Source organism: Magallana gigas, chromosome 1 (assembly GCF_963853765.1).
Source record: "Magallana gigas chromosome 1, xbMagGiga1.1, whole genome shotgun sequence".
Taxonomy (NCBI): domain Eukaryota; kingdom Metazoa; phylum Mollusca; class Bivalvia; order Ostreida; family Ostreidae; genus Magallana; species Magallana gigas.
In genome coordinates, this window is record NC_088853.1 from 68290741 (window position 1) to 68347430 (window position 56690).

Genomic DNA, 56690 nt, shown 5'->3' on the forward strand with positions numbered 1-56690 from the left:
GTCAATGGACCACAAATATTAATTGCTAATAACACAACTCATTTGTTTTAAAGGTAAATTCACATTGAAAACCGTTGCTAGATTACTGATATACATGTTCATTTCCAATCCAGTGATCCTATAAATATTTTGAAATAGACTGCACTTGCCAATTTATTTTTCACAACAATTCTTCACAAAAAAAAAATCTTTGTTACACATTACATATGGGTATTCTCTTGTTTTGTCACCTTTTATATTTACATTATCACTTTCCAGGTATTCAACTGAAAACGATGCATTTTGTATATAAAATTAACTAGTATCTCTGATAATCTTATTTCTTTGCTCTATTTTAGCTCCCGACATTCTGTGCAGAGTTAATCTTATTTTTTTTTGCTCTATTTAAGCAAAGGTGATTGTCGTGCTTTCATCTGGACCATGTATGGCATTGGTTTCGATTTCTTCCTCGAAATCCGCTGTCCAATTCTGAGGGACATGTGGCCGATCTTGATTTTCATTAGCTACAGTTCTGTACTCATTTAGGAATGTGTCATCTGTTGCTTGTTCGTAGTTGTTCTTTTTCATTAAATTGTCTTTGTTCTTTATTGTGTTGATATTTTTGTAACCTTCAGATGTTACATTGCCTCTTGTTTTGTATTCATTTAGGAATGTGTCATCTGTTGCTTGTTCGTAGTTTTTCTTTTTCTTTTTCATTAAATGGTCTTTGTTCTTTGATTGGCCGATATTTTCGTAACCTTCAGATGTTCCATTGCCTCTTGTTCTGTATTCATTTAGGAATGTGTCATCTGTTGCCTGTTCATAGTTTTTCTTTTTCTTTTTTAGTAAATGGTCTTTGTTTTTTGATTTGTCGACAATTTCGTAACCGTCTGCTCGCCCTTTAACCGCCAACGGTTGATTCATTTCTATGCTAACGGGCTGAAATCTAGAGGTGTGCGGTCTAAGATAATTTGGTCCTGGGGTATTTAATCTATAAGATGATATTCAAAAATAAAATTTCTTGTTTGATTAATTAATGTTTTCTGTGTATCAACAAATGAGTAAACGTTAATAATGTTTTAAAGAATAATAATTAAAATGATAGAAACAAATGATTTTATGTATTCTTACCAAACGAATAAAAATGGGGGGAAAAATTCAGTTTTATGTGCATATAATAAGATCATAATACATGTTTAACAAAACTTGCCACACGTTGCACACTCTTCCACCAATAATGTTTTATTTTTCTTTAATTATGTTAATTACTTGTAAATATTCTTTCGCAAATGATTTTAAACTTTTAATTAGAATGTCCATATGGGTCTCTTTAGTGAATGATTTCAAATTAATATGCATTGCGTTCTTTATCAAATTACAACGTAATCTAATATTTCATTTGAAATATATACCAAAACTGATTTTGTCTGGCATAAATGGAATGTAGAAACATGTACTATAAAAAATATGATTTTTGGATGATTCAGCAAATATTTTTTTGCACAAAAAACTAAACGAAACAAAACCAAAAATAAAATAAAATTAGATACAATCTCGTTGCGAGCAACGAGGAGGTCTTCCGTCTGATTTTAGAATTTAAAATACATATAAGACCTTGGTTTTGCTATCTAATAGCTAAACGTGATTTAAATATAAGAAAGGGTATACACCCTAAGGGAAGATACTATTTTGTTTCCGGTGTAAGAGCTTTGGTTGGAAACATTTAGACCCCTTTTGGTCTCTAATTTTAGGAGCCAGACCCTGTTTCTTAATATCAAATGAAAGGTCATTTACTTTCATGGACATTTTGCTGAACAATTGTTAAGAAATGTGTTACCGTTCTTGAGATATCTGAGAGAAAGTTTAAGTGGCTGGTCCCTTATCTCCTTTTTGAGGCAGCTGAACACAGTTTTGAAGGTTGTATTTTGTTGGGTACATCATTTTTAGCATATTTTCTTAAAAACTGCATTTCAAAATATTTTTCCTTTTTGAGATATAAGGGATCAAAGTTTTTGACTTTCGATCCCTAAAACCACTAATTACGTAACTCCTTAGACAATCAATATATTGTTAGGCTACATTACCATAAAATAAAGATATTTGCTTCTATAATCTGTAACACATTATCCCTCAGTAAAGAGTTATAGATAAAGACTTGAGAACTCTCTAGGTCCCTAATTTGAGGGATTAGCCCCTTTTTCTTAATATCAAATGAAATGGCAATTTCTTTTAAAGACATTTTGTTTAACAAATGTGAAGAAAATTGTTACCATTCTTGAGATATCTGAGATAAAACGTTTAAGGGGCCGGTCCTGATTGATTTTACAACGATGTGTAAAAAGTCACTTGTCTGTACTTCATTCCATATGACTTTATAATTAACTTTGACATCACGATCTGCATTTCTGTCGATAGTTCATAAGGAATGTATCTTAACGTTTAAAGTGAGTTATATCAAACTAGTATAAAACCGCATGCTTCCGTTACGTAGATGCTGTCATTAATGCTAGACCTACAGAATTCATTCATATTTCAAACCAGTATCAAAAAATCGGCAGTTTTAAAGCTTCGTTTTAAGTAAAAGACTATTTTATAACTAGTGGTTTAGAGACTCTCCCTTCTACATGTAAACAACTGAATGAAGAATTTGTAATGCATGTAAAAACCAGCTTGGCGCAAGTAAAAGATCAGCACAATTTTAGAATATTTTGCGTATTATTGCTAGAGAATATAAGTACCAATGTAAATTTTGGTTGGGAAACCTACAGATAAACCCATTTCTTTGTAAAACGCTTTTGATTTGTAAAATTGTGCTTTATTTTGATGATTGTGTGGAATATTCTAACATATCTTCCATAAACGAAATATTTATTTCACGCCCAAGCAAGAACTTCAAAGTATATTATATAACAAATGATTTTTCTTAGAAATATTTATGATTAAATGCCATCAATAACCTGCGCCGATGCGATTTAAATAGATCATTTTCAATATTAGGATTCGCACCTCACGTGATACCAAAGTAAATATGACGTCACAAAAAGGCTTCAATTATAATGTCCAACACCGTTGTCAATAAATGTAACATAGATTTTAAGAAATACTATCGGTGTAAGTATTTTTTGCGATGATTTAATTAAAATCTATTTCTAGCCGTATTACTATTGCTACGTCCCTTAAACAACTTTGTGAAAGTTGCATTTTGTTAAGCCCATTGGCGCAGGATCAGAAGCGACCAAAAATTCTTGCGACCGAAAAAATTAGATGTGAATCGGAAATTGTTGCCGACATAATTGCATATGAAAAAAGTATTCGTACGAATTTCGCACGATCTAAGCGAGCGTTGTGCGATGTAAACGCATCGAATCTTGCGATATATCTTGCGACTGTTGTACAATGAAAGCAACTGTTGAAAGATAATACGATAGGAACGCGGGGAGACTAAGTGATCGGACGATTGAACGTGCGCCAATGTGATTGGACGTGCGATAATGCGTTCCATGGTACAAATGATCGTGCGAGTCAGCGGGGGCATGTGCACCGCCCATTTTCAGTAGACATATAGTTGAAAGCGAGAAAAGATGCCGCCCAAGAAGGTATTGATATGCAGCAGCATTTTTTATTATACCTCAATATGATTATTCTGTTATATCTGATTAGTCTAGAAAGTAACGTGACAGGGAGATATCATAGGAATGAAAAAGCAGATATGAGCATACGATGTAGACAAATGTGATTAAATCAAAAATATTTAATCATTATGATTCTCCTTATATCTCAGAGCCAACTTAACCATCTATGATTTATAATTTATAAAAGAAAAGTCAGTTGCATGGGAAATCAAAGAATCACGACGTTATTGTTGCGACTGTTGAAAAGTTAAAACATTATTTGAAATCAACGTATTTTGTGTAATCATATGTTGCTTGGTATAATAAAACGTTTATTGCATTAATGTCCAGGGAATATGAAGATTTATTCCCCAGAAAAAAAAAAACAAATTTCTCTGGCGAAGCCCTCGGGAAATACGATTTTTCTTGAGGTTATAAATCTTCATACATGTATATCCCTCACCATCATGCAATAAATGTATAATGTTAATTTTGTTCTGAAATAAAGATACTTATACAGGGTATATTTACTAATAGCACAGCATGGCATATTGAGACTGATAAGTCGTGCGTTGCACTGCGATAATTTGGATCGCGTTGGGTCGCGTCAGAATAGTGTGCATGTCCACTATTCAGAGGAGACTTGATGCGATCAGTAAAACGTATGCAACGAATGCGAGAGCTCGTGCAACGTAAGCGAGGGCTCGTGCAACGTATGCGAGAGCTCGTGCGAAGCTAAAAAATTCCGCTACAGACGGAAGACCCTTAAAACACAAAAATATAAATAAATAAAATTAAAAAAACACAACACCACGTAAAGGTTTTACATGTGTATCTACATGTAAGCGACTTTGGATTGACACTTAGTAAATAAATATCACCTTTTTTTCTTCCTACGCCAAATGAATAAAACTAATCCTGTCATCCCTAGTAAGAAAGCGCTGGCCACACAAATCCATATAATAATACCAGTGGAAATCTGGCCTGATCGGGCTGTAAAAAAAAACATAGAGAAGATTAGTTTGAGACACAGCATTCGTGGGCATCAATTTGCGTTGATTTAAGGTTTGGGATGCACAACTAAGCACGACAGCTCGGATTTTTCCCGAATGAACTCGGTATTGTTTGGAAATTATAACAAGTTTTTAAAACATCCATTTTTTCAAATCAAACACAATACACAATCAGTAATAATCGATTTATTTATGCAATAGTTTTTTTTCTAAACTTTTATAAAAAAATAACTTAACATCCCGTGACGCCTTTGTCTATGAATATGATTATGAATAATTAAATTTTAATCTTTAACGCCGTTATTTATCTTTATTTTAACGTTATTGGGAGAACTATTTTGCGAGGGGTAAACATTAAAATATGATCACATGATCTAGTTTGACAGATGTTTGAAAAATCAGTTTCTGTATGCTACAGACTCAACGATGATTTTACATAAATCAGCAGCAATGTCATCTCATGTGATGTTTTTAAACGTGTCCTCAAAGTCATCGCCCGTCGATTTCTTCCCTTCAAGCTGATTGTTCAGAAGAAGCGAATCAACAATGCCACGTGCTCGCCATGCTTATTTTGATCATGTGACAAAAAATTTTTCCGGCGTTGACAGAAGTGTAAGCGAAGCCTGTGAAGCACGACCTCTGGTGAAAGAATGCCCGTGACGTCGTCATGGTCGTTGTAAACAAAATTTCAATATGGCGGCGACCACGGTAAAACAAAACAAAAAGGGGCGTTTCAAGAAAGCACCTGCACATATGTTTCTTGACGTATTTAAGACAAGGAAAGCTGTCATGTATGTTTGAGGGAATAAAGGCATTATTTAATAGTACGAAATTCAGTACTACCGAATGGCGAAATAGCAGAGGAGTCGTAGAGTGAATGTCCGTAAGCGGAGGCTTGGGATCTTGCCGGCAATGTAAATGTGGGCCCCTCTATTTAACAAAGCATTCTGTTAAGGGCGGAGTGAAGTTTTGACTTGGTGGTGATCTATAAATTCAATGTTATTTCTGCCTGGTACTAAACAGAATAATAAATAGGAAGACACACAGATAAAAACGACACGACGACAATGTCATGCCGAATTTCTGTCTAAACACAAAAGTACGAGCATGTATGTTGCTTTATTTATTAATAAACGGAATGTGTTTTTTTAAATAAATGACGTTTAATTCTGCAAGTATGGTAAAAGGGTGATAACATAATTTTAAGAAAACATTAACTGATTGTAGCCATAATTGACCGCGTTGGAGCCCCCAGAGGATGACTAACCTCCTTTTCACTCTAGATTAGCCTATAATAAACAAAAGGAGTATGCAAAAGAAAATATGAAACAAGAAGGCATAATGGTCTATGAAAAAGAAATATTGTAAGCAATACTGTGTGTTACACATGTATACATGAATATACATATACACACATTTATTTTTACACAGATAATTCTTTTTTTGCAAAATGTTAGTTTTAAGAGCATGACTCGGACAAAACCATGCAAAATGGTACAACTATTAATTAGTTCAATTGACTCCACATTTTGTGAAGTATATCTTTTGATGAGTAGCTCTCAACTTTTCAAAAAATTATATACCGGTACCTCTAGATGAACACTTTGTTTTTTGAAGAGCTATTTCAAAGAGAGAAGAACCATTTAAGGAAGATTTTGTAGACTTGGGATAGCTGTCATTTCTGATGAATTTGTATGGTAAATTTGATTTTTACATGTTTATATGCATCATATTGACATTTTGATTATAGCTAGCAGCTAATACCCGATTTCAAGATTTTAATTTTTTTTAACTGATTTTGCAGAGATGTGTAGGCCTACAGATTGGCAGAAATATGTCACAGAGATGAAAATGACGTTTATGCATCATTTGATCCCTTTGCCGAAGACCATTGGTAAGTATGATCTATTTTTATATACACTGTTCAAGTACAAATTCATATTATAGTTTTTCACTGTTCAAAATAATATCCATATATTATAATAAAAAAGATTGGTGAATAATGCGTGTAAAATGCCCATATGAAAAATGATAAGATACTACAAAATAAAAATATTATTAAATCTGGTATTTTTTTTCAATAATTAAAACAGTGTATATTTAACGTTACATTGGTTTGTAACCATTAAATATTTAAATTATAATTGTAATGGATTGATTTAATCCACTGTCGTGTATCCACGCCGGTAGTGACGCGTTTGGGTGAAGTGAAAATAGCGGCTCCGTTTGTTTTGTGATAAGTTTTTGTGCTATTTAAGGCTTACATTGTTTACTTTTACATTAAAAAGATCGTCAAATCTATTTAAAAGCATATTAAATCTTCAAAGTTCTACGAAGTTTATGTTAAAATTATGTAAATAAGCAGTTTATGTCGATTAATTTTGAACAAAGGAACAAGTTTGGATGACCTTGAATTTCAAAATAAGAACGGTTTGGATACGCATCTGATATGGTTTGGATGTGGTTAATATGTTGTTATCCCTAAAAGAAACAGAGGAGAGCGTCAGGCTCGGCACGCTTATTTGTTAGCAGGCACACATATTATGCAGAATGCTCTGGATTTCATAATTCCGGGAAGTAGAGTTATCTCCCATGAAACATTAAAAAAATATAATGGGGTACCTGCAAACGGCCTTAGAGTACTACAATGTGAGTGCAAACAGTTCTTTTAGTTACCCCCTCGCAAAGGGAATATAGCATCGCTACTGTGTGATATACATGCCATCACTGCAAATCATGTTTTCAATATAAAATAATGGAGAGCATCATGTGATAGACATATGAAGTACATTGTTTAAAAAATAAATATATACACGATTATAAATATTATTTCAGAATAACTAAAAATACACATCATATTGTCGATTGCCATTAAAGTAGTAGATAGTTGTCTGTTTAGGTGTTTATATGATGTATTGCTTTAAGGTTAAACGTGAAAAACGTTTTTTACATTGTTATTGAACATTTTTTTTAATATTTCAAACTGAATAAAGTTAGAAATTCCTTCTGTAAATTTATATGACAAAATAATAATATTTAAAGCACAGCTTTTTAATTTTTTTTTTTTTTTTGAAACTTGATCATTATCGTGCGAGGAAAAATACAAACACTGAGACTTTCACCAACAAATAAAGGACCATATGTCATCAGTCTGTCAATTTTTATTGATATATCACGTCATGTACCTTAACTATTTCTGATCATAATTTGAAAGCGGTAGAACTTTACACTACACTCACCGTACACCTCCACTTCACAGAGGTCACTGCCAACAGAATAGGAGTACTCGTCAGGGTAGGTAACTCCTGGTAGTCTCTCGTTGTAGTAGATGACGTACTGTCCATGTACAGGACAGGTGGTGGTGAAGACAGCAGGTATGGTGTCTAGTGTAAAGTTGTCGTCCTTGTAACACAGTGTTCCCTGTAGTCTGTCTGTTGTATTGGAGACGTACACAGAGAATCCAAGGTAGTCCTCAGTGAGGTAATTAGAAGGACCTGCATAAAATGTTAATCAATTATTGACGGACGTAAAAAGTTTAGCAAACAAATGATATTAAAGACAACTTAAGATGTCGTATCGGTAAAAGAGAGTGCTCAGAATTGTTTGTGTCTGTTGTACTTTTGAAACATTGTAAAATAATTTTAAAGGTTTGCAGTAAAATTAGATAACTACTGTACCTAAATATTAATCGTGTTGGATTAACTTGTTAAGCTCCAAAAAAAAAAAAAAAAAAAAAAAAATCAACATCAGATCAACAGTAATTCATACATTCTGTTTTTCTGAAGTATGTCTATTGTATTGAGTACGTACAAAGTAATCAAGTAACCAAATAATTTAATGTTGTCATTAAATGAAGTTGCAGTAAACATCAACATTATATATATTTTTTCGTTTCATTGAAAGTAGTTCCAATATCGCATTCGTTGTATAAGATACATGCACACTATGTGACATTTACTTTACATGTAGCTAGCAGCAAGAAATAAACTAAAAATAAGGTAATTTTCTTGATAAAATTAGTGATTGCTTGCGAATAGCAAAAAAAAAAATGTTTAATAACACAATTTAATCTCAGTTGTTAACATCCATCAACTCTTACTGCAGGAGTATTCACAGGTTCGTGAACTCTTTTACTCAAGGAAAACCTAAAACTAAAAAAGCTTTTCATCCAAGGAAAAACGCTTTGCATTTATTATTATACCTTTACAGATTCACACCAGGGTTACAAGAGAAGTGAGGGTCCTTTATCGTGCTAACACCTACTGCGACACTGGGTCTATTAATTGTTGCATGGCCACAGTATAGATTAATTTGTTGGGATTCTAACACACTATTATCTCTAGGTAAAACTGTACTTTCAAAGACACATCTTACTTCATTAACAGTTGGGGACTAAAATGATCTCATTTGGATGTAATAGTAAGTGGTTCCTGATACATTTCAGAGGTAATTACTAATTGATTGCATATAGCAGATATTTATAGACAGTTAAGATTTCAGTTGTTCAACGTCCATCAAATGATACTGAGTATTTTTTTTTTTTTTTTTTTTTTTTTTTTTTTTAATAATGATTTTATTTGAAATTACATACAAATTGCTTGAGGTAATACCTCCGCAGAGGCCCTCTTTGTATACCTTACCTGGGGTGCCAGGGGCCCCCTGGATCGGTAACTATGTAGCAAAAAAAAAAAAAAATGAGGATACCTTATACATTTATATTTTTACAAAATAAAGTTAATAAAGTGAAGTAATATAATTATAATCATAGTAGATCATACACATATCTAACTTAATAGTGCGAATTTATCATTTTTTTTTCCTTATGTAAAGATTTATCGAAAAAAAATATATATACATGTATATATATATATATATGAAACCAATTCTAAGTCATAATTTAAATACAATTTACGAATAAACATGTAATAGGAATTGACAATTGTGAATATAGAGAATATAAAATGCGGTACTATGCGGTAGGACTTGCTTCTACAGTCACAGTTCTTTTTGTCCTAACCGATTTTGTTCAAATCATGGTCACCGGGGGTAGGGTGGGGCCACAATTGGGGGATGAAGTTTTACATAGGAATATATAGAGAAAATCTTTAAAAATTTTCTTCTCAAAAACTTTTGGGCCAGAAAAGCTCAAATTTAAGTGGAAGCATCCTCAGATAGTGTAGATTCAAGTTCGTTCAAATCGTTGTCCCCGGGGGTAGGGTGGGGCCACAATAGGGGGATGAATTTTTACATAGGAATATATAGAGAAAATCTTTAAAAATCTTCTCAAAAACTATTAGGCCAGAAAAGCTGTTAATACTGAGTATTAACACCTTTCTAAAAAAAAAGCAGTGTACCCAAGAAGAAAACGTTCTGTTTCCATTGTAAACATTTCTTCACACCGCGGCTTACAAGAGAATTGAGGGTCCTTTATCGTGCTAACGCTGCGGCTTACAAGATAAGTGAGGTTCCTTTCTCATGCTAACACCGCAGCTTACAAGAGAAGTGAGGGTCCTTTCTCGTGCTAACACCTATCGTGACACTGGGCATATCCAACATTACATAGTTACGGTATTGATATATTTCTATTTAAGTAGTTATATTTACATCTACCAAGTATTATTCCCTCTATTTCCTACGGAAACTTATAGTTAATTCATAGCTCTATAGAAACAGCCTGATTGAAATCTACACGGCCTGTTTATTGATTGGTCGAAACCTACAGCGGCTGAAACTGACAAGAAAATGACAGAACTAAACTTGACACGCCCAGTTTATCGATTGGTCGAGACCTACAACTACCTATGAAAAATCACGGACTGCACGAAATAATCATGACGACGCCAGACTCAAAGTCTCACAGGAGACGATTTGGCTGTTTCTTTTAGTTAACGTACTTACGTACATTAACAGTAATTTTGTGAATTTTACTTACTTTTCATAATAAATTGATCAATTGGCTAAAAGAAAGATGTTCATATAAACAATAAAATGCTTTCTTTGATGATTCATTCGGGTAATGAAGGTAGCGATCATTGCGTAAAAAATTTACATAACAACTGGATGTCAGGTTTAAGCATGTTGCATTACTGATCATTTTAATAGCGATGTGATATAGTGTCACAATAAAGAGATGTTTATCAGACGTATATATAGTAATTTAAATTTAGATCGTTCAACATTTCATAAAATACCCAATATGCTTGATATGTTATTTTTATTTTAATGTTGATATTACTTACAAAAATCATAATCACAAATTCATCATCTTGTTAGTCGGAGAGTTGATTTTTGGTGAGGTTGAGAAGATGTAATTCTCGAGGTTAAATTTTATGAAAACAATTTAGTGAAGATTAGTTTAACACACGTTTGGGTATTATATGATATTGTTTCATACGTGTAACGTATTGATGTACCGTCGTATTTCATTTCGAAATACAATATTCTTATAGACTGTTATACTCTTATAAGAATTTGGGTGATACGCGGGTCTAAACGCTAAAAGTATACTTATACAGCTATTGTTGTAGCATATGTCTTACTGGACTTAAGAATGACTTAGTTTTAGTAAATGTGACTATACCCAATGGTTTATTGTCCGTCCTGAAATATATGGTGATGTGGTGGATGCTGTGGATGGTGGTCAGGTTCACCCACCAGGTGGCGGTTGGATTATTATATGATAAAGCACATTGACCTCCTCCATATCTCAGGTCTGATTTACGTCCGTCTACAGCATTACTGGCGTCAAATTTGTCCTCCCATGGTACAAATTGGTCCTGTAGGTATACAGGTTTGTTGAGGGCGACATTAACTGTTAAAAAAAAGAACAAAAACAAAATAACAATGTTAAGCCACAGCTCATTAAAAATTAATATTGAATATGGGAAATTTATCTTTAAAAAGTCATTACATTTCTAAATCAAATTTCTACTTAATACAACATTATGTATAACCACATTATTTAAAGGTACAATAAAAACCGGAGAATTGTGATAAAAAGATATATGCATTATGATTTTTTGCGTCTCGTCGCTTTTTAGTGGAGATATATTTTTTCTTTTATTTACATTGTGCAGACTGCATCCTGCATTGTTTTATATCATCAGTATATTATTTAATAAAAGTTTTTGAGTTAATGACCTGCTGTGAATGAAATATTTAGAAAATATACAATGTCCGAATTATCGGCACAATAATTAGGCGTCATTTAAATTTTATATGTTAGAACATCACCCACTATGGCAAGCTGTTGATGCTCTGCAGATTTATAACATGTTTTACCTTAAACTAGAATGTTTTAGGTAAAAAAAATAACCCACTGTAAAGTCATGCATATTATTTATTTACACGTAACATTGAGAACAAATATTAATGAGCAAGGTGTTTAAACAAATCCGACATTATTATGATTTTTATAACCAGTGCAGGAACCAGTTAATGCCGTTAAAAATATATATTAGAACGTGAAGCGTCATAGTTCAAACTAATTGGCCGTGCAACAATGGGATTTTCTTCTTATTGGTATGCTAAGCGTTTTGTAAAGAATTATTGGCAAAGTACAGTACTTTAACAACAACCCCCCTCCCCCTCTACATCATTCCGATATCATGATCCGTGTACGTATTTTTAGATACAGTAATCAGAACAAATATCCGTTACTTAAAAGTAATCTTTTTTTTTAATCTGTTGAGCAAAACGAACAAAAAATGTTCTTTTTGAATATCATGATACGTGCATCACTAACTATATCAGATTTGGGCCGGTATTATTTATAAACAAATTTAATGTTAACTTAAAAAATGGCTCACCATAACCATTAGCAAAGGCAAAAACTCCGACACACACAAACACTGCATACATCTCTGTGACGAGCCCGAACATCAGAAAGAAAAAAAAACAACAACAGGAAACACACCCGACTCTTGAATTCTGTTTATAGTTTCATGTAGACACTCGTTAAACAGAGTGTCGTAGAAGAGGATCTTTACCCTTACTAATTTCAAGTCTGCTTAAAAAAGTAGACTTCGGGATGTTATAATATTATAACTCACTTCCTCGTTTAAAAATGAATGTACAGTAAGTATTTAATGCTTGTCGCTGTTTTAATTGAAATGGAAAGTAAGGAAGCGGGTGCTCTTCAAAATTTACAATGACATCACGGAGGTATCTCCTTAAGCGTTTTCCTGTTTATCGACACCGGTAATACCATGATAGTCATCAAAGATTTTACACTTGGAATACAATGTTAAATATAAGTATGTTCTATTAAATGTTTTTCTGTTAGTGTGATTAGTAAATAACAGAAACAATAGGGAAAATATAGATTATTTTAAGGTCTGGTGTCAAGCAATATAGATGACAATGGATGTGACCAGCCTGGTAAAACAAAAAAAACCTTCGAAAAATAAAAGAGCTCTTGATCATGAAAAGGCAAACACACCTACCTTTTAAACAACTTTTTTTAAAATAAATATTAATACTTTCGAAAGACATATATGCTAATTCCATCAATTTCAATGTTAAAAATGATCTTAAATCATTACTGCGCATGCTCATTGTTGGAAACCAGGCACATTGTTTTGTTTCAAACATTAAATAAATTTAATTTTATTAGAATTTAAGAAAAACAAGTATGTCGGAGGTTAAATGCAGAAAAATATTATATTGCATATTTTTAAAAAATCACATTAACGCATAGGCGAGAAAACAAATAATCAAAGCGAAGGACACTGAGGAATAGGACTAAAAAAAAGGAAAGAAAAAAAAGAAGAAAAAAAACCCACACAAAACCAACAAAAAGAGAAAAACAACAAAAAGGCCCAGGGAAATACATGTTACATTTTATGACGTTAACAAAACTATTAATTCAGAACTAGGCGAATCGACCATTAGCAGGGTTTAAATTAAATATGCAGTTTAATTTGAGCATGTCTTCAACAATACCATTCTAATTATTTTGATTGAATTTACAAAAGATTGATAAAGTCAATGAAAGCTAATTTACAAGATATTACTTTGATTAAACGACGCTACATGTCGTGGACAAAAATAGAGCAGTTTAATATTATTGCTCGTGGTGTATAATGCACTGCTCTGACGTCACACTGCCAATTAAAACCTGGCCCCACAGTTACCAACCCTTTGAATTTTTTTAAATTCCCTACACGTATATTTTGAATGATACGTGCATAGATTTAAACTTAGTATCTATTGGGTGAAGAGTTTGACTTGAAGAAATTGAGTTCAGATGGGGACTGAATTTTCTTACATTTTTTTTAATTTTGTAACTATTTTTTTTTTTAAATTTATTAATGCCTCCATTGTCATAGCCATTTGTTTTTTACTTTATTGATTTTCTTTAAAGAAGAGTTCTGTATCAAATTATAAGAAAAGGCCAAAATTTACAGATACAATATTTTTTTTTCTGTATTAATTTATTGTAAACAATTCATATCTTAGGATTAAAAAAAAAAGATCTTAACTGTTGCTCATCCCGTCCCCCTTCTCTTCCGTTTAAATAAATATAAAATGACAATCACAAACTGTCTCGAAATCACGACAATTTCAAAGCAGAGCAACACCAGCCTCTAAAAGTATAGAGAAGATATCAGGTGGCTAGGAGGAATAATCATCCCCTGCCGACCAATATAACAAAAATCTAATCTGTTTCACCCGAAACAAAAATAAACGCAAAAAATCTGACACACGTCAACACTGGAAACATGTTCATGGCAATTTAGGACACAAGGAAATAACAAAAAAAATCATGAACACTTTGTATTTTGTACATAACTTCAAGTGGGACCTTTACATAATAACAAGACTCGTCACCCATCGAATGTGATAGGTTGAAATCTTCTGGTGTGCTTGTATTCATTAACAATTCCTTATTATGTACATAATTTCAATTGGGCACTCTCCTTAGAAGAAATCGTGAACAAAACTCGTCACCAACCGAATGTTAATATCTTCTGGTCTGCTAGTATTCATAAACATATCCTTATTATGTACATACTTCATTTACATATCTAATGATTTAAAATTCTAAGATGACATGTGATGATTACAAACTGTTGAAAATCAAACATCTAACCCCCCCCCCCCCACACACACACACACACAACAGGAGCAGAGCAAACACGAAACTCTAAAAATAAAATAGAGGTAGGGTCAGGTGCTTTTGCGAGGAATGAGCATCCTATGCTGACCGGTCACACCCGCCGTATGCTCTTAGTCGTCATGGGGATAACTGAATAATCCGTACACAATTAGATGATTGATAACGGTCTAACAATAAGCATTAAAACGTCAGTCAGCATGCGACCCAGTGGAAGATTGTATTTGTCGACAAGGTCGTTGTTTCGACCATAAAACCTACAAAAAGATGACTTCTATCGAGACTGTATACTCCTAGTTTATCAACTTATTTGTCAGTTTGAAGAGCGTGCCCTTGCGTATCGCATTAACTCTATATGCAGGTGATTGCTACAGTACTGCCACCTTGAAGGTTGACAAGGATACAGGAATTACGATACATTATAGAAATATTAAAGTTACGTTTTATCCTATACTAGTAATATCACTTATATATTGAAAAAAGAAACCCTGAGACTATAAAAAAAATCCTTAGGAAATTCCAAGTGGCACTGATAAAACCCTAAGAAACCCAAAGAAACTCTGCGATAGGCACTTACATTTTAAAATGTTGTGAAGTCTGCAAGTAGGTGTTTTGTTTTAGCTGTCTGAATCAATAAAATCATTATCAGGTGTTTGGTAAATTCAATATTTTGCAATAACGTCCACATGCATCGTTTAACACTGCTGCATACGTTAATATAATTATTTCGATTATTACACACCCGCTCCAAAGGCAAAGGGGTACCCTGTTTTACCTTTGTCTGTCTGTCTGTTTGTCTCTCCGTCTGTCTGTCTGTCTATCTGTCTGTCCGTCCGTCCTTCGGTCTGTCTCTTCGTTACAAAACTTGCTGTCGCATTTTTCTCAGCAATTTTTCTTTGCAGATGCCTGATATTTTAATGTAGGAAATATTTTTGTACAAATTGGACGTCAACTTCTTGTTAAATGACAATTTTGTTTATTTTTAACCTAAATTGTGAAACAAATTTTTACAGATGCTTGAAATTTTAGCACACTATTTGTTTAGGCTTGACATTTTGTGGGATACATTTTTGCACCAATTAGTTGCGAACTTCCTTTTTAGTGAAGACTTTGCTTATTTTGATTATGCACGCCAGGGCGGGGGTATTCTAGTGAGCATTGGCTCACAGTTATCTTATTTACATATGTTTTTCCATATGAAGCATTGCCTCACAGATATCTTGTTTACATTTTTTTCCGTAGAAGCATTGGCTCACAGATATCTTGTTTACCAATGTTTCTCCATATAAAGCATTGTCTCACAGATATCTTGTTTACACATGTTTCTCCATATGAAGCACACGTTTCTCCATATGAAGCATGGGCTTTTGATACATGTATGTATGTACTGATGCGTATTTCAATGGATAGTTTCTTTTGATAGTATGGTTAACACAGGGTTAAACTGTGCTAAATATCGTCCTTGGTGTTTCTGTTTTCGTCATTTTGTTCATAATTGTTACCACCTTTGAAGTAGAAAGATGAAGAAGAGGGACTCAGAAAAGGTATCTATCAAAAATAATTTAAGCTCAAACCATCAAACGAACAGTATGTGCGTTTGTCTAGAATACCTTTTTGTACCATATTTTATCAGCAGAATGACATATTATTCTTCAGAATATACTATTTATACATTAGTATACATACTGTGTTTAATAAACTTTGGAAAATACTCAGTTTAGAGAAAAAGCTTAAACTTATGTTTTAATTAGGTAGAGCTTATTGTTTAGGATCGAAACCTGTATGTAAATATCCTTTTCAAATTTCATGAACATTTCATGAACTAGATATGATATTTAAATGATAGTACCATGTAAATCATTATTACTCGATAAAAAAAAAATGCAGAACTCATTGGATGCAAATCAAATGTTTTCACAAACTATAAAATATCTTTTATGTTTTATTACAGATTTATGTCTAGTCCAATCAAACAACATCATCCAAGTCACTTGTCAACTTGATTTCTACCTATAAATCAGACGGAAGAGGAAGAAGAGGAGCACACGACTGAAGAAGGAAAAAGAAATCAATATCTCAAATATGTTTTAACAGCTCTGGTATACGCGTGTACTTATTAATGAGCAGATAAACAATGCAAACAATTCTGACCGACCAGTGGGATAATGAAATAGGATAGATGCGTCGTAGAAGGTAACGTTTCTTCTAAAGAGAAAACAGCGTTGCACATCGACTCTTTTGGAAGTAAAGAGACAAATGCACGACATTTAAGATTACCACATCCTCCGTATGAGAAATGGAATCTATCGATTTTTAAAGAATACAAGTTAAAGTAGTTATGTAATATGCTATTGCTGAAACATCGATTACATTGAATGTAACGTTTTATTTGTGAAATAACCCTTTTTTAAAGGTCTACACGTGATAATAAGTATATCATATGCTGTGCTGAATGGTATTGAATGTCAATATTAAGTTGGTGCATAGCTTCTATTTATTTATTCTTTCATTCGATGTTTTTTTCCAGTGCTACGATTCAACTTGTTTGAAGCAATGTAGATACATGTATATCCCACTGTTTGATTCAATGTATGTGAATTTGAATCAAAAATTGTTTCTTTAGTTCATATTCAACCCAAACACATATAATGATCCACTGTCTTTTTTGTATCCTTACTATGCGTATTGATCACGTGACTCAACCCACTGTAATGTGTGTTTTATCATAAATAAAGTTGCTCGATGGTCGTGGTAAGTGTTATACTATACTGACGTCCCTAAAAAGGAAGCTGTATATTAAAGCTGCTTGGTCCGATTTTTTTGTAATTACAGTATCAATTTTTTTCCCATACAAATCATTTATCTTAGAAAGTTATGGACTTTCTCCTATTTACACCAGCAGAATCAGTCTCCTTTCAAAGTTAGAAATATTCAAAGTAAATAAAAATAATTTCTCTTTGGGCAAACGAAAAAACAAACCAAAATGCATCACGGGAATGTTTAGAAAAGGAAACCGCTTGGTTTCGCCCCCCGAATGATTGGGGTTATTCAACCCGCATGCTATGCATCGATTGTAAAGAAAGCAGACTTTGGAAATATTAGCGAACAAAACGTACACATGTTTATTTGTAATTTGTCTGATCATTTCGACCTTTATTTAAAGCGATGTCAAAGTCGTAATACAACCATACCCGTCTCGTCGTCAGGGGTGTAATTTAACATGAGGCGAAATAACGCGGTACCTTTTAATGTCGTTTGTTTTGTTAGCAAATTTTGTACGTATTTTTCTTCATTGAAATTTGGTATAAATGACGGGTAAAACTACTGCAATGTCTATTATAATACATATACTAAGCATAGCCATCGTTTAAAAGCGTGCATAAAATTTGATATAAAATCGGACCAAGCAGCTTTAACATATAGGAAAATACCCAAATTAAAATGTTTGTTTCTTTTTCTATCAAAATTAATAGTTTTTGGCTATAAAAATCATGTCTTTAAATTTTAGGTAGATCTTATCGATGGTTTGCAGACCACCAAGCCTCCTTAACGGAGTAAATACAGATTTAAATGATGTTGAAGCGTTTATTTTATTTATTTACTTATTTGCCTTTTTACTCATTACAGAATGACGTGGCTGTTATTCAAAGAGCATTAACATTCTAATTCCTAACCATATGACGATTCAACATGTATAGATAATATGTATTTGTCTACGCAATGAATGAAGTAAATCTTTAACTAATCAGCCGAAGAATCACAGCTTTGAAATACTTAGGTCGACTTCGACTGGGACTATAGTAAGTGCCGGAGTTACGTCAATAAATTTTAAAAATAGATATTTCATTACACTCACCCCCGTATCAGCCGAATAGCAATAGTTCTTACTCGAGAAAACTCAACAATGGAGAAATCTTTTCCCCATTTTTATATATTTAATGAAACTATTATTGACGACGACTCAGGAGAGAATGTCAAACGATTATATGCCTTCATGAAGCATACTTTTTTTTTTGTATTACTGATATCAAAATCTACTCTTTTAAGAATATTGGGATATGCGAAAAATACAGTCCTTGTGTTTTCAACAACATATTTCAAATTTCACTTTCGAATTAGCAAGGAAATGTTTGAAGTAATAATGCAGCATATCGGTGGAGAGCTGCTACCATCACATGGTGGAGGATCAGATGAGACAGATCCGTCGAAACAAGTATTATTATTTCTATGGTACTTAGCTAATCAGCAGTCTATGAGAGAAAATAGCCACATTTTCGACATATCGTTGTAAACAGTACATGCTACATTGAAAAGAGTCAATAATGCTATTAATGGAAAATTATGGAATGTAAGTATGTGAAAGTATATGTAAATAAATGAGCTACTATATATATATATATATATATATATATATATATATATATATATATATATATATATATATATATATATATAATATAAATCCACACACGTAGTATTATATGAAAAAAATCACAACACCGAAATAAACTCAACTAGTTTCATTTTAAATCATCAGGAGTTATATATATATATATATATATATATATATATATATATATACTATTCATCATCCAGAGGAAATTGTTTAAACAATCGTTTCTGGATGCATTCTACATAACCTGTGTATCATTCATGAAGACAGTGTGGAAGATTTTGTGGAAATAAACGATGATGGCCATCCAAATCACTTTCCTAATATGTACATTGATGGGCAAGATGTAATGCTTAGACGACAACAGCTTATGCAGGTGTTGCCATGAACTGAACTGTTTCTCATTGATTTTGTTCAAGTGGTTGATAACAGGAACATTTGTACTTGACATGTTTATTTTAATAATAACAAAGGCCCATGGCCAACATCGGTTCGATAACAAATTAAGTTAAAAGAACATTGAAAAATGACTAGAAAGTTACAGGATTACGTTTCCTCTTTGAAATAAAAAAATGTAAAATTGTCTGGCTTTTTTTTAAAAGAACTGTACTTGTATTCTGGTAATCAATATAAGAAAAAGAAATAATTATTTTAGTGAATGTATGTCCCCTCTTTCAGCATAAAATGGCTGACAGTGAAGGTGACGAGTTTCCAATTTAACAGTATTTAAACATTTAATAAAAAGATGGGAAAAAATCATGAAATTGGTTCTGCAGTTCCAATGCATGATGATACATATCATGTAAATAAAACACAAAGTATGATATTATGACAACTCTTGACCAATTACCTTTGATTGACAGGCATAGCCGAAGTAGTATTCCAACTTGTGCAACATGGCAGGGGGACATAAATTCAAAAAATCATATCAGTGACTTAATTTGAATACAATTCTCAAACAGAAAAGATACCTTAAGTCATACTATGCCAAAATTTGCAAAGACGCATGAGGAATTAAAATCTAAAAAAAAAGGAAAACATCCATTGGCACATGGATCAAAGTTTGCTCATTGACCTGAAATGTGCATACATTCTTTCAAAAAGAAGGTTGTCATTTCCCATTTAACTGGTAAAGCACAACATTTTCAATGCCACATAGAGCTGCAAAAACTAATATCAATATCTAAAAAAGGAGAATACGTCCTATGACACATAACACGCCTTACAAGTCATAGTAGATGTGAATGAAATTGATAAACATCAGAGACTTGGAGAAACAACATCATGACAATAATTAATCATCTGCATTTTTTTTGTTTTTGAAAATATTTCAAGAAATTTGTCAAATCTCTTCAATTGTTCTTACTGATGTGTGTTCATTTGTTCCACCATCTGTTTTCCAATATCTTCCAACCGATCAAACATATATGACATATATTCAGATTTCCTCTTCTTTGGTCGCTCTATATGTACAGACTCCTTGCTTTGTTTAGGATCTGTACTGCCCTCTGCTGCTACTACTGCATCTCCAGAATCCAGTGTGGATATTTTTGAACCATTAGTTGAAAGTTTTTCTGCTGCTGTCATATGTGCAGGAGGCTTTGTGCCTAAAAATCTTGTTTAACGTATCTAAATGTTTCCATGCTATTCTTTTATTACCTGTTTTGTTATTTTCATCAAGAACTTCACGATATTTCTTTTTCAGATTTTTCCATTTATTCATCACTTGTGATCTTGTCACTTTTACCCCATTGTAATACATGTTTCTTGCAATTATTGCCTATAACACTTCATGGATTTTAAGCTTGTAAAATTCATCATCAATTTCTTCTCTTGACGTAATCAGTAATTTTTCTTCTTCCTCTGTCCAGATGTGGACCTGAAATTGACAAAATATATGTTAAACAGGTTAAAGCCACATGAAAGCAATTAGGTGCACAAAAAGCAGTGGGGAAAACTGTACGAAAAAATATGGCTGTAATTCTATGTTGTGTCTAAAATTATGAAAATTCTTATATGAGATTGAGACACTCTGAAAATCGCAATGATATGTTCATCCTTATTATATTATTATATAGATCTTCATCCCATATAAAATAGTTATATAAAAGGACTATAGGAGTATATCATAATTGGCAATAATCATAAACAATTGGGGGTCCTAGTTGATTAATACTCTCTGACACTATTGTTTAGTCGGGTCAGAACTAATAGAACTGATAATAGTGAGGTACATGAATTTCATTTCATAAAACCAACACTGCGTCCTTAACAACATTACCCTGATACTACTCCTGCTAACTTAGTAGACAAAATCTCAGAAAATTCTTTCACGGATAAAAATGATTGTTGTCCAGTTTAAATGCGTTTATCATCATGATTAAGTCCACAGGATGAGCAAAGGGAAAATGGTGAAAATTCTTCTGAGACACATCTAGTGGATGGACAGGCAGAAAACCACAAGAAAGTGGTAGATGGAGACTCACTACTAGGGCATAATAATCATCAAGGTCTTTACCCAAGTAGATATTAAATGTTTTTCTGCAAAAATCAGGCAGTTCCATCCATGATATATATAACTGGCTTGTACCTTTTCTGTTACTGTATCTGTTACAGTACTACATGTATCAGACCCTGAGTGCTGATCTGCCATCTGTGTTACATTGTCTTCACTTTGAAAGATCTGCTGGTAAACAGAGCTTGATCAAGAAAAGACACCTTTTAAAACCTTTAGGTTAAAGTTAAAAACTCCTTTATCAAGGGTATATCACACTTTAACATTTTTTTTAAAGCATTTAACCCTACATAATTATGGGCAGAGGATTAATATAAATGTGAATAAATTCATTAGATTTTAACACCTTACCACATTTAGGATCATTAATCATATTATAAAGGTAAAGAGGCATATTGATATTTTGATTTTTTCCATTTAAGGTAACATCAACAGTGATTCTGTAATGGAGAAAGGATAACAAAAACTGAAGTAAATTTTAAATTCATATAAAATGTAAAAAGGCACATGCATAATAAATTGCTTTAGATTTAGAAAAATTATGGTCTATATGTAATAGTACCCGCTAAATATTAGCTCTAACATGTACAGTATCAATAAAAGTAATGCTCATGCATTTATGATGATCGGGAGTGGCCCCTTCAATTTTCTTTTAACAGGCAAGCTATAAGTTTGCAGCTGATGGACACTATGTAACATATACAAACAAATACTTTTCGATCTCACTTTCTCATTTTTCTTAAATATTTTAAATCAAGTCTAAAGATTGATATTTTTATTTATAACATTGCCATGATTAATTTAACCAAGGGGGTATAATAGTTGTAACTGCAGAATGCGTGGATCTAGCATACTCTATTATCTTAAGTTATCCATTCCAAAAAATAAAGTAAACACTGTCTATTCGAAGACATTTTCTATGATTTACATATATTTAATTCATTATAAAACTTTTGATGTACTCAATCAACCATACACTGTTATCGACCGTAATATCGTTATACAGTCTCACAGAATAACAATATAATCTGCTCGAGATTCATTTATAGCAATATAAATTGGGTGTTTGTACGGATAAAAATAAACACTCGATTGATAATTTTAATAAAAACTCAGGTTTGAAGAATTACTTATTCAGTAATCATTAAATGTTTTTTATATTAGTATCAATAATGAAAGCCTTGATATTCAATTTGTTTGTACTTACAACTCCACGCTCTTCCCTATCGTCGCCAACTTGGAACTCGAGTAGAGGTTAAAGTTGAAATGACGTCACTTTAGTCTCAAATCTACATGTTCGGCTGTTCCTCGGATAACTCGGGCACTTACTATAGTCCCAGTCGAAGTAGGCCTTAGTCATTGTCCTTATTACAAACCATGAGCAACACAAATGTTAAATTCATCCCAGAATTTAATGTGTAAAAGATAGCGCAATCAAAGGTACTTTACACAAAACAAATTTCTTTTATTTATTTAGGTTTTGTAAACGTTTGATTGAAATTATACACCGAAAAAGAATTTTTTGTTTAATGTCTAAACATTGCTTGATTTTTATTTTACAATAATCGAAATTTAATTATTTTGAAATGTGTATAGACTTGCTGAGAACTTTCTCTGATTGAGTCATATATATGGCATTGCGTCTATCTCTGGCTAGTGGGTTAACACTTCAGCTCGATTAGTAGAGTGCTTTATTTGCATTCCAGAGAACCCGGATTCAAACCCCAGCAGAGGCAATGTTTGTCCCTGTTACATATCGATCAAAACGAAGTCCGAGTCTAATATGCTCTCAGTGCGTACATAAGAGTAAACATGTTGAATACATTTTCATTTTAAAAAAGGAAGCGTTCATACATGTAACATTTTTCATATCATGATCATATGGTGAAAACCGAATTCTAAATGCAAATTATTACGATGTGTAACGATTCTGTTCACAACGTTTTGGCAACTATACGTTAAGATTTATTGTGGTATTAACTTGATCCATTCTTAAACTCTATGCAGCAATCAATTGGCAATCACCATATTGCGATCTAATAATGAAAATATATCCATGAGTCACATAAGATAAATAACGAATTCAGTATAAAAATTAACCATCATTTATTGAATTTTTATAATAAGTTATCAGGCTTTCACTTGAAATAAATATAATATAAAATTAAAAAAAAAATAACCGATAGTTTCACCATCATTGTATTTATAGGGAAACTTCTCTTTTAGTATAAGCACATAGATTACAGTAATGATTTAAAAAAAAAACCAACAGAATATTATTTCCCTGTCCGACTGCTGATTTGTAATACAATGTCATACAAAGATTTCAGTGGTCTCAAAGTTCACGTGTACTCTCGTCATTGGTGTGGCTCGCCTATCCGTACTGCTGAGGGTATATGTGATGGAGGATGTCCCACAGAAAGGTATACTTGTTGTGCTTTAATTTTGGCTGAAACGAGAAATGTTGACAATTTTTAAAAATACTGTCTGCATGTATTTACATCATCATTACATAACAAATACTTTGAACGCTTTTTTATTATAAAAAAAAAACAACTTGGGGTATTTTTAGTTGATTATTTAGTTGTGTTATTGATGCATGTCTAACGAATAATAAACATTTGTAAAAAAAAAAACAAAAACAAAAACCAACAATTATTTTTTTGTAATATCGCTTATCTAATAAGCATATGGCTGATTTCTTTTTGAAGATTGAGAGTAGAAACAAGTCTATCACAAAAGTTACACTTGTAAACAGCAAAGTATATAAACAGTCCATACACGTAATGTAAAAGTGGCTGATTGGATAAGTCATACTTACATCGTCGGTTGTCGCAAATTGAATAAAGTTACTTTATGTCAGCGGGATTACTTTTTCATATTGATGATCGCAAAATGCTTGTAAAAAACACCCTCCCCACATGATTTTCACTAATTAAAAATTTACATCACCTGAGACTGACAGTACACATGTTTCAGCTTTCCTGGCTTACGGTTATTAAGAAGAAGATTTTTGAAAATTCTCGAAAATTCTTAATTTTTCTTAGTTATCTTCCCGGTAAAAGGACATGGTCTTTAATTTTCACAACTGTGAATTCCCTTAGCATAAGAATGCTTTGTACCAAGTTTATCGAAATTGGCCCAGTGGTTTTTGAGACAAAACTCAAAATGTGAAAAGTCAACAGACGAACGCGGACAAAACGTGATCAGAATAGCTCACCTAGGCTTTCAGTTCAAGTGAGCTGAAAAACAAAAACAAGGGAAAAAACCAGAAAAACATAGTATCAAAAACAATTCCTGAAGACTTACCCACGATACACTGGGTGTATTATCTCCGGCTGGTTTATATGCACTTGGAAACTCTATAAATAAACTTGATAACGTGCAGTTTTGCGCAAATGTATTAAAATGAAAACTAATCGAGGCCATTTCGATTTTTTTAGAAAAGAAATTCTTAGCATTCTGGTATACACTGAATATTAACGTATTATATTGTATGATAATTTTAATTATTTACAAAATTACTTACCCATGATACACTGGGTGTATTGTCCCCGACTGGTTTATGCGTACTTGATGACTCCGTACACAAACGCAATCAACTCAATATCGTCCAGTTTTGCGCAAATGTATTAAAATAAACACTAATCCAGGTCATTGAGACCTTTGAAAAAATAAAACGGTCGGTATATACTAAATATTAACGTTTAAGGCTGCAGTAGACAACCTAGATCAACCCACACAGAGGAACGATGTCGACACGTTCTTGTAAACAAACTACGGCATATAATGTAATAAACACAAACAAACCTAAGTACCTTTTAATACCAACGAATCAATGTAAAAGAAAATTTGGGTATTCTTTATGTTATTGATAAATTTGTTAATTATTGAAAACATATATGATTTCATTATTTCTTGTTATTTATGATTTTTTACCGTTTCATTTAATAATATTTTGCACTGAATTGAAACTTATCAATAATTTCAATAACTTCATTACTTTTTTTTTATTAAAAAGAAATATTCGCTAAATATACAAAAAAGTATGTACGTGAACAAACTTACTTTTTTGACAGAAATATCCTCTCCAGCCAGGACGGCAGCCATAATCACATGATCCACCGACATCGTTACAACCATCACACGTGTAACTGTTTATACAGGTCTCAGAACAGTCTTTTCCAAAATATCCAACGGGACAAGCTTGCAAAATGTATATAATAAATATCGATTGATGCACCTATCTATCTATCTATCTATCTATCTATCTATCTATCTATCTATCTGTCTACTGTAAAACGAGAAAATATGGCGCACTACAAAATTTTAGCGCCTTTGGCGCAACTGCCTCTGAGCGCTAAAATTAATAGTGCGTCAACGATTTTCCATATGTAGTAAATTTCTTCAAGTTGAAAAACAATAACGTCCCTATAAAGAAGTGTTCGTATACGTAATATCAGATGCTGTCGGTTCTGTTTGTTTAAACAATTACACAGGTAAACGTATGGGTTATCGGGCATAAATACCTAAACATGGATTAATTAATTCAATTTTAATTGCTTCTTCATATCTCTCATTAGCACCTTGAAATTAAGCGTGGCGATTGTTAACGCTGACAATACATGATTGATCATAATTTTTTTGATCTCTAATTAGTGGATATAAAGATAACAAGACGATACCTCTTTTTGTGTTATTTTAATGTAAAATTTCTGTAAAAAAGATTCGCTCATGGTGATCGAAACTTATTACCGTAAATGAAGCATTCGATTTCGCTTTTAGTTTCGGGACTCTTCTAGTGGTATCCAAGTCGACACGTTAAATTCAAAGTACGATAACTCAAATTTGTTTACCAACAAAAATTACACATCATCGCCAAAAAATGAAGTTTTCATATCTATCTACTGACGATTTACACAAAAGTATGTGTATTGTTCTCAACGACAGTTTACCGTGCATGCGAGATAGAAATCAAAGTCGTTGAGTTCACGTGCTTGAGTGAACACAGAACTAAAATTGGGCGTGATCGTTTATCAAACAAGAACATTTTTTGTATTCTTTTTTAAAGAAAGGTGACGTGCGCTAAAATATCATTGCGCCAATGTACTAGCACTTGTGTTTGCGCTAAAATACGTATGCGCCAAATTTTCTCGTTTTACAGTATCTATTTATCTATCTATCTATCTACGCTGGAGTTTAAAGGAAGCATATGGAATCATAGTTACATGCAATTCCGTGAAATCACAGATATTACTTAGCATGTACCTATTCAACTATCTATACAATGTGGAGACAATATTTTTTTTGACAAATTTAATTTTACTACATACATTAACGTCATGACTGAAAAGTTGAATGTCGTGTATGTGTCAGAAAACGTTGTGAACATTTTCAAAATATAAGTAATCTAAGAATTCTAAAAAAAATTACTTTGGTGTGGTGTATTAGAAATTGATCAAAAGAATATTTGAAGATATGATATTGTTATCAATCATTTAATTTAAGATATGTAATTTTGCTTTATTTCTCGGCCAGACTTTTCTCCGATATATATATCCGACTAGAACAACACTACACTGTATATATCGAACTTTAAATTCAACATGTATTACACATGTAATAGTGTGATTTAAGCTTAACTTGAATAATGTTGCTAGAATCCCGTGTTTCGTGTTGCTTTGATGCAACCGTTTTCCGTGCAAAAAATACGAAGGTTTATTGAGAAGGAGATGAATATCTATTTAATTGAGGAGAATATAGGGTTCTTGAAGCGATTTTGATAAAACAGAAATCTGTTGCCTTCCCTTAATATGTTTATTTGTTCGGTATATACTGAATGTCTGTAAGGTATAACTAAATTTTAACTGATAAGTTATTATTGTGAAATTAATAAAAAAAACCTTCTTTCATTTTCGATAAACAAGCCAGAAATAGCAAAAATGAGAGTAAGGTGGTGGACACGCTTTGGCGAATCCAAGTCAGAGACAGTCTCGATCAAAATTATATTATATAATTGCAAGGAAATAATATTGAATGATTGCGTAAATAGTGAATTCATTTACTTTGAGCCTATTTAGAGAGTACATAGAAGTTAAGATTTGACAAATGTTGAATAAATAAAATGAGTTCGTTTCTTTAGTGGGCGATTTTAGTTTTGATACTTATTCACCTGCGAAGCACGACCTTTGGTGAGAGAAGGGGATAGAACTTTCCAGAAAGGGGTAACCATGGATGCTAATTTACTAATCAACGAAAAGTGTAGGACAAGTTCATCATGCATCGCTGGCAGATATCTCTTGGATCGGACTTCGATTAATTCAAAAACTTAATAAATAAAATAGAACAACTAATGCGATTTAGTATTAATGAAAAGAACTTTCCAGAACGGGGTGCCTAGAAACGGGTTGACTAATTGACATCATGTTGGATAGTGTAGGGCGAACTAACCATGGGGCAGATACTTTGAATCCGATAACTTTGGTTTAAACTATGCATCCATATGGATAATAATGCATAACCTAGCGTGTTTAAATTTCATACATTTTCATACCACAACAGATTGGTTGTAATCCTAAGACATTAATTTGTAAACATTAATGAACAGATTATTCTATTCTACGTCTATATGGATAAACGATGCATGCATAAAACGGGGAAGTTTAATGTCCCACACCCCCTCTTCCAGTTTGTTTTAAAAGCAGTCTTTTATCTGAAATTCTTAGTCTATTAAGGATAGTAATATAAAGCATATTTAAAATCGACCTAAAGACCCAAATTTAGAGAGAGATACACAAAATACCCATTCAATGGTTTGAAATAAATGCAATAAAGAAGGGGTTTTTTTGTTTGTTTTTTTTTTCAGTTAGCTGCAACAAACAATAATAGGGCCGCGTACATGTACATGTATATTATCCATTTTAGTTTAAATTTTTCAGGTATGATTTGTTCAGCTGTAAACCTTTTTTTTAAAGGAAAAAATCCATATAATTTACCATTGAAATGTGTGATTTTCTAAAAAAAAATTATATATAGTTTTTCTTAAGAAGGAGATTAAAATTTCTTAAAATGGCCACGACCATCGACCCCTCTTAAATCTATCAATAATTTATCTAGTGTTCAAAACGCGGTATGGCGTTAATTATGCTTAAACCACATGGTAAGGTTTATCTTGTGTTTTTGAGCATTGAGTGTCGTATATTTCCAATGCAAACGTAACGAACAATATAAACTTAACGTAAACATTTAATTAATTGCTACACAACTTTTTGCATCATTAAACAGAAAATATCCTAGATCATTTTACAATGTGAAATATTACTGAAAGATTTTCAATTGCATACGTTGCACTGTTAATTGCATAGATTTTAAATGTTAGAACTTTAGCCGTACAATGTTAATCATATTTTGTTTTCCTTAATGTTGCACATAGGCAGTTTTACCTAGTTCACATCGGTGACCTTGATATCCAGGTTTACAGCCCTGACAGGTGCCCGTCTCTATGTGACAGTACTGACAGTTAACGTCTGGACAGGGGAGGGTATTGTTTGACCCGTAACATCCGGTAGCAGGACAACCTTTGATATATATAAGATACTTAAAGGTTTTAAAAGTATTGTCCATGCGATAAAGCAATTTATTGTTTAATGGTTTATATCAGATTACAATGTAGAACCGTGTGTGTTTAAAATGGACAGTTACATAAAACGGTCTTTAGTTACTTCAATCTATATCTGTTTTTTAGGTGTTTTTTTAAATTGCAATTTGATTCTGATCGTGCGAGGAAAATTACAAACACTGAGATTTTCACCAACAAACAACGGACAATAAGTCATCAGTCTATTAATTGTTATTGATATATCACGCCATGTATCTTAACTTATTCTGATCATAATTTGAAAGCCGTATAACATTACACTCACCGTACACCTCCACCTCACAGAGGTCAGTGGCAACATCATAAGAGTAATAGTTAGGATAGGGAACTCCTGGTAGTCTCTCGTTGTAGTATATGACGTACTGTCCATGTACAGGACAGGTGGTGGTGAAGACAGCGGGTATGGTGTCTAGTGTAAAGTTGTCGTCCTTGTAACACAGTGTTCCCTGTAGTATGTCTGTTGAATTGGAGACATACACAGAGAATCCAAGGGAGTACTTAGTGAAGTAATTAGAAGGACCTGCATTAAATGTTATTTTTTCATAAACGTATATGTACATTAACATGGAGCTAGACAAACAACATTTAAGAGAGGCTGTCAGTAACTATTGAGAATTTTCTTTTAAAAAGTGGAAAGTGCAAAAATCACGAATTAGAACGAAACTTTCACACTTTTGTGTACAGTGACAATAAATTATAAAAAAGTGAAAAATTACAAAAACTGCGCGTGTGTTTCTATGGCAACACACCGTGTTACCGTGAAATTCATGAAATGTTGTCACGAATATCTATGAGTATACAATATCTAAACAATCTTTAGAGTGATAAAATTAAGGAAAACAATCAGTTTATTTTATTTATCGTTATAAACAATACATAGTTCTCTCCTTTTTCATAGAAAATGTTTCATTAAAATATATAAAAATGAGCAAAATGGACTTCTTTTCAGACGCTATTTTTTCTGGGGCGCAACAGGATTGACTTTTATTCTATATGCCGTATATTAGACAAAAATGTATGCTACCGATATAGTAAATAAAAGAAGTTAAACAATTTACTAGTTTTCTGTAAAACCCGAAACACTTTACACATGTTCCTCGCATTTCACGTAATGATTACCCCCCTTGATGCGAACTCTCTAGAACTGAAGGAGGAAATGAATGAATTCTAATATTAGAAGAAGATGGAATGTATCAATAATTATTTTGATTTACCAGTATCAAACGAACATCGAAATCGGGGTGACAGCAAAGGTAAGGCAAACAATTTTTATATATAACCCTGTTTCCTCTCGCCTGACTGTCCCTACATTTTACCCTCCAACCCTACTGGCACTGTACCAGTTATCGGCTAAAATTTAACGTTTTCTTTTCGTATTTCCTTATTTCTTGATATTTCTTGATAACAATTGACATACTTTAAATGGTGAACTTCTTATTTATCCATCTGCTGGAATATATCATTAATTAGAACCGAAAACATCTTATTTTGTGATTTTTAGCACGCCCCGAATTTGCCGAGTTTTCACGATTTACTGTACCAGTTATCGGCTTCGTGATAATAACGTAGTAAAATTACTGTACATGTTGAATTTATACTCTGCAAAATGTAATTTGAATTATGCCCCTTGTGGGGTCAGACTAAAGGTCGTAGGGGTTATGATACATAAACAAACCTCATAAAATAATGCGTTTGTTATCATACGTTAATTACACAATATCGTTGACTATTTAATACATAATTGTGCATTCAGGCGTTCAACTGCGCTTTGAATCTCTCGGAATTTATTGAATACCCTTAGTTTAGGCATGTTTTATGTATTGATATTATATGTCAAATCAAAGAAGGGATATAATAACGTATTACAACGAGGTAATATTCTATTTTTAACTTATTACGTCACATCCCCCACTGCTAAAAGTGCAAAGATGTAATTCAGCGGTAAACAATGATTGTTTAAGCTCATGTTTAAAACATATTCAAGAAAGTTTTCAAGCAAACTAAATTTTCCTTATTCGAAACAGACGACTAAATTGAAAAATCTCGGATAGTCGCGTGCTATTAACCCGAACTCTATGTTTAGCCGATAACTGGTCTTAGCCGATAACTGGTACAGTGCCAGTAATATATTTTTTATTTGATCGGTAATTGCCAGAATTTCCTCGGAGAAGTGGAAGTCACTGTTTTCTAAGTTAACGATCGTATAAATTTTCCTAATTGGCAAAAACATGATAGTAAACTAATTTGAGAGATATTTTCACTGCATGAATTAACACTGTAGTGATTTATAACTCGCAACTATCTTATCTTTAGCATGTTCAGAGGTTATAAATACGGGCATATACCTGTGCATTGGAAATGACAAAAACGGTGTTTATTATTACTTTTAATCCTGATATTACAGTTAGTTGATAACGTTACTAGTTAATAACTCTTCAATAAATGCTAAAATTTTCTTAAAACCTGTTTAATTTTCTTCAGAATTAAACAGATCCTTTAATACCATTTGTTTACAAAACGGTATTAAGTGGATCAAAAGATTAGACTATAATACCCCAAATAAACAGAAGGACAGTGACTAATTTCATGAATATTGTCATTGATCTATCACAATAAAGAAACATTGATCTATAAAATGTGTAAATACGTTAATAGATTAAATTTGAGAGATAAGTTTTTTGTCTAAAGTTTCAAATATTTGTTTGATATTTTTGTTTGCCAATACATGTACATTGACTACACATTGAGGAAGCATTACATGCAATAGCAACACAAAGACCTTGTGGGGAAATTTTAAATCGTTATTATTATTATTAAAAGAACTTGTATTGTACTATACTGTGAATATACTGTTTTCCTCGTTATTACGCACATGTTCTGAGATTTTAGAATTAAAAAAAAAAATCCCTCCCTACCTATGGTTTTTTTTTTTGGTCAGGGGACAGGAAATAGGGTTATACATTTTTTTGGCATATTAAATAAAACTTTCTTATTATATTAATAATTGCATCATAAGTCAATAATCGGGAAATCCTTTAATTATTCCAGACTTACATGACTGCACTGGATGGCTGTGCACTTAACTTTCAAACAAGCAAAGGACTGCGAACGATAGCATTGTCTAGCCGCCTAACTTAAAGTCATTTTTTGAAAGTTGTCTAATTAAATTTAATTTTTTATAATGATGTAAACATTTATGTAATTTTTCATTAAATATAAATGATTTGGTCAAACAAAGAGAGATAACTTTGTATTTTTGTTTAAAATAGCTCATTTCATAACAGAAAATAACGAAAAACGGAAATGTTTTTTAAAACATCTCCCCCCCCCCCTCCCCCCCCCCCTCCGTGAAACAAAAATTCCTTTTGAGAGGTTTTAATTATTGTTGTTTAGCATATTTTTACCAAAGGGTTTGTTGTTTCACGGGGGGGAGGGGGGGACATATGTATACAGACCGCAATACATTCCAAAAAAAAGAATTTTGCTTTGTTAATTTTCGAAAACTAATTAACAGATATGAATTAATATGACATTTTACTTTACTATATATCATGAATATGTTATTATTAAGTTTTTATGCACATATTGGCCGCTAAATGATAATTTCCTCACTCACAGAGACCGATTTCAATGAAATTTTTTAGACCCCGTGTTAGCAAAAGTTTTGTTTAAAAATGAATAATTTGATTACAAATTTTATTTTGATATAAATTGATTAGGATATGATAATACTTTTTAGTAGAAAACGTAGTTTTTGAATATCTGACAGGAATTCCGAAATATTTGGATGTAAAATGTAGGCGGGAAACAGGCGTTAGCGTTCGCAGTTCTTTAGCACTGCAAGTTAAGTGAATGGCAAACATTAAAACTACATCTTTTTGTAATTATCAATAGGTTTTTTTTATTTGTGAATCTACAATGTAGGCAGGGGTCACCACAATTTCTGAAATCATACATGTATTAAAGTGAATTAAGAGTTAGAAATCTCTCTTTTAAAGTAGAAATAGATGCTGAGAAAGGTTCATCTCTCTTGAAGGAAGCTGAGAATGAACAGTCTAATCAGGTAAAAGAATGCAAACATCAGAGCTTTACTTTATAGGGAATCATAGTTTTATAAGGGAGTACCGGTATTTGAGAAGACAAATGTTGCAAGACCACACTAAATCATATAATGAACATCTGTGGATGGTCATATTTGATATTTCACTCAAAGAATTCCTATGATCAGGAAGTATGTCAAAGTTTTATATTAATATTAGCACATTCGTAAGGATTATTCTGATAACTATGCTGAGGTTTCAATCATTTTTAGGGAACACCTCTGGTGTTATCCATCAAAATATGCATAAAGTTTCTACCCACTAACCCTTTATAGTCTATTCACTTTGTGATTCTTTGTAGTTTTAACAGGTTTTTTCAGGAACAAGTGCATATGAAAAGTCAAGATCAGGATGGATTATCATATGCTGGAAACACTTTCAGACTTTCCACAATTTTCTGAGTGGCAAGAGTCTCAGAAGAATGATTACATCAAAAAAGCAAAGCAAATCATGCACAATGTGCTAGAAATTCTGATCTCGAACAGGAAGGGAAACTAGAAATGCCTTGTATTCAGAGCCAGATACAGAAAAGATTGAAACCTGAACTTTATTTATTTTACAACGATTGATAAACAAGTTTTACAACTTAAATTAATATCTCTCGTTGGCACGGATGTTAGCGCGAGGGGTCATTGATGTAGGAGGAAGCCGGAGTGCCCGGGGAAAACCCACGTGTCCAATTGGATGACCACCGTACACTATCACATACAACCACTGTCGATCCCGGGAATCGAACCCGGGTCGAAGCGGTGATAAGCTGACATAGAAGATGTTAGATACTACTGCATACAGGACTACTGCAAGTTGGGAAGCTCAGAGGCAGATTCTCAGTTTGTTAGTGCAAGACTAAAGCTACAGTGGTTTGAAAATATATATCCCTGAGTTGACTCGTTATAAGTATTCTGCTGCACCGGTACATAGTCATGCTGTTGCAAATCCTATCCTTGATAATATAAACAACTGCGAGAAGAAGTTTCAAATGAACAATTAGAACATTTCCTTTATTTTATAATGTCCCTATCCATTATTTTTTTTTTTTTTTTTTTTTTTTTTTTATGTATATATTTATTTCATAACATACAAAAGAGATTTTGAGGCAAAACCTCCACAGAGGCCCTCTAACTATTCCTCACCTGGGGTGCCAGGGGCCCCCTGGATCGGAAGTTTGTTATATACAAAACATTTTTTATATGTAATCATAAATTGATAAAGTTTACATTCTTATATTGGTATCTGAGTCAAAAGTAGATAAAACTGAGAAATAAGAATATACACTGTACGTGTCTATAAATATATGCATATAATGCCTTTTTAAGCATACGTATGCGTAGTTATATAAATATTCTGATATATAATTATGTTATATAGTTCAAAATATAAATATGCAGTATAGTAAGGTATAACAAAGCAAGTGCAAAGTAGCAAAATATAATGTATTAATACATGAGCCACTCTCTTTCAACCGGAGGTAGCATCCCCACACATCTCCAGAGTCTCTATAAAGCTACCCCCGGACTGAATTACCTACATGGTGGCTGATCTACCATGTAGTGAGTTTTGTACAATTATAGCTTTAAATATAATTTTTTAAAGAAGATTCCATCACAGGTCTTACGCATATATTTTAAAACATTTGAGTAGATCAAAACAGAATCTTTTACCGCATAAAACAAAGATTGTTCTGTTTCTTCAGTGTTCTCAAGTCGACAGTACATTTTATGTTTATATATTTTATATGAAATAAAAGAGAAAAGTAGGTTGTACACTTTGATTGTGTTGTTTTGTGATGAGTAAAAACCTATAATCACATGTTTCCACTGAACTTGAAAAGTTACAAAATCACTGATTGCATTCCATATTTTCTGAACATTTTTACAATCAAAAATTAGATGTCTTATATTCTCTGTGTCATTTTGACACACTTTACATTTTTTATTTACTTGACTATTCCATTTGCTTAAATACAAGTTATTACATAAAATGTTATTAAGAAGTTTATAATTAAATTCTGCTATTTTTTTATCTTCCATTGATTTTATTTTATTGAAATAGATACGTTCCCAATCTGACTTCGAGCTAATTTGGAACTCGTTACTTAATTTTTGCTGTGAACATGAGATTTGAAATTTCTTATTTTTTAGTATGGAATAAAAAAAATTGGTGTTCTGTTTTTCTGGAATCAATTTATCAATCTCTAGATGAATGTAATTTTTCTTTGAAAAATCAAAGTTTTTTTCATATTTCCTAAATACTTTTTGTAGTATGGTATATTCACAAAGCCAATTACTTTTGTTATGTATAACAGTTGCAAAATCATCTAAGGATTTTAGTTTTCCATTTGTATTGAAAAGGTGTTTTGTAAATAAAATTCCACTTTTTATCCAATTTTTAAAACAAACAGTTTTGCCCTTGTAAGTAAAAGAGCTATTAGACCAAATAGGTTGCTTCAAAAATGATTCTGTAGTTTTAAATTCAGGTCTCGTTTTGGAAATATTAAAACACGAAAAAATTTCTTTGTAGAATTGGGGCATTTTTTGAACAATATCGAATTTCTTAATTGATATTTCTGATGTGATAGAGATAAAGCGAATGTCTATGTTTAATTCTTTGAAAAAGCTGTTTACAAAGTCGTTTATAGCATGTTTAGTTTCTAATAATCTTGGTACCCATGCAGCTTTTAAAGCTTTTAATTTTGATTCAATATCTATTAAACCTATTCCTCCGTCTTTTATATCCCCTATCACAGTATTTCTCTTTATTCTATCATGGTTGTTCCATAGAAATTTAAAAATTAATCTATTTATATTTTTTATATAGTTTTCTTCCGGTAATTCTAGTATTGTGGATAAATATATTAATTTTGGGACTGCTAGAGTATTTATTATAGAGCATTTACCAAAAAGTGTTAATTTTCTTTTCTTCCAAGATTCAAATAGTTTTTCTATGTCATGATAGACTTTCATCCAATTTTGTGTATAACATTCTGTTTTGTCGTGGCCTAGGTATATGCCTAGGCATTTTACGTGCTTTGAGACATTAATTCCGCTTATGGTTTCGTATTGATCTTTTAAAGTACCCAAAAGTATACATTCCGTTTTGTTTAAATTAATTTTTGACCCAGCATGTTTACCGAAGACCTCGATTGTATCAATTGCATGTGCCAAAGATTCAATATTTTTAAGTGTTAGCGTCATGTCATCTGCATGTTGTATATTTTTAATTTCTTTATCTGAATTTCTGTGTTTAAACCCCTGAATATTTACGTTATTCTTAATTTTTGCCGATAGGATTTCCGCTACAAAAAGATATAGAATCGCGGATATTGGACACCCTTGCCTGATTCCTCTTTTCATCTGGCATGTTTTTGACATCCAACCATTATTTTTTAATCGAAAGAGTGGGTTTTTATACAATATTTTTATCCAGTTTATGAAGCATTTCCCAAAATTGAATTTTTCTAGGGTTTTAAACAGAAAATTCCATTCAACCGAATCAAAGGCTTTTTCAAAATCTAGAAATAAGAGTATCCCTTCCTGATTGTTATTTTCGCAATATTCAAAAATGTCTAAAATCAATCTTGCATTTATACCTATAAATCTACCTTGAATATACGCTGTTTGTTCATTGCTGATGTATTTGTCTATGATATTTTTTAAGCGTCGAGCGAAGATAAAAGCGATTATCTTATAGTCCGTATTTGTTAAGCTGATTGGCCTGTAATTTTTTAACAAACGTTTACTTCCCTTTTTATGTATAAGTGAAATAACTGAGAGTTTTTGTGTGTAGCTCATTACGTCATTTATGTATGTTTCTTTCATCATACCATAGAATATGGTAGATAAATCTTTCCAAAAACTTTGATAAAATTCATTTGGTATTCCGTCTAGGCCCGGGGATTTATTTGATTTTAGATTCATCACTGCATCTTTACATTCTTCAAGTGTTGGAAAACTATCACAAATTTTTTTATCGTTTTCTGTTAAGTGTTTTATTTCACAATCACCTAGATATGAATTTATTTCGTTATCGGGTATTGAGTTAGAATTGTATAACTTTTCATAAAATCTGCACATTTCTCCTAAAATATCACTGGTGGAAGAGCGAATTTCTTTTTTTTCTGTTTCGATTTCATTTATCACATTGTTTGATTGATGTTTTTTTTCTAGTCCTAAAAAAAAATTGGTGTTTTTTTCACCCTCTTGGATCCATTTAGCACGAGATCGAATTTGTGCACCGTTTGCTTTTTTATCGATAAGGTAACTTAATTGAGTTTCCAATTCTCGTTTTCTATTCATATTTATTAGGTGATGAGGTAGAAGTTCGATTTCTGATATTTCTTTTTCAATATTCAAAATACTTTGTTTCAGTGTTTTCTGACGGTTTTTCGAATAATTTATTGAAAAATCTTTGACCCTTTCTTTAAGCGTTTCCCATTTTTCAACACATGATTTTTGTAATTTTTCTGTATCTCTTATTATTTGAATAATATTCTTTTTAAAATCATCTTCATTTAAAATTGAAACATTCATTTTCCAGTATCCTTTTCCTCGTTGGTTATTATAAATATTAAGTTCAAATTTAAGCGCTCTGTGATCTGACATCCTTGTACCGTTGCTATGGGTACCAGGGATTTTTCTAATTAAGATGTTTCTAAATTGATTTAGCAGGTCATTATTTACAAAAACAAAATCTATTCTACTTCTTGGTGTATCAGATGCATCGCACCATGTAAATCCATTTAAATCTTTGTGTTTGTCAAACCATAAATCGGTAATGTCTAAAATTTGTAAACATTCTTTGAGAATTTTAGTACTTTTATCATTCATGTTATTCATGTTGCAGTTAAAGTCTCCACAAAGGATAACATGAGACTCATATAATTTATGAATGTTAATATAGGTCTTCAATCTTTTAAAAAAATCTATTCTACTCGATTCTTTGTTTGGAGCATAAACATTAACCAAAGTAATGTTTTGTTCATTAATCTTGACATTGACAAGTAGTTTTCTACCATCTACTGATTTATGAATATCTATAATTTCTACATGTGTGTTTTTTTTAAATAAAATTGAAACTCCTCTGCTAAAATTGGAATCTGAAAATGCATGAATTGATTTTCCTGACCAATTACAATTGTACTGGAATTCGTTTTTTTCAATGTAGTGTGTTTCTTGTAAAAAACATATGTCTATATTTGTGTCTGATATCCAGCTATAAAGTTTTTCTCTTTTTTCTTTTAAATTTAAACCTCGAGCGTTAACCGAAATTATTTTTAGTGCACACATTTTGATTAGTTCACATAATATTGCATATATATGGTAATAAAAGAAACATAATTAGGCAAACAAACAAGAGGTATCATTGGTATTGCTACTGTGAGTCTTTGGGGTAGTATGATCGATCTATCCGGAGTTTGGCGCCTTTTTTGCGCTGGTTTTTCGAGAACTAGCATTTTTATAATCCTGTATCATCTGTGACACATCCATCTGACCTGACTCTTTCCCCTTTGATCTCGAAGCTGATGCGGACCTCACCGACGGCGAGCGAGCGCGTAGGCGAGCAGACATGTCAGCTAGGATTTTTCCGAGGGTGTTCCTGCCGGGCCAGTGTTTAGCATTCGTATGGCTTGTTCCTATGACGTCTAATCCTGATGCCCAGAAGTTGTCGTATGTGGACTCTGCAAAAACTGTTGATTTTTTCGCGGCTTTCAGAGTATCGGCAAAAACGGGCACCTGTACAGCCTTGGCCTCTATGATCTCGGTCATCAAGGAGACCTGCTCAGCAGCGAACAACGGTGAAGGGGTGACCAGGTTGCCGATCTTTTTGGCCTCAAGAGCCGATTTAGCCGATTGGATGGCGGATGCTCGTGGTACATCCCTATCCATTATGACAGATGCACCTTTAGTATTGTTATTTTATAAGCTCCATGTGTATCTTAACTGATCTTTAATAAACTACAGCGGCAGTTTTAAAATTTTTTAGAAACCTGTATTGTTATATTTTAGTTCTTATTTCAATGAAATGGGGGCTTAGGAAAAAATAATAGAGCTTGTCGAATCTGGACATCAATGGTTCCATATAAATTGGCCAGATTAGGCAATATTTTGGATTGGACAAATCTTTAATTTACAAAAAATAAATAATACAATGTAATGTGCTATTGGTTAATATTTCAAAATACACAAATCTGGATTAGATACATGCAAGTTCTACTCAATTTTGGTAGAATTAACTTGCAATTACCAGGTATCATGATTATATATGACAACAAATTCTGATGATTGGATGACCTTGATTTTATTCTGATGAAGAGGTATAGGTTCGAAAGTTGGAAGCAGTATGCATATTTTGAAAAGAAACTTTTTTTAGTGAAGATCTTCGAAGACAATATTTTTTTTTCATTTAATTTATTTGTTCATTTAAAATTAAAAATGATCAAATACAGTTTATGTTTTCTTTGGACTCCTCCTATAATAGCTTTCAGAAGTCATGGACCCATTTCAAAGCTTTGAAGGAGACCATGCACTTAAATGGCTTTGTAGCTTACCTGAGCATAAAGCATGCTTAAATGCATACATGTGCCAGATATACCAAGAATATGTCATTATTATTATATAATAAGTTAAATTGGACAAGATTTAAAATCAACTTTATACCTGTATCTCTGATTTGATGAAATTCAAATTTTGACCCTTACCACACCATGTTCTTTAAATTACCATGTACATACAGTATCTAAGATCAATTAGGCATAACCTTAAGGTCAAGATGAAAGTCATGGATGTGCACAATTCCTTTTCTCTCCCAACTGTGCTATCCGGAACCACGGTACCGTAGAGGATACATTACTTGTTATAATATGTATATTTTATAGAAAGTTATCTAAATTCTCAAAATTTCATATTTTTGATTTTCCATGAGACATTTTTTTTTCTACTTAAACAAGTAATAACAAAATAAAATTACAGAGTTAATACTGTAAGAAGTAAGTTATATGCATTTTTTTTAAAACGTCTTTAAATCAGCGATGTTTCTGTAAAATTCATTGCTGTTTTCCCGTTGCCATAGTAACGGTAAATATTAATCCTTTATATTTGTAAACAGTAGTTAAGACTTAAATTCATGATCTTTAAAAGTAATGCTAAATAATCTTGTAAACAACATATAAGGAGGACACGCACTCTTATTATGCTAACAGTTGCTGGTTTTGAATGTAAAAATTCATTCTGGTAACAAAGAAAATGCTTTTCCTTAGATACCACAGATTTATTAATTGTGGTTGAAATCTACATTTTTGTATTTTCTTGTTATTGTTGAAGTAAATGAAATCTGTTGAAGTCTGTTCTCAAAAGAAATCATTTGATATTACTTTTCATAATATGCTCAAAGCCATGTAACCTTCTCTTTTTAATATGAAAATATAGCTGAATATGGTGAAAAATGGGATTTTTCGTTGGGCCAGGAAAAAAAAAAAAGTTGTTTAACTGATTTTAGTTTTTGAAATAAAAGTCTAAAATGTGTTTGTTCTTCCTATATGAAAGATTGTACCATATCAAGTTGTGCCATTGAAATTTCGTAGCTTAAAAATTGGTTGTTTTAATGAATTTTCAGTTGTAAAAAATGTCAGGTTATTTTAGTTTCCATGGCAGCCAAGTTTGGAAAAATATTTAAATTATTTTTTAATAAAAATTTTTAATGAGTTCTGTTCATTTACCTTAAACTTATAAAAAATGGATTTTACAATTTCAACTATAAATAATTTGGCATTTAATGTGGCATATTAAACGGTTTTTTCCAAGACTCTGGAGCCGTTACCATGGTAACAACAAAACAATACATAAAATTGTAAGGAACGCATTTAAATGTCTCACACTTGTGTTTATATTGAATTTATCAATAATGCTATATGTAATCATAGGATTTTTGGATAAAAAAAATTTTGCACTTTCCAAAAATTTCTCGATGATTACCGACAGCCTCTTTCTTAAGTTGAATATAACAAACATATGGTATAAAAACAAATTATGATGTCGTATCTGTAAAAAGAGGGTGCTCAGTATCGTGCCTGTTGTACTTTTTAAACATTGTGAAAAAAATTAAAGGGCTTGCAGTAAAATTAGATTACTATATTATATCTATTTTTTTTCTGTAAGCTGTATTTTATATTGATTACATACAAATTAATCAAATGTACTGTAGACATTAAATGAATTTGCAGTATACGTTAAAAACAATATTTATTTCTTCTTTTAGAAATTTTGATTACGAAAGCTAGATAATTATTGAAAGTTCCTCTATCGCATTCGTTGTATTAGACGTGCACACTATTTTGACATAATTTACCTTACATGTAGGAGGCAGAAATAAAATCAAAATAAGAAAATAACCTTTAAGAGATGAGTGATTGCTTATAAAAAGCAAACAAACGTTTAATAAAACTAAAATAAGAAAATTACCGATAGGAAATTAGTGACGGCTTACAAAGAGCATATATTTATTATATAATCACTCATTTTAATCTCAGTTGTTAAAATCCACCAATTCACGACTTAGTGATAAAGAGGCCTTTTTAACTCAAGGAAAATCTAAAAAAAAAAAAAAAGCCGTTTACTTATAAAAAAAAAACCCGCTTTGCATTCATTATCACTCATTGATTGCTTTACACCAGAGCTTACAACAGCAGTGCGTGTCCTTTGTCGTGCCAACACCTACCACAATATTTGGCTTCTTTAACATTACATTGTCACGGTCATGATTCTGTTAAGGATCTAACACACTATTATATCTAGGTAAATCTTCACTTTCAAAGATATTGGCGCAATGTTCTATAGAAATATCTTATTTCATGACGTTGGGAACTAAATTGATACTCATTTTTAGTAGAAAGTTCCTGAAATTAACTGCTTACATAAAGCAGAGGTTTAAATACAGTTAACAATTCAGTTGTTCAACGTCAAATGATACTGAGTATTAACACCTTTCTAAAAAAGAAGCAGTCTACCCAAGGAGAACGGTCTGTTTACATTGTAAGCCATTTCTTCACACCGCTGCTTACAAGAGAAGTGAGGGTCCTTTATCGTGCAGACACATACCGTGACATTGGGAGGTAGTTATAACAAGGGGATTTCAGGTTTAAGTTATGTTGCATTACTGATCATTTTAATAGTGATGTGATATAGTGTCACAATAAAGGGATGTTTATCAGACGTATATATAGTAATTTAAATTTATATCATTCAACATTTCATAAAATACCCAATATGCTTGATATGTTATTTTTACTTTAATGTTGATATTACTTAAAATAATAATAATTATAGATTCATCATCGTGTTAGTAGGAGAGTTGAATTTTTGTTGAGGTTGAGAATATGTAATTCTAGAGGTTAAATTTCATTAAAACAATTTAATGAAGATTAGTTTCACACATTTTGGGTTTTACATGATTTTGTTTCATACGTGTAACGTATTGATGTACCGTCGTATTTTATTACAGAATATAATATTCTTATTAACTGTTATACCCTTATAAGAATTTAAGTGTATGCGAGGCTATTGCAGCTATTGTTGAAGCACATGTTATACGTCTTACTGGACCTAATAATGACTTAATTTTAGTAAATGTGACTATACCCCATGTTTCATTTTCTGTCCTGAAGTATATGGTGATGTTGTGGATGCTGTGGATGGTGGTCAGGTCCACCCACCAGGTGGCGGTTTGTCCGTACCGTGATCCAGCACATTGACCTCCCCACCCAGACAGGTCTGATTTACGTCCGTCTACAGCGTTACTGGTGTCGTAAACTGGTGGGTACTGTTGGTATGTTGGTTTGTTGAGGGCGATATTAACTTTTTCGAAGTAAAAAAAAAAAACTTGAATTACAATGTTAAGCCACAGTTCGTTAAAAAATTAAATATAAATTAACATGGAAATGGAACATTTATTTTTTATAAGTCATTACATTTCTAAATCAAATTTCTACTTATTAGAATGTGTATAACCACATCATTTTAAGATGTGTTATTCTTCACTTTCAAAAAAAGGAGGTCAATGTCCTACTTTTTGAGTTAATGGCCATTTTTTTTAATTTAAGAAAAATCCATAAACATTTTACACTATGATTGAGATGTTGTTAATTGTGAAAATAATATAAATTGCTTAACTCTTTAACAAAGTAAATACAGTTTGTGAATGGAAGTTACATTAAATAGATAAAAAGCATTAAGTGTTCATTGACAATTTTTTTTAGATATTCTAGTCCGAATTTCCTCTATTAGTGTTCAAATTACTACCCGATTTTGATTCAATATAACAAAAAAAAAAAAACCCTGAATGACGATAATGCTTAAACATTTATAGTATTTAACTTAGTACAAGGGATGATCAAACAGGAATGTCATACTATGCACCGCGCTTCTCCATGACGCGCTATTGTATAATATGATACATCAACATTTTCCTTATGAAAAATTAAATTCATATCAAAATTGTTATCGCCACGTCATGAATTTACCTCTTTTTTAAGGTTTGTATATATAAATAAATTACATGCTTCACAATTTGAAAATGTCCCAAACAACGCAATTTTTAAAAACATATATTATACTTTTTCTAACTGTTTTGAAAAATTAAGGACCGTTTCTGTCCATTTTGGATATCTATCCGATAACTTTTGTCTCTAGATCAAGGAATAAAAAGGCTGGACATGCGAATAGTGACACGATGCATTTTTTGCTTCGACGGATAGAATTCACTAGAAAATGTACTGGAATTGATATGAACCGAAAATTTGAAAGTGAGTGAACAGGGCACCTTAAACGTGTTTCAAATACCTTGTAAAAGCATGCGTCATGATAATAAAAAAAAAATTAGATTAATAGAAGACATACGCTCTGAAGAAAAAGTAAAGCTGGGTTCTTAGGTCAATGGCTATATGATAAAGCTACGTTCATGACTTCTTCAAGAGACCTGGGCAAAGTGATCGCACATTAAATAATCCAATATCCTACTTCATCGATTACAAAAAGATCAAATTGTTACTTTATGGAAAAATTGATAAAAAAAAAATGTAAAATAGAGCATCGTGGCAAATTTTTACATGTATAGAGTACTAAATTACGAAATTCTACCAGAACGCCAAAGATCTGGAAATGACGTTGCTAGCGTGCAGTGACTATCGTTACCTCATGCTCCACAAAATATACTTTCTTCAGAAAATTAATCACAATGCATTAAAATGTTCAGGCCTTTATTGAATGAGGTAGATATCTTGAAGCACGGATGTTTGTCACTTTACGCGGATTGTTCTCGATTTTATCGCATCTGTGACATTAATTTTAGATCAACTCCCGTATATGGACCTTTCTCTGCTGGCATAAAATGTATATGAGGTCAATGATCAAAATGTTGGTGTCTTTTATCATTTTAAGCATTTTTCAATATGTTTGAAAAGTATGCGATACGATTATCTCAACGAAAAATTAAGACTAAACCAACAGAAAATATGAAAAATTATGTTTACTAACACATAAAATCTCAACTTCAGATATTATAGTACTTCCAAAACAATATTTCAGTGGGAAACAAAATGTGAAAAATGTAGTTTGAATTTCCTCTGTTTTGCTAAAAGTCAAACTTTGTTAGAGCCTAATTCCATAAACAAGTAAAAATATCGATTGCTATGTCAATAATAATTCATACATTTTGTATTTAAAACCAATTTTACTCATGAAATTAAACTTTTTAACAATGCGGATTTGAGAACTCAAACACTGAGTAAACAACGTCTTTTATGAACAATAAAAACCGGACGATTTTGTTGTGATTTTTCGCGTTTCGTCTCTTTTTTTTGCGGACATTGATTTTCTTTAATTTACAGTGTACACAATGACTGCATCGTCGATTGTTTTATATCATCATTATATAATTTAAATAAAGTTTTGGAGTTGATCACGTGTTGTGAATGAAATATTAAAAAAAAATATATACAATGTCTGAGTTATCGGCACGATAATAAGGCGTCATTTTTTTTTATATGTTAAAATATCACCCACTATGACAAGCTGTTAATGCTCTGCAGATTCATACCATGTTGTTTTACCTTGAACTGACTGTTTAAAATGAAATACAACCCATTGTAACATCATGCACATCGTTAATTAACGTCCTGCATATACTTAATTATCACGTACCATTGAGAACAAATATAAATAAATAATGTGGTTAAAAAATTACGACAGTACTTTTGATTTTTAAATCCAGAGCAAGAACCAATTAACGGCGTTAACAAAATATAAGGACGTGAAGCGTCATAGTTCAAACTAACTGGCCGTGCAACAATGAGATTTTCTTTTCTTATTGATTAGAAAGAATAATTTGACCGTGACCAGGCTACGCTCAGGTCACAGTAAGAATTCGTCCCATATACTTGCAATGTAGCAGCCGCGAAGCGGATCTGCTTCGCATCGATTTTAAGTCTGTTGAAAATAATCTGCAGGGGAAAAACACATTTTTATACACTACATATATACACATGTATATATAGTTAAATCCACAAAATAATCCATTTATTTTAATGAGTGGTACCAAGGCATTTTGTTAAAATACATGTTTGAATTTGCCTGCCATTTTGTAGGAAATCGCACTCGGAATGTCTCGGATTTTATCATTAACATGGCGACCGTAAACAGCGAATTTTTAAACTTGATGTTAAAAGTGACAGTAATTTCGTTGCAAAAAAAGTGAACATTGTAAAATGGGATTATAAAATAGCAACATTGTAAGTATTTGAGACTTATCATATGAAATTTTAGGCGAGATACAGCTCGATTTATTTTATTTATTTGCTACGAAGCGAGTATATGGGACGAATTCTATCGTTAAACCTGGTCCGTAGGACATCTGTCATTTTAACGATAGACCATTCTTTCTACTTATTGATATGTTAAGCGTTTTGTTTTCAATTAAGAAATATTGACATAGGACAGTACTATTACAAAACACCCGCTGCATCATTCCGATATCACGACCCTTGTACGTGTATTTAGATACAGTAATCAGAGCAACTATACGTTACTTTAAAAAAAAACCTTTTTTTAATCTGCTGACTAAAACGAACAAAAATTATTCTTTTTGAATATTAAAAGTTCACCAACTATATAAAATTTATTTATGAAAAAAATTAATGTTAACTCAAAAAAAACTGGCTCACCATAACCATTAGCAAAGACAAAAACTCCGACACACACAAACACTGCATACATCTTTGTAACGAGCGCAGACATCGGAAAATGAAACAGGAAACACACCCGACTCTTGAATTATGTTAGTGCCGTAGAAGAGGGTCTTCTAAATTATCAAAGTTTACTTAATTCAAATTTGCTTTAAAAAATAGACTTCGAGATGTTATAAAATTATAACTCATTTCCTCGTTTAATAATGAATGTTAATTGTAAGTACTTAATTCTTTTTTTATTATTATTGAAATGGAAGGTAGTGCTCTATAACATTTACAATGACAATACGGAAATCTACTCTAGCATTTTCCTGTTTAAGGACAGGCTAGTCATCACAGATATTACACTTGAAATGCAATATTAAATATAACTATGTCCTATTGAACGTTTTTCTGTTGTGTGATTAGTATAAAACAGAGACAATAGAGACAATGTAGATAGTTTTAAGGTCTGGTGTTAAGCATTATAGAAGACAATGGATGAGATATAACATTGACCAGCCTGGTAAAAAAAAAAAACTTCGAAAAATTAAATTTATCATGAAAAGACAAACACGTCTAACTAGTAAACAACATTTTCTTTGTAGATATTACTTACTTTCTAAAATCACATATGTTAATTCAATCGATTTCAATGTTTAAAATAATGTTAAATCATTACTGCGCATGCCCATTGTTGGAAACAACGCACTTTATTTTGTTTGAAACATTAGATGAATTTGATTTTTTATTAGAATTGATGAAAAAAATAAACGTCGGATATTACGTGCAGAAAAATATTATATTTCATATTTAATAAAGAAAAAAAACCACATTAACGCATGTGCGCGAAAAAAGAGCGCTGAGATAAAGGCCTGGCGGCAATTTTGTTTCCAAAATAATTTTAAAAAAACAACAACAATAACTACAACAACAAACAAACAAGGCCAAGGGGAATACATATTATGACGTTAACAAAAACGTTAATTCAAAACTAAGCGAATTGACCATTGGAAAGTTCCAAACTAAATATGCAGTTTAATTTGAACATATATTCAACAATATCATTTTAACAATTTTGATTGAATTAATTTTGTAACTATTTTTTTTAAGTGTATTTAAATAATATTGAACAAATTTTCATTAAGGTCTTCCGTTTCCAACGGAAGACCTTATAGTTTTCGTACTGTTTCTTATTATTTTTTTTTTCACAAATTTTGTGCAGACGATTTCTCAAAAACTATTCGACCGATTTCCACCATTTTTTCACAGATGATTAGACTTGATATGAACTTTATACATTTTTGATAATTTTCTTGTCGTCACTTCCGGTACCGATTTATCAGCCATTTTGTTCATTTTTACGACCTATTTTGTGCACACTAAAACTCTGAAACTATCAAAGACATGAATATGAAATTTTCAGGTTAGGTAGACCATAGTCTGAAGTTGATCCTATTGTTTTTGTTTTGTGTCAGTGGCGCCATTCTAGGAGCTCACTTTGGCTCGAAAATTGGGTACGAATTTTGTTCCCAATTTTTTGTCTACAAGGTTTCTCAGAGATGGGTCGATAGATCGACTCAAAATTTGCAGGAATGATAGATCAAAACTTTATCCTCAGAAATTTATTTCATTTTTTTCCAAAGTTCATTTCCTGTCGTCCGTTTCCTGTCCCGCGTCAAAAATATGTTGACATTGAGGTCTCAATAATGATTAGGACTTGGGCATTGAGACTTTGTAGGATTATAGATCTATAGTTGTAGATGTCTTCAAACTATTATGTTTTGTTCGTCATAACTTCCGGTCGTCACCAGACGCACTCTAAAAATATTTATTTTTTGGCATTGATTTTATTTCATATAGAATTAAAGTATAAGTTTTAATCCTTACATATGTCATCTATCCAATGTTAAATAAATAAAAAAATTCTACTTCCAGTGAGATATCTCAAATATCTCAGATGATATATTTGATATCCGCGAGATTTTAGTCACTCAAAGTGATTGAGACATGAAACTTTTATAAATGATAGACAATTGATTGAAGATGTGTTCAACGGGTTTAATTTTGTCAACTGTCACTTTCGGTGCTCACCGGAAGGTTCAAACAATCCATGTTTTTAACAAGTATAACAGATTTTCTTAGGTGTTTCATCTAGCATAATAAACAGTGATGTCCACTAGGCAAATGTACTAGAACAACTAGCTTTTTTTCTATTAATCCCTTTCGTTCGTCCGTTTCCAGTCTCGAGATAAAAAAAATAGTTTCACAAGGATCTCAGAATTGGCAGATAGTATCGATATTTCATTGTATCGTATAAAATTAATCGGACGGAAGACCTATTCGTTACTCGTAACGAGATCTAATGTTTAATAATATTTTTACCATTTTTCATCTTATGAAAAAGTTACATTTAATTATAGCTGATCATTTGCAAGGTTATACTATACTAGTAAATTGCTAGTATTAATTTTAAAGTCAATTGCAGATTACTAATAATTTTATTTTCGGTGTGTACCTTCTAAATGGCTTGATTGTCATGGCCATTTTTTTACTCTATTGATCTTCTTAAAAGAAGAGCTCTATTTCAAATTATAAGAAAATGCCAAAATTTACAAATAAAACATTTCTTTTTTTATTAATTTACTGTACATAATTTAAGTACAGGTTCACGTAAAAATTAGGCAAACAGTGATAAGTCATATATTTCATATTGAAATGATGATTTAATTTGAGAGCAATATAAACAAGTGTTCTCAAAAAATGATAAATGTTTTAGTGAATCATGCATAATTGCGAAGCTGTGTTACTAAAAATAGATCCACTCTGTCACGGTCTTTATACACAATGAAAACACTATGGTATAAAGGTTTGACATGAATTTCAGAAATTCAATGTCAATTCATTTATTCGAAAATGTTGGTATGAAGTAAAGACAATGCCATATTCTTTTTTCACAGAAGTAGAATTTCATTGGTTTCCATGGCAAATATGACCATAATTAGTCATACAGTCTTAAAAATTAGAGAAAAACGATCATTTTTATGTCTCTCTTTAGAAAAAAACAGCAAACATATGCGACGGTGTGTTATAAATAAATGAATAAAGAATGTTTTGAAATAATTTAAAATTATAATAAGTTTTGAAAAATTAACAGACAGTTTACATAATCTAAGCAATCATGTGGGATTCCTGCACAAAATGTAAAATATAAAAAAATTATCATTTTTACATGTATCTAAGAGTAATGATATAATTATATTGCATATTTTCAGTTTCATTTAAAAACAAGGATTAGACTTTATGTAAAATTTTTATTGTTTTAACCCATTACCTGTGAGAAAATGTGATCTTACATCATTATTGATCGGAATACCAAATATTGTGTATCAAATTTATTCCGAATTTTCTCAGAGTTCTAATAGATACGTTCATAAAGTTATTTAAATTTTAGTTTTCAACAATATTTAATGATGTAACACAAATCTTAAACAACATATATTAAGTATGTCTATCAAAAAATAATAGAAGTAGCCTATGTTAACTAATATACATTCAGTAAGAAAGAAACATGCATATATGTTGTGTTTGTAAGCCTTTTATCTTTTGGAGTTGTTTTAGGTTCTAACATAATCAATTGACTGCCCAGGTGCAATCCGATTATTCACTGGGTCAACAAATTCCTCGACTTTACGCTTGTTGAAACATTCTGTAAGATATCTTCTGCCTCATCAGTCCAGTTTGATTCTTGTGTCAGGGTCTGTGATTGTCAAATTCTGAATCCTGAAATAGAAAATTAAAAAATAAACTAGAAATATTGTTACACCAGTCATAGATAAAACATCGATTCCTATTCCAGTCTGAAAAGATAAAATCAGTAGGTAGGGAAAGTTAATGATTGAGTGGATTGATAAAACTGAAGGTATGGCCAGTTGTGTAACTCTAAGACACTATAAAACCAATGTAATCTAAGAATGACTAAGATGAATTAATTAAAGAAGATATTAACTTTTGTAATGGGATTTCAGCCGTTATGACCATTTATGATGTAATGAATGGTTGGGGATATGGAAAAACAACAGGGGATACTTGCCAAACCTTTTACATAAATTAAAATATATAAATCTTCAAATACCAGCAAAAAATACAATGGTTAAGGGTGGGGTGATAATTTTGAATATAAATTATAACAACGCATCTTTTATAATTAGAATTGTAAATAAAAGCATTCATTCGTAGCGTGTGCAATTATATTTAAGTGTCCGAACAATTGCAAAAATCAATCGCTTTGATGTTTTAAAAATAGATTTGGGCAAAACCGGTATGATCACCGATACATGAGTGAAATATGCCTATAAAACGATAACGTCACTGCAGATGTTAGTTTAATTACATCAATGTTCAAAAAACGTATTTTATTCAACATATATAGCGTGGATATGCAATAATATACCTAAATAATGTGCTTCATTTGGGCATGACTTCCTTTGCTGTCCGGTTGCTGGTTGACTGGTTGTTTGTCGGCCATCACTAAGTTTTAAACCTTGCATATGTCTTGTTATATCTCTGCCATAATTACAAAGGGTCACTGGAGCTGTTTATTCTGGATAGGCTTTAACCAGACTGGAGAAAGTGTTTGCGTAGTGTCCCAAAACCGTGTCTTCGTCTCAACTTTTATTTCCGCGCACTAGCGTAAGTAGCAACGAGGCGCCGTCTAGCGACGATATTGTGAATCAAACAAGAAAGACGACCAAATTTTACTTGAATTTGCTAATTTTAACGACAATTTTATCTCGAAACTCAAACTTTTCAATACTTTTTAAAATTGGAAATAATTGTGCTGAGTGTGTTAAAGTAACTGGTTATAATCAAATTTTCACGTAATGCTTGATGGGTTTTTTAAATTGTATAATAACTTCTGCTGTTTTATTAAGACTTGCATGGCGTCAAATTGGCGCACCGTGTCAATATATGGGGTCCGTATTCGACAACGAGACGGAATATTTCAAAATAATTCTGTACACACATTTCTATAAATTCGTGTACAGGCTAAAATTTCATTTGATTTTATGTTTGAGCTCGTATCGCAAAAGTTCGATATTGCATGATTCTTACGTGAACCTGTACTTAACACTTCATATCTTAGATTTCTGTTTCTTGTGTGCTCTGTTACATTAGATTTTAAGAAAGATCTTATTGTAATAAATTTTTCGACCATCCCGTCCTCCCTCAAAAGAAATTTCCTTTCCGTTTAAATAAATATCAAATGACAATCTCTATCTTTCTCAAAATCTCGAAAAAACAATTTCAAAGCAAAACAACACAAGCCTCTAAAAGTATAGAGACGAGATCAGGTGGCTATGAGGAAAAATCATCCCCTGCCTACCGATATAAAAAAAATTATCTGCTTCACGTGAACCAAGACAAGAAAATAAAGAAAATTCTTGAATATATATTTTTTTTGTATTTTGTACATAATTTCAAGTGGGACATTTACATAATGACAAGATTTCCTCGTTTAAAAATGAATGTTCATTGTAAGTACTTAATTCTTGTCGTTTTTTTTAATTGAAATGGAAACAAAGGAAAGGAGTGCTCTATAAAATTTACAATTTACAAGCATTTTCCTGTTTATCAACATGCCGGTAATCAAAGTCTAGTCATCACAGATATTACACTTCGAATACAATGTTAAATATAACTACGTCCTATTAAACGTTTTTCTGTTAGTGTGATAAGTATATAACTGAGAAAATAGGGACAATGTAGACAGTTTAAGCATTATAGAAGACAATGGATGAGATATAACATTAAAAATCTGGTAAAAAAAACATTCGAAAAATTAAATTTATCATGAAAAGGCAAACACATCTAATTTGTAAAAAAAAATTTATTAGATACTTTTAAATGATTTTTAAAGTCACATATCCTAATTCCATCGATTTCAATGTTTAAAATAATCAACTGAAAGTGCACAAGACAGAGGGACAGTTTACTGCTACCGCAACTTACTTAATGCAAGAGACGTAGTCGGGAAAGTAAAGAATGCTTACCGCCCGCACAAGATGCGACATACTACACCATTCTGGATGCAACGTGTCTTCTCTCGTTCCTTAAAGAATTGAACATTGATGCGGATTCAGATATATCCTTGCCTAGCCACTTCAAGGACATGCCAGATGGTGAAAAAATTCAGTGGTTAGAGGAAATTTGTAGTAAAAATACCGAAGAAATATTTCTTTGACGAATCATCTGATGTGTGTGAACAATGGTGGGAAATTACAGGATATCCAGATCATCCAGAAAATTAGTGGATACAAAGTTTTGAAGATGGTCAAATCCGATGTCACTAATGTCAAAAAACATATGTTTATGTAGGCTCGTTGAAAGCTCACGAGAGTAAAATGCATAACATCACAATAAAAAAAACAGTCAAAAGTGTCTAAACAGAAAGTTACCAATGCAGATCAGCTAAATGAGTACTCTTTAATGGTTTTAAACTTGTGATGCTACACAAAAACTTCGACATTGCGGTGGACATGGGAGATGGGGAGCGATCTGAAAGATCCACAAAATATGAAATGCCAATATACAACAAGACCAATAAGACGAAATACTATATTGGATCAATTCATCTTACAGATCAGACATCTGGCTTGCTTCCCGCCACCCAAGAGAAGCGATTAAAAGCCAACTTATTCATCAATCTGCAAGGTTGTCGCAACCACAGCATTGCTCTGGATGCATTTGTCGAGATGTTAAATAGAGACAGCAAAGTAGCTTGTTCTGGTCACCAAACAGAAGACAGTATTGTCCAACATTCCAAAGAGTATCCACACATTATTAATATTGCAAAACAGTATGATGTTATAAGTGACATTAAGAGTAAGAAAGGATTCCATCACCTTCCATCCTACAAAGAGGATTTAAGAAAGGTTCTAAAGGATCTGCAGGAGATAAACATTTTAGAACATACCTCTAAGCGCTTTTTAAATTGTAAAGGACTGACCACAAAAAGGAATCCATCCAACAATGCTTATCAAGGATTATCAGCCATGATACATCGCCATCGACCGTCATTTCCCTTTCGTCGTCTGTGCAATTCCTGTATTTAAACATATGTTCATAATACTTATGTATAAAATATTGTGTGAACAGTATTTTTTTAATGAGTAACGTATATGTGAACAGATTTCACTTTTGAGGCTGTGCATTAAATACTTTTGATTCCTTAGTGATCTGCTTTATTTTAGTGGATTGGATATATGATATAAAATACACTTATGTTTATATGCATTTTTATCAATTCAATACCCCACTGAAAGCCCCCAAGAGATTTAATTATACAATATTAGAAGAAATCAAACACAGGATTTAATAACAACTTGCATTCTATATTTATCAATGTTTCTATTTAGTTTATGATTCTGTTACCCAACATCAGATGCATCCATATCCTCACAACTCACACTATCAGAGTCTTCTGATTCACATAGTCCAAGGAAATATTGCTGAAGTTGTAATTGTTTGCAGTTTTAACACGTACATTACAATTCACAAATATCGCAGCAAATGCGATTTCCGATTGTTAAAGAATCTAATGGGAGGTTGTAAGGAATTCTTTCGTAATGGAAGCTCTTCGACATGTCTCAGTGGTGTAAATGTGCTTTTTACTAATATGTGCATGGTGCAGGTAATATTCATTGTATAACAACAATGCTATGGACTCCTTGCCATCCCCGCCAATTCTTCATACTTCCTGAACTAAGTTTGTAATTGAAGATGGTGTTCCATATAAAATCACTGAATTACAGTTAACAGTATCTATACCCGTTCCAAAAGCAGAAGTTGCTATTACTACGTTTATTTCACTGTCACCATCTTGAAGCTTTTTAAAGGACAGGTGACACAAAATCATTTTCTTCTAAAAACATTTTCTTTGATAAATATAAATCAGTTTATAACAAGTTTTCCATTTGACTAGCATCAGATAAGAACACACAGCTCAATTAAGTGTGCTGAAAATCCCAGCTGCAGCAGATCTCCGAGTTTTGCCGATCTTTAATGAGATAAGAAACCCCTGTGCGTTATTCGTCAAAGATGACATAGTCAGCTATCGGCTACATAGTAAACAGAGCAATGGACGAGGATTTATTTACACGTACAGGATAGTGTATTTATATTGCAAATGATGCTTTTGAAATAAAGCACTATCAGATTAAAGTGAATTTATTAAAAGCATATTTTATTGAAAAGTTTAGTGTATGAACCCTCTCCTGAAAACAAAGTAGTAAGATTAGAGAATTTACAAGATTACATGTTGTATTATTGTTTAATGGAGTTTTTGAGAAATGTTGTGTACATAAGATAGTGGTACATGTAATAGAAATTGAAAAAAAGTAAATTAATTAGAATCAATCTGAAGATTCTGTGACTGATAATCATTTATAGCAGATTATCAGCCGGACAGGCAACCACTTGTTCAGATTGTCAGTAATTAGTAAAGTTTGAAATATATTGTTTACATATGCATATTAATTCAATCATGCAGATCCAAAACATTTAGATATTTTTTCTTTAAAAACTCAACTGGGAGCACGATGAGTTAGATTTTTATTATATCACATATAAATCCTTGTTTGTGTAGTATTTGTAACAATTGGTGTTGCTGTAAAAAAAATAATTCATTGTCCATCTGAATCTGATGTCAGTATATAAGAAGTCATCAGTGTGCATAACAGCTCGTTTTGGGCTTTTTGTTTAAGTTTGATCAATAGAGAATAAATTATACACAACTCAGAAGTACTACGAAAAAATGATCTCTATAAACTATTAAAAGAAAGATCAAATTACATTTGGATAAAATTCAAGGAGTCTGAGATTAACCTGAATACTAAGTTAAAAAACTACTGTTTCAGTCTTTACTGATTATGAAAATTGGTAGTTCTTTTAATTAAATTTTAATAACAAACATGATCAAATACCATACTAAAAATGAAATTAAAAGATGTTTCGGTTATTAGTATTGAGATTAAGGTAGACCCGTGATTTTGTTGAACTAAAGAAATTTACAAACATATCTGCTTTCAAGTACCAGGATTTCTGGTAATATTCTTAAATAAAAAAATCCTTTATTTAGTCCAATTAACTTAGTTAGGGTTTATTAAGGGTTTGTGATCCAGTGAAATTCCTGGTTACGAAAAGTCTCTATACATTATCACTTACTATGTGTTGACAAAACAAAATCCTTTCTTTAGAAACAATGATTCCATGTTTTTGATTATTTTTATCTTTTAAAAATCCAACATCTGACATATTTTTTCCAGCATGAAGTATATAGATCAATGAAAAGTTAACAGTACAGGTCACAATTTTTACTCCTATTCATAATTGCTGAGGAAACAGAAATGGGGTTTCTAAGCTTAGAATAACTCTGTTTATGTACTGGGTTCTCAACTTTTAATAGCAGTGAGCAAAAGTTAATGACTTCAGATTTTAGATAAGAGCAATTTAGAAATCCCTATGGTTGAAAGATACAGCGAATGGGCAGTGTGTCGGCTATTACGTCGCACCGAAGGTTTCCGATCTCAGAGGCTTCAGATATGCATATTGAGGTCACGCGTCTTATCAGCTCAGTAATTCAGCAATAGCTGTGAAACAGATGGGAGTAGTAAGGAAAATTTTGTAGAAATTGTATCCCACTCACAATTCAACTTGTTGGTCAATGTTTTTGTGATTGTGTCACCTGTCCTTTAATAATGTCACTTTTTTTTCATCTGATGTCTCAGAATGAAACATGTCTACTTTATTAACCAACGTTAGTTTTTCACAACATAAAAAAATGTACAAATCCGACACCTGCTTAACACTTGTGGCCTAAATAATTGTCCGCCGAAAAGCCCCCAATCCCAGGGAACCCAGTAACCACTGCATAGATAATTCTATGGAGCTGTCAATTTTTTAAACATAATACTTAATATTTGATTTATCCGCCGATCTTATAATCATCGTAGTAGATTCTTTTTGTAACCCTAGTTCCTTCATAACTGTTCAACGAATTTCCTTGTTGCAAGTTGCACTGACAGCCAATAA

At 32.0% G+C, this 56690-nt stretch overlaps 2 protein-coding genes and 1 long non-coding RNA gene across 3 annotated transcripts in view; 1 reads left to right on the top strand and 2 right to left on the bottom strand.

The window, feature by feature from the left end:
* The window catches only part of LOC117686921 (uncharacterized), a 13453-nt gene extending 866 nt beyond the window's left edge, over window positions 1-12587 (bottom strand). Inside the window, exons 1-5 of the mRNA XM_066076720.1 lie at window positions 12412-12587; window positions 11184-11414; window positions 7843-8097; window positions 4472-4583; window positions 1-970 (exon numbers count right to left, since the gene is read on the bottom strand). The exon at window positions 1-970 is cut by the window's left edge and continues 866 nt beyond it. Of these exons, the coding sequence (XP_065932792.1) occupies window positions 385-970; window positions 4472-4583; window positions 7843-8097; window positions 11184-11414; window positions 12412-12484 (1257 nt within the window). The 5' untranslated portion in view covers window positions 12485-12587 and the 3' untranslated portion in view covers window positions 1-384. The remainder of the gene's footprint in view (window positions 971-4471; window positions 4584-7842; window positions 8098-11183; window positions 11415-12411) is intronic.
* Window positions 12588-23719: 11132 nt separating this feature from the next.
* Window positions 23720-46770, bottom strand: LOC136273034 (multiple epidermal growth factor-like domains protein 10). Its single transcript, XM_066076754.1, has 5 exons — window positions 46596-46770; window positions 43018-43233; window positions 29551-29805; window positions 29071-29205; window positions 23720-25834 (listed from the first exon to the last, which is right to left on the bottom strand). Exons 1-5 carry the CDS (start codon window positions 46666-46668, stop codon window positions 25659-25661), a joined length of 855 nt encoding a protein of 284 aa, XP_065932826.1. The 5' UTR covers window positions 46669-46770; the 3' UTR covers window positions 23720-25658.
* LOC136273080 (uncharacterized) lies at window positions 29879-34407 on the top strand. The gene is made up of 3 exons (XR_010711252.1): window positions 29879-30538; window positions 33287-33348; window positions 33687-34407. It is a non-coding gene; the product is annotated as an uncharacterized lncRNA (long non-coding RNA).
* Window positions 46771-56690: the final 9920 nt, after the last annotated feature.

Excerpts from the sequence above, each read along its gene's own strand:
- LOC136273034 (XM_066076754.1), bottom strand. The coding sequence starts at position 46,668 with ATGTCTGCGCTCGTTACAAAGATGTATGCAGTGTTTGTGTGTGTCGGA. Across the intron at positions 43,234-46,595 it reads TGTCTTTGCTAATGGTTATG|TTAATATCGCCCTCAACAAA; the intron begins GTGAGCCAGTTT and ends ACTTCGAAAAAG. Across the intron at positions 29,206-29,550 it reads CTGTGAGGTGGAGGTGTACG|GTTGTCCTGCTACCGGATGT; the intron begins GTGAGTGTAATG and ends TATATATCAAAG.